We start from the raw sequence: 72,089 nt of genomic DNA, 5'->3' as shown, positions 1-72,089 counted from the left end.
CCCATATTCAAGCTCCATTTCACTCTGTCGTTGGAGCGAGGGAACATAATACGCCATCTTATATTAGAATGGGCAACGATGAGGTAACAGGATGGGTAACGGAGCTCTGAATCCAAGAAGAAACCTGAACTGCATGTTGACCCTAATTTCAGGGCCGCTGTATGCCTCATGTGGAAACGTTGGGTCAATGGCCTAGAGGAGGGAGTGCCGTGAAGTTAGAAGTTACAGGGACAGCTGCAGTGCAGTTGAGCAGCCAATGGCAGAGGGGTGTAAGACTGGTGATACTGGTGCCTTCAGTGACAGTGGGGAGTGTTCTATGGTGGTGACATCAGTGGTAGCTGTGCTGGTATTCTGATTGTGTTTTAATCCATTTAATTCCTTCTGGAATATCAGTTTTCCAGCTTTCCCGTCAATTTTGTGAGGCACCAGTATTCTCTCAATAAATTACTTTTTTCTGCTTAAGTTATTCTGTGTTACTCTCTGTCATTTGTAACCAGGAATTATGACTAGTGCAGACATGGTACCGGAGTATATGCACGTGTAGTGCAGGAAAATATGAGAACTATGGGGACACTGAATCAGTTAGAATGAAAAGCAATGGAAGTTCAGCTCAAATTCAGGAGTAAGAGTCTGGATACTGATGACACGTGGTTGAGAATCTAATAATTTAGCTCTCGTTCCTGATCTCTTTGAATGAAACGTACATTAAAGATAAGGCCCTGGTAGACTCAGCAGTTCAGCGTCCTAGAATAGAATCCAGACCCCTAGAAATTTGAATCTGAGGGTTAGGGTATGCATTATTTGGGGTCTCAGGGGGAAAGAGATGATTCACGCACATGGGGTGTTTGAAGAGAGTTTAAGAAAGGACTTATTTACAATATTGTGAGTAGGCCTGAGGGCAATCAACAAGGGATGGTGAAGTACCCTACAGATTGCAAGATCTCTTACTTATACCTACAGGAGTGAGGAGAAGGAACAATGGTAAGAATTTAGAGGGAGCTGTATTTGCAGCTATAGCTGTGGAAGGTTTTCCAATAGTTACCGTTGGCTTCGGGAAGAGAATTCAGCCACTGATAACTCATGACCTGGCGGGAGGAGGATCAGGAAATAAGTTCCTTCTTTCTTCACCTGATTCTCCCCTTTGTGCATCCAATTGGCTAGACCCAACCTGAAGATGGAAGGTTAAGTTCGCTTGATTGAAGTAGTAATTGGAAATTACCCTTCTGCCCAAAGACCTAAGTGGAAAAGAAAGGCATATGGACCAGGATGGGCAAATGGAAACCATCCATCACAGGGCAGCTGTTTCTAGATAACTTTAAAGCAATTGACCAATTTAAAGCCCTACATTCTTGGCTTGAGAAACAGCCTGAAGTGAGGTATGTCCTATGACTATGGAAAGAGAACATCTTATCTCTTGGAGTCTTAGGGCTAGGATAGCCAAAAAACAAACAAACAGTGGCTCTGTGCTTTGACAAATTATAATACCAGTGCAATTCAAAGTTTCATCAGACTTCTTCTAAAGTCAGGGCAGTGAAAGAAGATGGGACCCATGGATTAGAATGGCAGTATGTGGGAGCATTTAGTGTCTAAATTCGTAACCCCTGTGAATATCCACGGACCACTTCAAACAGCTCTTCGATTTCAACTTGGCTGGAGGGCTCCGTAACTAATTTCCTAACTTTTGCCAGGGAAGCCAGCTTCCCCTTTGTCCTCTCTCCTCCAACCTCCTTGACTCTCAGTGTACAAACAAAGTTTGATCCTAGAATACCTGGTATGGGACATTTAACAAATTAAATCTGAAAGGAGAGATCTTATACTCCGAAAGTATATAAAATTTTACTAATTTGTATAGACAAATTCTAGAATATGTGTGCAAAAATGAATTCTGAAGGAGTTAGATTAAGGATGGAAGATGTTCATTTTATTTCAGGCTGAATTTATTGATATTGGTTCGTTTTCTGGTTATTTGGGGTTCAATGTACAAGAGCAAACAGCTGGGAGTTGTTTTAATTGTTTGTTCACTCAGCTGACTGAAATCTGGACATACATGAAAAAGATGCCAGTTTTATTGTAGGGATGGAATCCAAAGAATTCCAGAGATAGGCAGCTTTGAATGGATGAATTATGTATGAGTCATCCACTCATTACCTCATCATGGTCTTCTAGAAGGCCAACACTGCAACTTGACTCTTTCCTTTTTCTTCTGTTTCCTTCTGCATTTCCCATAGGGGTTGATCCCAAAAGCTTTACTAAAAAAAAATCCCGAGGATGAAATGCCATCTCAGAGTCTACTTTGCAAAGAACCTAACCTGTAACACCAGTTCCAGACTCATCCCAGTTACAAAATGGGGAATGTAGACTCAGTTCGTGTTTCTTTCGTTGGTGTGTGTGTGTGTGTGTTTCTTCCTTCTCTGTTCTCTTGCTATATCCCATTTTTATATGCAGGTCGATATCATGTATTATTAGGGGCTGACTTTTAGTTTAGTCAAAGTGGCAGAACATCAGAAAGGAGAATGGGCATCATCCACGATCCTGGACCTGCGGCGGGTTACAGTGCCAATACAGCCTTGTTTTGCCTCCCCTCAGGAGATGGTGAGAGATTAGTTGTCCTGGGCACAGTTTCATTGTGTTAGACAGAGACACTGTTCTTGGAAATGTTAAGAAGGGAAGAAGAATCTGGGGAGATGTTAGCCAGAGTGCAGGATGCTGACGGACGTTAGTTTTTTTGGCTTCCCAGAATCTGAACATGTCCGTTGTATTTGGGGGAAAGTCCTAAGAGAGGTGGAATGTTATTCTCTTTACAGAACTGAAAAGAGTGGGTCATTGTCTCCTTCAGTCTGCCACCTATTAACTGGGTCATTGTCATGTGACTCATGTTAGCCAATCAGATTCAGTTTGATGCACATCAAACTTTGACTGTTGAGGGAATGAGGCAAGAAGCACAGTAAGTTAAAAATTATTCCTGGAGCCTATGGCAGATTCATTTTTAGCAAGAATTTGGTGGCTGAGGAACATTCTGTCTAGATTGGTGGCATTCTAGACAGTCCATCTCTGAGCAGGACCTTGGATAGGTTTCCCTTGGTTCCTGCCACAGCTGGTAGTCTCATCTTTTTGCCAGTTCTGTACAGTATCCAAAACTTGTGCCGTCAATTCTTTTTTTGCTTAAGTTAGCAAGAGTCTATCTCTCTAATTTGCATCTCAAGACATAACTAATATACAAATATCTGAGGATACTCATAAGTTCTAGGAGTACAGATATCGAATGGCGTGTAGTATTCAGGCACTTGAACTTCAGGGCAAATCAATGTAAGTTAGATGGAGACAGAGGGGAATGAGCACCCTTCCACTACTGGAACTCTTGGATTAAATAACCTCCCTGTTCTTTGCCCTAAGAAGTCTGGGTCTTTGCAGCAAGGGCAATGACTACAGTGGCCATAGAGTCACCATATAAGCAACAAATATAAGAAATAGGACCCTACTCTAGCCCCGGCTGGCATAGCTCAGTGGATTGAGCTCGGGCGGGGAACCAAAGTGTCCCAGGTTCGATTCCCAACCAGGGTACATTCCTGGGTTGCAGGCCAGAACCCCCAGCAACCGCACATTGATGTTTCTCTCTCTCTCTCTCTCTCTCTCTCCCCCTTCCTCCCCTCTCTAAAAATAAATAAATAAAATCTTAAAAAAAAAAAAAAGAAATAGGACCCTACTCTTCTGCTGTGGCCCTGATTCTGATCCTTGTAGCCTTTATTCTGCTTCCCATGTTCATCTACGACACCAGGATATTTTGTGTTGACAAGACTACCTCCTGATACCCCCACTGCCTAAAAACGAACAGGAATTTGTTCCATTTGCACATTATTACGATGCATCAAGGAACCAGCTCTAACGGAGGCTTGGACTGATCACAGAGGAAGGGGGCGCAGGGCCATCTTGAAGACCCCCTTTCCAGTCCTGCAGCAGCTACAAAACAGGCTAAGAAGTGTGTTGGATCCCCTAGGCAGGAACTTCAGAGCTATAGACAATTTGCTCAACAGAGCAATTCCGTGACTGATTCACTGAGATGCATTCTTAAAGCTACATGCCAGACTTGTGAATACCATAGCAAAGGGCAAGAAAAGAGCTTGCTTGGCAAATGCTGACAGGCTGCCAAGGCAACCACAAGCTGTTACCCATTTCTTCTGAACTCTTACGACATTCTCATTGCAGTAAGTAAGTAATAAGTCTCCTCCTATTTAAATGGCAGATGTGGGAGAGTGTTATGTTTGTTTAGGGAAGCCTGTAAAAGGAGAAAGTTAACTCATAGCTGGGAAGGTAGGGAGTGGGTTCATCCATTAGGAGCCAGAAAGAGGTTGAGAAAGGAAGTCTGAGTTCTGAAGACCACCTGAAGGACCGATAATGAACAGAGCAGAGATTCCCCTGTGATGCGGACCCCGGCTCTTGGGGTCCTTGACATTGGGATGGGGGAAAGACATTCACACGGACTACCGAGTCCTGTGGAGGAAAAGGGCAAGCGGCTTCTGTCTCAAGGGGAGCGAAAAGCTGCAGCCTCCGCCATGACCGGTCTTTATTTCTCTCTCTGGGCACATTACATAATGGTCCTCATTTACCATGCACAGGTTGGCTTTTGGTGGTTACCTTTTACAGAAAACAAGGGAGCCAATGCTGCTGGCTAATCACATCACAGAAGAGGGATATTTGCAAATGAAAAGGGAAGAGTAGTTGGACCTGTTACACTCATCCCTGGAAGGTTTAGCATGGATTTTGGGAAGTTACTTTGCAGTAAATGTCCTCAATTCAGGGTGAGGGAGTTTTTTTTTAGCAAAAAGCAAGACTCAAAGTGGCCTAGGTACACTGCAGGCCTGATTCCCCACGGGAGAACCGATCTGTGGGTGTGGGTCCTGTGCATCTCTCAGTGGGACCTGGGCCCACACCATGCAGAACCGCCTCCTACACCCCTGCAGACTGAACTGGGGGCACTCTTAGCAAAATACTGACATTCCCTTTTGGTGTGGATTGAGTGTTGGGGACCCCCCTCCTACACTCAAATTTGTATGTTGTGATGGTACTTGGAGGTGGGACACTGGGGGGGTCATTAGGTCATGAAGGTGGAGCCCTTGTGAATGAGATTAGTGCCCTTTCTTTCCTTTTCATTGAATTTATCAGGTGGCACAGGTTAACAAAATTATAAAGGTTTCAGGTGCACAATTCCATGACACATCACCTGTACACTGCATGGTGTGTTCACCACCCCAAGTTGAGTCTCCGTCCATCACAACTGATCCCCACAACGCCCTCCTCTGCCCCCCACCCTGGTAATAGCCACACGGTTGTCTGTGTCCATGAGATTTTTCTCTTTCTTTCTTTCTTTTTTTTAAATACATTTTTAAATATTTATTTATTTATTTTTAGAGAGAGAAGGGAGGGAGATAGAGAGAGAGAGAAACATCAATGTGTGGTTGCTGGGGGTCATGGCCTGCAACCCGGGCATGTGCCCTGACTGGGAATCGAACCAGTGACACTTTGGTTTGCAGCCCGCACTCAATCCACTGAGCTATGCCAGCCAGGGCTCTTTCTTTTCTTTTATGCTCAATCCCTCTACCCTCTCCAAAGCCCTCCCTGACAATGGCGAGCCTGCTCTCTGTCTGTGAGTCTGTCTGCGTTTTAAGAAGAGGAGTGAGAGAGCTTATTCTCCCTCAGTGTGTGAAGACACGGCCAGAAGATGGCCGTCTGCGAACCAGGAGAAGTGCTCTCACCAGGCATTAAATTAGCCAGCACATTGATCTCGGACTTCCTGACTTCCAGAACTGTAAGAAATAAATGTTTGTGCTAAGCCACCCAGTTTCTGGTATTCTGGTGTAGCAGCCGAGCAGACTAAGACAGCTTCCCCTAGGAAGGCAGGGGGCATCTCTTGGTGAGATGGGAAACCAATTGGTAGATGAACGTGATTATAATAATGGCTTGGATACACTATTCAGCTGAACTACAGCACGACCACACCAGGGATTCAGAAAACATGCAGAGTGTGAAGAGAGTTTCAGACGGAACCTCCACCATATCACTCGCTCAAATCTAGTGAGCACTTGCTCCGTGCCAGCCACTGTGCTCAGTACCACACACGTGTTTCCTCATTTCCTTCTTTCATCCGCGCTCTGTGGTCAGTTCTGTTGTGTTCATTTTACAAATGAGGCTCAGAAAAGATAAAGTCCCTCATCAAAGTCTCTTGTTCTATGTGACCAGGATAAGTCAGAACCCGTTTTTTTCTGATACTGAAGCCCAGGCCTTTTTACTAGAGATGGAGCAAGAGCTCCATAAAACATCTGTCCACAAGATAGGCATTTGGCTGCTCAGGGCTCAAGCCTGTCCTTCCGAGGCAAACAACCACCGGTGTGTGTGTGTATGTGTGTGTGTGTGCATGTGTGTACATGTGCATGCTTCGCCACATGTCCGTGGGTACCACTGGCAGATTCAGAACCCCAGGCGTGCCTGAAACTTGATCCATCCCCCTGGGATCTTTCTCATTCCTCTGTTCTTTGGCCTCCCGGCTTACAGAAAGCACAACATCAATCCAGTTTACCCTGGACTGAGTTCTGAAAGAAAGCACATTATTCCACTTGCACGGGGAAGAGAAGATAAGAGCCTGAGGTTTGAAACAAGCTGTGTCTGTGAGAGTGCTTTGTTTTGCCACAAAGGCCTTTGTCACGTGGTCCTGTAAAAGAACCCAAACAATCAAACCACGAACATCAAGAGTCGTTTTAAAGACATACGGTTCCAATTGCCCTTGTTCCATAGAATGACAGAAACAGGAGATGCAAGTGGTCGTGACCTGCTTGGCCATCTAGCCCTTCTGGAGTCAGTGAAGACGGTTCCCTGCAGACCAGGCTGCCCGAGTCCTTGTCCGCAGGGATAAGCATTGAGGGACGTCCCATTTCCCTCCTCCAGGAGGTGGGTGGCCACCTAACAGTTCTTCCTGCTTGGAAATTTTCCCAAGCTCAAGCCAAAGTTTTCCTTTGCTCCATTTTATCTCATTGTTTGTCCTTTCTATGCTCGAGCCCCCGAGTCGGCCTTGGGTCTCCAGCAGCCTTGCATCTTCCCCAAGTCTGGCAGTCCAAGGTGCTTCCTCGGAGCTCCAGAACGTCACTGTTCCGCGGCGCTCCGCCTTCTCCCAGACGAAACCCAGGCACTGGTGCAGAGGACTGGGCACAGGGGGTGACGGTGAACTTGGCCCGGTTTTCCCTAGGTCTTCTCCTCATAGCCAGTATTTCTTCAAAGTTGCTACTCATATATCTTACTGACAGAGAAGAAGGAACACATGTCTCAGAGGCATTGGCAGGGAGCCCAAAGTGGCTGGAAATTTCTTTGACATCACCTATTTTGTCTTAAGCATTCATATCTTGAAGGCGTCTTTTTGTTTTAATGAGAAAGTATTTTAAACAGTAATCAATTCCAATATTCAACCCTCCTGCCTCCCCACTCGGCATCCCCAGCCCCATGAAATCCTCAAGGGAAAACTGTCATTGGAGGAGTGTGCTGATTTCTGAGTCTGATTACCTGAGATAACACCCAGGTACCCCCAGACGTACTATCATGAGAACATACGTTCCAGTTTGGGAAATATGACTCCAAGAAGTCAAGTACCTATTGGAGGAGGGTGAGAAATGAAGATTCTAGAATAAAATAAGGGTTGAGAGAGAGTATAAGTAACAGAAAATGGCTGTGCCCTATTTTCTTCAGGGACTAGATGGAGATTAAACCCTGAATCTGTGAGAATTGGGACCAGTTATTTCATATCTATGATATTCAGCTTCTGCACTGGGGAAACGAGGGTAACAAACTTCTTTGTGATGTTTTAAAGAGAGTATTTGTGAAAACACCTAGCGCTGGTTCAGTATCACTGGCAGTAAGTAAAGGTGACTTGCCTGTCCTTTCCCTCGGACTCTGGGAGAGAAAGAGATAATGAGAAGAAAACTGTTCAAGCTCCTTTCTGGGTCATTTATCTTCCTAGTTGCCCTCTTTCACCCCACCCATTTGCTGGGACAGACAAGCCAGTCATGGTCAAATGTGGCCATCTTTTAAGGGTTCTCCGCTTACCACTGGGAAGAACCTAGAATTAGCCTCGTTGCCGAGACCGTGTGGGGAGCGGGGGGGTGGGCCTCGGGCATCTACCCACTCTCGGGGCTTCAGTTCTCTCCACCGACCGGGCCTGGGCCTGGGCTCCCCGAGTGCATTTCTGTTACTTTGCTGAGACTGATGCCTTCTGTCAACATCATATCGATCCAGCTGGAGCCTGCATCTGCAAAACTCTCATTCACCCCTTCTCCCCAGTGCTGAGCCCAAGTGGTGTAAATTTGTCTGTTTTGTCTGTCCATTGTCTGCACCCTCTTCCTATGCTTGTGAGATCCGCCTAACTCTTACTTACTGGTTCTCATGAGCATGAAGCCATGGATGGCCAGGTCTTTGCTAGATAGATAGATGGATGGATGGATAGATAGATAGGTGGATAGATAGATAGATAGATTGATTTTAAATCAGTTCAGTGTGTGAACCCCTCTGACCAGATGCTTTGACTTTGGAGCCAGTGACGTGGAGGAGCAGGGAGCAGGTGAGAATTCTGTCCTGCAGCAGAAGTGGCGGCTCCCATGGTATACTGGCCTCAGAAGGACCACTCCCCTCCCCGCCTTTCCTGGCTGCTCCTGCGGCAAGACCTGGTTGAGATTCTGGACCTCCGCCCTCTCTTTGCTGTTCTTGCTCATTTTGAAGCTTGTTTCTTGGGTCTTTGCGTTAATTCTTGAGCTTACCCAGGCCTTTCTGTAAATCCTTTAATGCTTTAGGTAACTGGAGTTTGTTTCAGTTGTTTGCATTTTAAGAACCCTGACTCAACAAATCCTTTAATCCAGGCCCACCAACTAACCTAAATCATAATGCTGCCACCTGCTGGATTAATTGAGTCATGTCTGTATCTCCAGGCTGGACCACGGCCTGCAGGGAGCTGAAACTGGATTGTTCTTTGGGGCGACACTGTATGTGTCTCCCAAATCTCCCATAAATGAAAGACTTGTTTCGTAGGCGCCAGGAGCACTATGGGGAGAGGAGAGTCAGCTGTCATCCGCGTCAGCCATTGCTTCATCAGTAGAGGGTCACCTGGCCCAAGGCCACATCCTGGCATGGTTCTCAGCCAATGACAGGTGGATGTAGCCGTCTCAGCCCAAGTGAGGACAGCTGTGAGGGGCCAGTCTAGCTCCAGAGCCCCCTGTGAGGCTCACTGAGGCTGGCCCTGGATGGGCACTGCAGCAGGACCCCTCCCTGTGCCCAATCCTGCACCCACCCTCTCCCTTTCCCAAGGGTTGACCTTAAACTCCTTTAAAAACCTCCTGCATGCTGACCTCCGCCTCAGAATTGGCTTTCTGGGAAACAGCCTTTTGGAAACGAAATTGCCAGGACCCAGTCCAGCTTCTAACAAAGAATACGTGCGGATGCCGATCCGCTGCAGAAAGCCATGCTTCTCTTGCCGAAAACCGAGCTGCACTTCTGCTCTCGATCCACCTCTTCTCACCTCCTCCTGCGCCTCTGCAGACCTCTCTTCACCCTCGTCTTCAGGTGTCTTACTGCCGCCAGTCCTTAAATACATGGGTATCGCCAGGCCTTTTCTCGGACCTTCTGCTCCAGCTGCTGTGAGCCATGAACTTGGACTGTTGGTTTAAAGGGCAGGTGACAAGTCCGTGTGTTTGTTTTATTCCCAACACCTGTCACAGTGCTTGGCACTCAGTAGCCACTCCATGAGTCATTGATTTGGGGGCTGAAAGGTCATGTCCTCTGCATTTCCCTGTTGGGGAAAAGAAAGTTCACTTAGCAGCAACATGGGAGAAGTTTTGAAGAGGAGAGAGTTTATGCTGAGCCCCCCATGAGACCAGTTTTTTTTTAATATAGTCTAATATTTTTGCTCCTCAGAGCCCTTCCTCAGTCATCTCTTTTTGCCTTCCTTTTATTCTTAATTCACATTAAAAGGCAAAAAAAACTGGTGTGGCCTAAGTACTATTCTCAAAGGGAAAAACTGTTTTTAACGGATACCAGCAATGCAAATTCGAGGTATAATGGATCGTCTTTGTAACCAATTTAATATTGACCATGCTTACTTTGTTGGCTTTGCAAAAGAGAACCACGTATACCATGGCATCTGATATATACAATGCCTCCTACGGCCATTCTCACCATTTCCATTTTTCAGTTATGAAAGCCAGGGAAGGTAACCTTCCCACCCCAAATTACACAGCTAGTACACAGAGGGTCAGGAATCAAATTCTCATCTGTTTAAGTCTAAATTTCATGCTCTTATGTGTTTAATACCATGTTGTTGAAGCTAAAACCTAGAATTTTAGGCATCTCTGGGATGCCAGGTATGGGAAGATGGGTCAGATTCTAGCCTAGGCCACTTTTCAGGAAGACCTGCCCCGTGTACCAGATCTGAACCAGATTTCCCTTTTTAAAAAGGACTCCTGGATGAGACAAGCCAGTCTTCATGCAGAGGGTACATTCAGTTCCTAGGCTTTAGGGATGACATTTGTCATGGGGATCAAAGTGTCAACTAGAAAAAGCAAAACCAGTTTATATGAGGCATAGATGTGTCGCCTCTATTGATTCAGATTTGAAAAATTTACCCAACTTCTATGGCACAAAAGTGCCACAATACAGCCATTTCTTTAAAATGGGGGGAAGGGAGAAGAGTGAGCCCTTCTAGAGAGAAGAACCGACTGGCGCCCTGAGAGTGACCTGGCCCCCAAACAGTCCATTTCTCCCCAGAGCACTGTCTTATCCACAGGGTCCTCAGGCCGTAGTGCCTGCTCTGATTATGTTACACTTTTCGTTTGGAAATGAATCTTTCTTTCCATTTTTCCAGGCCTCTCTGTCTAACCATGTTCTTGGCACATTATCTGATCATAGCTCAGAGATCTTAACCTGCCTGAAAAACACCGTGGATGGATTTTCCAGGAATGCTAACCTAGCCTTGAAAACAATGTCTGACCTTAAGTAATAGTTTTTTTCCCACTTTGGCCCACTGTCATGCACAAAATAGACCTCAATAAGCTGTTGCTGAGAGCTTATGCGCGGGGTCTGGGGGTAGGTGTTTAGGGACTGGGAAAGCAATTTCAACTTATTGATAGGGGAGGGAAATGGCCAAAGGTTTTGCCTTGGTCTGATTGTTCACAGATGTGATAGGCAAACTCATTATTGATAACGTGGAAGGACTGGCAAGGTAGCAGACAAGAAAACGCAGCAGTATAGACTCCTCAGGAGGCAGTCTGAGTGATACTTCTCACACATCTGGGCCCCTGCCCCCTTGCTCATCATCTGAAAAGGACCCGTAAGCAGATGTTTGACCATTTCAGCTGCGCTGCCTAGGTTGTTACTATGGTTTCTGTTTCCCCTATGTTTTTTTAAAAAAAAAATCCTCACCTGAGGATATGTTTACTTATTTTAGAGGGAGAGAGAGAGAGGGAGGGAGAGAGAGAGAAACATTGTTGTGAGAGAGAAACATCAAAATTGATCGGCAGCCTCCCGTGCGCACCCTGACTGGGCATCAAAACCTGTGACCTTCTGGTGTACTGGATGATGCCCCAACCAACCAGACCACCCAGCCAGGGCATCCCCTACATTTTTATGGCTTAAATCTCTAGAGTGATCACTATCTCATAGGCACTGTGTTAAGGGATTTGTGGAGATCACGCTGCCAAACCCTTCCAACCCTAAGAGGTTGGCATTAACCATGACCTGCATTTCACAGGAGGACGCTCAAGTATATGCAGGTTGAGAAACTTGTCCAGTGTTCCAGACCCAGTAAAAAGCAAAGGCTGTCTTCGAACCCAGGAGTGTCTAACTCCACAGGTGGCACTCATCACCCCGAAACCAAACTGTGTCCATCAGGAAGCTGCTGAAGGTGTTTGCTTGCCAAGGAGAAGTTTCCAAACTGTCTCCAGGCCCCAGCCTTCCAGCCGTGGCCTCCCTGTCTTCCGGGAGAGCTGGGTCAATGGCTCTGTGCTTTTCAGACCAAATGTGGGGTGAAACTTAATGAACTGGGGAGCCAAAGAGAAGATGGGTTGGACAAAGAGGGGCATTCCTTCCCCTGGGATGCTGTTGCCGGCGGAGGGCTGCGATGTTTGTTTGCAGAGCAGACAAGGACCCACTCTGTGCAAGAGTTTATGGTGCACGAAGAGCTGGGTCTACTGCCTTCCCTGCTTCAGAGAAAAACAGGGGACAAGCCACGAGTTTTTGGGAGATGAAATATAAAATCTGATATGGAACACATCCCAGCTGGTCCAACGCCCTCTGCGGGTGTCATGCCCCCCCCCCCCCAAAACCATCAGGGTCTCTTGATGGTCTAGGGGTCGGTTCTTCTCTGCTTCCTTCTTCAGTTCAGGTTTTGTTTCTTTCCCGAGTGGGGCACTTCCATTTAAGGTGCTTGAGGTAAAACACTGGAGTTTTCTCAGTAAGAGCACATGTATAGGGAAATAGAACTTTGACATTTTTTTTAAGATCCAGCCCATACAGGTAGTGTGGGGGCAGGAGTATTTTCAGGATGCTTTTGATGGCATGTAGCAGAAAAATAAACTCAAACAGGTGGCGCCAATAAAGAAAATGGGTTGATTTACATGTCTGCAAAGTCCAGTGCTGGCATGTACCTCAGGCTAGGTTTGATCCAGCATTATAAAGTTCACTTGTGGTTTCAGGTGGCTGCTGGCAGCAATTCAAGCCAACTGTCTTTTTGTTTCCATGTGGGAGAGATATACAGAAGCTTCTCTCCATGGTCTAACTGAAGGATTAAACAGTTTGATGGTTAGAGATAATCACTTCTGCCCTCACATCCCACGTGGTTGTGATTTCAGTGGGTCTATTTCTCCTGTTGCTAACTGGCATTGCCACTATTTTATTTTAGTTGTCTGACTTTGGACAACTCATAAACTCCTTGGGCTCTAATTTCTTCAATGGTAAGGTTGGGGTAATGGAAGTACCTACCTTATGGGGTGGTTGTGAGAATTCGTGAGACGTCGTATGTGGTGGCTTAGCACGGTGTCACCCTAGTGAGGTCATTCTGTATTAGTTATTATCTTCTTCAGATAACAGCTGTGTGAAGGACTTTGTAAACTGAAAGCCATTCTTGAATGCTACTGTTACTGATAATAAAAGAAATTTTATGTTCCTATAGCATTGTAAGTATTTTTATATTTCACACTGTACAGTCATTCTGTCTAATGTACAATATTCTACCCAACTGATGTATCGTAACTCGTAGGATGTGGGAGTAAGTGATCCCACACCCAGGATACGTACACTATTATCTCTGACCTCAAAGCTTATGTCGTTAATTAATGCGATATTGCGTAGAGATAGAAATAATTTTGCCGCAGTTACCCAAGCTCTCGGAGAGGTAGTAACTCTGCAAGGACAGGGCATAAATCTGAAACTGTCAATGTCCTCAGCCCGGGGAAGAAAGCAAATGTGTGTTTTTGTGTGTGTATTGGGTGTGGGAAATAATAAAAAGGATAAAAATAAGTTCTGCCTGGACAGGCTGGCCAAGGGAAAGTGGACAAAGAGCAGTTCTCATCTGGGAACCGAGGCTCTGTCGCAGCTGTCAGCCAAAGTTTAGGGAGCCTCCCCGTAGGCAAACATGGGGAGCGCTGCCTTATTAATGCCAGGCTGCTCAGAGGACCACATGCGCATCTGGGCGTGTGGTCAGTGGCGTGGAGCACCTTTGAAATAACATTTGTTCCCCCTCAACTGTTATGCTGTTATTCTTAGGAGGTTTTCTCCCCGCTCTGGGAAGCCACGGCCTGGGTATTATCCTTCAATAATACAGACTAACTTGGCAACGGAATAAGGCGGACCACAGTTCCAGATTCCATATGCGACAGGTACGAAAAACTTCAGCTCTTTGAGGAAACTGACCCTCAAGTGTGGTCTGTTCTCCAGAGAGGAAGAAAACTGTCACTTCTTTGGAATGAGGAGCGTTCTATTTACTTCGCTTCTCCAGATGGTGTTTAGAGACCCTGGGCCAACCTTTCAGTCACCAAATACCCAATGTTCGTGGAGCAGCATGCCCAGAGCCACGGCAGCAGGAATGCATCAGCTCGCCACCCTTCTTCTTTCCAGTTCCCTAACACGCCCCCAGCTCCACCCTCTTCCCAACGTGGGCAGCCCGCACAGAGGCTCAGGCCCATCATCTCGGTCACGTCCATGGGGTGGTGGTTAAAGCGATTGGCCGCATCCATTTAGTGAGTCCTCGTCTAACGCAGAGCGCTCTGTTGGGCGCACCAGGGCAAGAAGGAGGGAACAAAGGGAGATTATTAAGCTGCACTAAGGGTAGAAAAATAAATAAAATCCCACTCCCTGTTGTTAGGGAGCATGCAGCTTGTTGGGGAGATTACAAAGTCAAATGTCTCCACACGGGGACTAGGCAGGTAAGGTCGGTGAGGAGAGAAGGTCATGTGGGAACTGTGGCACTTTGGAGAGCAATTCCTCAATGGAAAGTGGCACCCACGCCTCAAGCCCCGAAAACCTGTGCTGTTCAGGAGTTTGGAAGAGTTTTTAGCCTTATGTTTCAAGAGGTAGTAGAGATCCAGAATATTTTTAAATTAAGGAAAATTTCCCGATTTTGAATGCTGGCAACTCATTTGAAGCATCATTTTTAAAGCACTGTTTTAGTAAAAATAAAGACATATGTGAGTTGGAATATGGTCTGCCGGAAACCGTTTTGTGATCTTTAAGGGGGAGACAGACAAGAAGAACAGGTGTTGTGAAGCATTTTGATGGGTGTTATGACAGGGGGGTCTGGGTGCTGTGTGAGCAGGGGCAAGCGCCAGTGTAGATGAGGAAGCTGGACAGGCTTTCAGATGTGTATGAGTCGTGTCTGCACAGTACTGGCTAGCTAGTGGGACGTGGGGTGGAGTACGAGTTCTTGGCTAAGGAGACTGCATACCCGAAGGCAGGGACGTGTGTGAAGAAGGATTTTCTGGGGGTAACTGGACGTGATTTGGGGGCATTGAAGCAATGCATACAAATGAGGGAGTCATAAAAAATGAAGCTTGAACATGAAATTGATGCCAGATCACAAGGGGCCTTGACTATCCCATTAAGGATGTTGCGTTCTTTGGGCATTGGGATGTTTTTGAGTAGGTATAAGCAGAGGATTAGCACAGTCAGATTTGAGGTTTAGAAAGACCACGCTGATGGAAAAGGCCAAAAGCTGGGCAACGTGTTTGTTTGGAGGCTCCTTCAGTGATTTGTGTGAGAGACAACAAGTGTTTGAACTATACCAGTGGCAACAGAAATACACAGGACAGATGCATTCAAGTGATATTTAAGAGGTAGCTTCAATGGGACTGGAAGAGAAGGGTGAGGGAGAGTGATTGGTGAGGATGATGAGGCCAGGTTTCTGGTTGGGAGACTGAGCTGACTGTGCCCACCAAGGGAAAGGGTGCAGGAGGAGTAGGTTTTGTGTTTGAAGCTGAGGAGTTGAGTTTTGGACATGATGCATTTGAAATGGAGAGCAGAGATGCTCGCTGACAGTTTTATCTAGAGAACTGAGTTTCAGGAGTAAGATGTAGACCTCCAGGAGCCAGAGGTAGATTTGGGTTCCTTGGCTGCTTGTGTTATTAAAGATGGGACTGAGTGCACGTGTCACCCAGAGGGCAGAGGATTGAACCCTGGCAAGATTAAACCCAACCAGGGACAGGAGGTGAAAATGCAGGCAACTGAGAAGGAGCAGCCATAGAGGTTGCAGGAAAGCCGGGAGAGAGGGACGCTCTGCTGACCAATTGCAGAGAAACTCAGGAAGAAGGATGTGGTGGAATGAGCCAAAGGCTGTGAAAAGACTAGCATGTAGAGATTAATAAATATTTGTGTATCGGATTTAGCAACAGGATGGTCATGGTTGACCTTGGCAGTGGCAACTTTAGGAATGATGAGGGAACAACCTGGCTGAACATTGAGAAATGTGAATGGAGGTGAGACCGTGGAATCAGTGAGCATTGAATACCATTTCTAGAGTAGTTTGTCTGTGAAAAGGATGAGAGATAAAGGTGATAAAGAAAGGACCATAATGTTAAAAAAGGGAGGGCTTTTTGAACCCAAAAGAAGCAGAGAAATACGTGTGTATTGACACAGAAGAACTATTATGAGTGGGCGGTCCAGCTGCTAGAGACAGGGCAACTGTACAGTGAATGGCCCAAGATAGGTGTCCAGATGGTCTTGTAACATGTTTCATTCACAGTCTATTGGCCCCCTAGTGCTTTGGTCATGTTCTCCCTGCTTCTTGCCCTCTTTGGTTCTTACGGCATGCTTGCTGGCATTTTAGACACTTTCTCTGGTTGTGGTGGTGCCTCAGAGTGGCCTACAAGGGCTAGAGGCAGGCAGGCATCACTCTCATATTTCCATACATAGCCCTGCTACTTCTGAGCCAAGAACAAAGAAGATCTATGTAACATGGGTTTTTATACCCTTTATGAAAAAAATAGTTAAGAATTTTCTGTTTTGCCCAAATCCAATAAAGCCAGTGGGAAGCTCAGGCCCAGGCCACTGATAACCTGGCAAAGGTGGCAGTAAATGTGTCCTTGGTTGTCATCATTATTTTAATTACATTGCAAATTGAAATGCAAATTTTGTGTACCATCTTTTTTTCTAAGTGACCAGGGTTCTCTAAAAGAAGGAGAAAGTGGAGAAGTTCAAGACTTGGTCAGGGAAGGAGAGCTGGTTTTCCAATATCCATCATGATTTTTTTATAGGTGGCATTCACGTAGCCCGGGAGCTCTGTCTGGCTTGAATTTATGCTAAACAGTTTCAATGGACACACACGCCAGACACTCTCACTCCTACCCTCACCCACACTCCCACCCTAAGTCAGGGTGGACACTGGAATATTAATGAAACTTCCATCCAAGTGTGGTCCCCAAAGGCCAAGCAAGGTGAAAGGGCAGAGAGGCAAAGTGTTCGAGGCTGAGTGGGTTGAGGAGGGCATCCGAGAGTGGGGCAGAGCAAGGAGAGCATCTCAGGGTGGGGCGACCTAGCAGAGCTCAGGGTGAGGAAGGGCACCTAGTTGGATGAGGGCAGCCTGGTGTGGGAGATCAGGCCCAAATGGGATGAGCATGGGAGTGTGGCCTGTGTGAGGTGTCAGTGTGGGAGAGGACTGGAGGGCATCTACATGGGGGAGAGGGTGGATGAGAAGATGGCACATTTGTTACATAAAGCGGGTTTGATCATGTCGGTAAATATATTAAAGATAATGCGAGTTGTCAGAGAAGGGAGTTACAGATACAGAAAGGAAGAATACTTGACTTAACTTGATGGTGTTGAATCGGAATTGAAAATATAACTGTGAACATAGAAATAAAATAGTTGTGTGTGTGTGTGTATATACATAGACATTCCCTTTCTGTCCACCAAGGGGGCATAGGAACAGACACAACTATAGCAGGGAGCATGCCCAGCACTCAGACCTTGACATCTAAATTTTACTCTTCACTAAACAGATCCGGGTGACTTGACGAAATGACTGATTCCAATTCTGATGCAGGGGAAATGCAATGGGAACCTAGAATATCTTCAAGCAAACAATGGAATGCTTAAATAAGGATGAAGACTCATCAAAGAGACAAAGCCGCTTCAAAAGAATTAAGGTCATAAAAACCAAGAAAAAAGTAGAAAAGTCAAGGGCAAGAAAAAAGAGAAACTGTTAAGACCAAAGGAGTCTCAAAAGACTTGATAACTAAATGCCATATGTGATTCCTTTCAGCGTAGAGAATATAATTGGGACAACGAAGCCTGAAGAATGATGGTAGGTTCCTGCAGAAATTAACTTCTTGTTTTTGATGGTTGCATTGCAGTTATGTAGAAGATATCCCTGTTTGTACATATGCACACTTGGGAGTTTGGAGCAACATACTTGCTAAATATTAAATGATTCATAAAAAATGTTTTTTTGTACTGTATTTGCTACTTTTCTGTAAATTTGTGATTATTCCAAAATAATATATGTGTATATATATAATTTTTTTATCCTCACCTGAGGACATTTTTTTCCATTGCTTTTAGAGAGAGAGGAAGGGAGAGAAAGAAACATGGATACAAGAGAGAGGCACTGATTGGTTCCTCCCATATGTACCCAGACCAGGGATGGAGGACTGAACCTGCAACCTAGGTATGTGTCCTGACCAGGAGTCAAACTTGCAACCTTTTGGTCATGGGACAATGCTCCAACCAACTGAACCACACTAGGCAGGGTTATATGTATTCTTATTAAGACTTTTAAAATTAAATTATATTTTATTATGCTATTATAGTTGTTCTGATTTTTCTTCCTTTGCCCCTCTCCCCACCATTGTTCAGGTCCATGCGTCATGCATATAAATTCACTACTCTGCTTCCTATTCTGTACATCCTCATGGCTATTGTGTAACTACCTATTTGAACTTCTTAATCCCCTCACCTCTTCACTAATTCCCCCATAACCACCCTCATCTGGCAACCATTTAAACACTCTCCCTATCCATGACTCTATCTGTTCTTTGCTTATTTTGTTTTTTAAAATTGTTGATAGATATGTATTCTTTGCCATTTTGTTGTTCATAGTTTTTATCTTCTTTGTCTTTAATAAGTCCCTTTAATATTTCAGGTAATAATGGTTTGGTGATGATGTACTCCTTTAGTTTTCTCTTGTCTGGGAAGTACTTTATCTGCCCTTTGATTCTAAATGATAGCTTTGCTGGATAGAGTAATCTTGGCTGTAGGTCCATGCTCTTCATGACTTTGAATATTTCTTGCCAATTCCTTCTAGCCTGCAAAGTTTCTTTTGAGAAATCAGCTGACAGTCTCATGGGAACTCTCCTGTATGTAACTAACTTCTTTTCTCTTGCTGCTTCTAACATTTTCTCTTTATCTTTAAATGTTGGCATTTTAATTATGATGTGTGTTGGAGTGGGTCTCTTTGCATCCATCTTGTTTGGGACTCTGTGTGCATCCTGGACATGCATGTCTATTTCCTTCATCAAATTAGGCAAGTTTCCTTTCATTATTTTTTCAAATGAATTTTCCATTTTTTGCTCTTCCTCTTCTCCTTCTGGCATTCCTGTGATGCAAATGTTGTACTTCTTAAATTTGTCCCAGAGGCTGCTTATCCTATCCTCATGTTTTTAGACTCTTTTTTCTTCTTGTTGTTTTGTTCGGTTGTGTTTTGCTTCCTTATGTTCCAAATCATTGATTTGATTCTCAGCTTCATCCACCCTACTGTTGTTTCCCTGTAAATTGTACTTTATCTCAATTAGTAAATCCTTCATTCTGACTTTTTTTATGCTGTTGAAGTCCTCACTAAGTTCCTTGAGCATCCTTATAACCAATGTTTCAAATTCTGCATCTGATAGATTGCTTATCTCCCTTTTGTTTTCTTTTTCCAAAGTTTCAAAGTATTCTTTTATTTGGGCCATGTTTCTTAGTCTCCTCATTTTGGCAGCCTCCTTGTGTTTGTTTCTATGTATTAGGTAGAGCTGCTATGACTCCATGTCTTGGTAGTGTGGCCTAATGTAGTAGGAGTCCTGTAGGTTCCAGTGGCACAGCCCCTCCTATCACCCAAGCTGGTTACTTAAGATGTGCCCTTCATGTGGGGCTGAGTACACCCTCCTCTTGTAGTTGAGCCTTGGTTGCTGTTGGCAGACAAATGGGAGTGATTTACCCAGGCCAATTAACTGCAAGGATGGGCTGTGACCACTTACATCAACTTCCATCCTCTGCAGAGGATCAGCTGTGTAGGGGCAGGGGGGTGGTACTCCTAGGTGGTTTGTAGCTGTCCACTGTGTGCACTGGCCCTGAGGTTACCTGGGTGGTGCAGGCCAAGGTCAGCTCCCACCTGTGTTTATCCTGAGTCCACCCTGCCAGAGTTAAAAAGCAATCTGAGATGGCTACTACTTGTTCTGGGCTTGGAGATTCCCAGGTGAAGCCAAGCTGTGATCTAGGCTGGCTGCTACTGGGGCTCACTGAGGCCAGCTGTTGATTGTTTGAGGTGATTTAGGTTAAGTATCCATCATTATGGTACCCTACAGAGTATTTTTGCTGTCCTAAAAATCCTCTATGCTCTGCCTGTTCAGCCCTTCCCCCATTCCAACCTTTGGCAATGGCAACCACTCAACTTTTTACTGTCTCTGTAGCTTTGCCTTTTCCAGAATGTCATACAGTTGGAATCATACAATATGTAGCTTTTTCAGATTGGATTCTTTCACTTAAGCCATATGCATTTCTCTCCATATGCATTTACTTTTCCTCCACATCTTTTCATGGATTCATAGTCCATATTTTTTAGTACTGAATAATATTCCATTGCCTGGGTGTACCACTGTTTATCCATTTACCTGCTGACATCTTGGTTGCTTTCAAGTTTTGACAATTATCAGTAAAATTGCTATAAAAATTCATATGAAGATTTGTTGCGTGGCCTTAAGCTTTCAACTTTTTTGGGTAAATACCAATGAGCACAATTGCTGGATTGTATAGTGAGCTATGGTGAGAGTATTTTTAGTTTTGTAAGAAATCACCAAACTGTCTTCCAAAGTGCTATGCCATTTTACTTTCTACCTGCAATGAATGAAAATGTTTGTTCCACATGCTCACCAGTATTCAATGTTGCCTGTGTTCTGGATCTCAGTCATTCTAACGGATGCATAGTGGTATTTCATTGTTGTCAAAACAATGGTTTTTTTTTTTTATTTTTTAAAGAACAGTCTTTTTGCCATCCCCAGAGATTCTTCAGGGAGTCCACTGGGGTTTCTATGAATTATATTTTAATAAGTTCCTGGTAAAATTTGATGCAAGCAAGGATAGGGTACTTTGAGAAATGATTAGATAAATAATGCAAACAAAAAAAGCTATCAATCAGAGATAGACATTCAGATCAAACCCATTTAAATCAAACCACTGTACCAGGAGGCACAAAAAAACTTAGCCTTTTGCTTTGAGTCATCATACTCATAGACCTCCAGGCAGGGCTACTAATATAACGAAGGTTCACCTTATGACATAAATATGCTCATTTTTTCAGATGAGGAAACTAAATCATAGATGGTTTAAATGAGCTTCCTAAGAATGCATTTTGCAGATTTCTGGGCACTCTGACACTTAAACCCAGGCTTTTCCTCCATGTCTGATTAATGTCTTCCCTATTCTTCACCTGTAATGCTAATAACCCAACTAAAAGTCACCTAAAAGTCTCCAAGTCACCTTTTTCCATGTCTTCATTCTATTTTCCCCCCTTCGATAGATTTTTCCTGTCCATGGCTTGCTGGCCTTGGCAGCTCCCCTGGGGATGCTTGTTTGGGGCTGGAGGTGCCGGTGATGGCGACACCAGGGTGTGCTTGGATCAGCTCTTTGGATGTACTGCCCAGTCTCATTTCGGGTCAGCTTCACAGGCTCTTTGGAAAACACAGCAGTATTTGGCCTTGGGTGCTTCCAAGCAAAGGAAGGAAATGGCATGAACTTCAAAGTGAGATTTGCATGGCACTGGTGCCACGAGTACTGACCATTTATTAGTGTTTTAATAGTTGTCCATTCACCTTAAATATACATGGAGGCCAGAGCTAGCTGGAGGTGTAGGAGCAGCCTGCTTTTACCCTTGTTTCCTGGAAATTTAGAACATTTCTCAAGTTCAGTGCTCTGAAGTTCAAGGGCAATCTGGAGGTCATGACTATTTTCAAAGCTTGAAACAGACCTGAGCCTGTTCCTTGGTCTTTTCTTTGATCAAACTAGTGTTATTTTATTTATGTCCCATGTATTTTATAAATACTTTTTGATTCAAGTTTCTATTCCATAATCTTTTTTAAGCCACTTTTTTCCAGATATAATTTAAATACAATAAATATATTTTTTAAAGTGCAATTAGATGAGATTTTACAAATGTAAACACCCATGGAACTATCACTTTAGTTAAGACATGGGGTATTTCCAGCAGCCCAGAAAGTTCCCTCACATGTTTTTGTAGTTACTCTTCTGTCCAGGAGCACTCACTGATAAGACTTCTATCACCATTACTTTTGCCTGTTCTCAAAGTTCATAGAAACTGAATTGTAGAACATGTACTCTTGGGTCCAGCTTCTTTTGCTTAGCATAACTTTTTGGAGATTCAGCTATGTTTTTGTATCTGCCACTAGTTCATTATTATTCTTTTCCGATTTTCAATATAATTTATTTAACTGTAAGTTTACATAATTTACTCATACATTTTTAGTTTTAAATAATTTATAGAAAAGAGGTAAAATATTACAGAGTCCTTAGAAATCCCACACTGAGCTACTCCTTATGTTAACTCTAGGAAATGTATGCCTTTCCACAAACCCGTGTATTCACGTATAATCTCTATTTGCTTCTGTATCTGTCTGTCTGCATTTACATAAACAGAGTTAGGTATGCAGAGTCGAACATAGACACACACAATAGAATAAACATGAGGTCACACTGATGTCCCTGACTGGATTCAGGCCTTATCACAGTGATCAGTCTAAACCCCACCCTCTTTGCTTATTTGGAACTTCTTTTCTTTTAATTGCTGTTGAAGTACAGTTTTCTGCCTTTTACTCCCATCCCAGCCCACCCACTCTGGAACTTTTTTTTTCTGACAGTGAGAAACCTGGCTCTAATTCGCTGTAATTTCTGTGCTAAATTGCCCCATTCTAGTATACGTGGAAAGTAGTTACACACCCGTTGTCCATATCCCTGTGAAAAACACATTTTTCTACTAGAATACAGTGTGCACAGTTTTTGTCATTAACTTTACTGTATACAGTCAAAACCTTTTTTTATTATATACGTATTTTTAATTATCTTTTTAGTGGTTACTATAAGGCTTACCATACACAAACCTTACCTTGTCAGAAGGTACTTCAGGTTTATACTGACTTAATTCCAATGACATATAAAGATATTGCTCCTACATAGTTCTATTTCTTCTTTTTTTGCCATTATTGTTACATATGTATATTAACATAATATATATGTAGATATGTAACATATATATTACAGCTATATGTTACAAACCCAAAATGCATTGTTACAATGATTACTTTATAATTTTATGTCTATTAAAGAAATAGGAATGAATTTGTTATGTTATCCTTCTTCGTTGTTTTTTTTTTTTTACAATTTTTCATTCTTTTCCCTTCCTGTGAATTTGTGCTTTCATCTATATTGTTTTCTTTCTCCAGTCCAGCTTTGACTGCCCTGTCTCCTCTGCCCTGTTATTGTCAAACACATCACACCTCTGTATGTTATGGGCCCAACGACGCAAGTGTATATTACGTATTGTTTTACAGCACTGCGTTTTCAATCAGTGAAGAGAAGAAATGTGTACTCATACTCTTTGGTAATTACATAATTACTTTTATCAGTGCTCTGTTTTTTCAAGTGGATTTTAATTACTGCCTGGGATCATTTGCTATTAGCCTGAAAACTTCCTTTAGTGTTTCTTGTAAGATAGGTCTACTAGCAATGACCTTTTCATGTTTGTTCATCTGGGAATGTCTTTATTTTGCCTTCATTTTAAAAGAAAATTTCACTGAATATCAGCTTTCTGGTAAGTCTAGTTAAAAATAGCCTACCTTCAAAACATCGTGAAATAAAACAACCAATTATTATGCTCATGGGTTCTATGAGGAAGGAATTTAGGAAGGGCTCAGCTAAGAAACCCTAAACTGGAGCTTCTTCTGTGATCACAGGGAGACACCAGCTGAGTGGCAGCTATCTGAAGGCTTGACTGGAGCAGGAAGATCCACTCTCAACTTGCTACACTCACACAGCTGGCAAGTTACTACTAGCTGCCTGCAGCCAGCTCTGGTTTCAATGGGTGTGTGCCTTTCCAATCAACTGTTTGAGTTTCCTCATGGCCATAGGACTGGTTTCCCCAAGAGTGAATAATCTAAGAAGCCAAACTGGAAGCTACATGCTTTTATGAGCTAGCTTGGTAAGTCACTCATCGTCACTTCTGCTGTTTTCTGTTGGTCACACAGAACCAGTTCCAACTCAGCGTTGGAGAAGATCACATATAAAATCAGACTACCGGGGGGCATGGATATTTGAAGTCTGGGTGCCCTGCTACTTTTTAGAAGTGCCTAATACTATACATTTCCCTTTAAGAAATGGTTTAGCTCTATCCTACAATTTTAATGTGTTGTATTTTCATTATTATCAGTGTTGAAATATTTTCTAATTTTCCTTATGATTTGTTCTTGGATCCTTGGGTTACTTAGGGACATTTTGCTAAGTTTTCAAGTATATTAGGATTTTTCTAGATATTTGTTGTTATTGATTTTTTAGATATTTGTTATTGATTTGAGTTCAGTTGAATAGTGATCTAGTAAGAAAATATACTCTATCAGATAGCAATCCTTTACTATTTATTGAAACTTGTTTTATGGCCTACCACATGGGATATCTCTGCTGATGTTCTGTACACACTGGAAAAAATGTGTATTCTACAGTTATTTGGCACAGTCCTTTCTAAATGTAAATTATATACTTGATAGAGTTGTTCAAATGTTCTATACCTTCATTAATTTGTTCATATACTCATATCAAATGTAAAGATAGGTATGTTAAAATCTCTAACTATGATTGTGAATCTTTGTCTATTTTTCAGTTTAATTTTTTGACTTTTTGCTTCATGTGTTCTTGAAGCTCTAATATTAAGGGCACATGCATTTTGAAGTACCGTATTTTGCCATGTATAATGTGCACTTTCTCCCTTGATTTCTGAGTGAAAAATAAGGATGCACATCATGCATGGGCATAGCAATTACATGCCATGGGTGTAATAATAGGTATAATAATCCTGTGTATAATCACACAAAAATGTGGTTGTGCATTATACATGGAAAGATACGGTATTATGTTTTCTTGATGAATTAACCATGTTAATATGTGTGTTAACTATTTTTTCTTTGCTTAATTTTTATTCCAGCTTTAATTTATTTAAACTGTTTATATCTATTATTTTGTATTCTGGGTCTGACAGTTTCCAGATCTGAAGTCTTAGGGAATCTAAATTATTTTAAATTACTTTTGCCTTTACCTGCTTGTCCCTCAACCCGTTTGAGGCTATCTTTCATTTCTCTTTCTTTATTTAAAGAAAAAAGGGCGCAGGGATTTCCTTTTCCTCATTTTCCACTTTTACACAATACTGGTTAAAATTTTTTTTTTTTTTTTTTAGAAAATAGGCTTTCAGAAGTGGGAATTCATGCCATGTCCTTTTAAATTTCTTCGTCTATCTTCTTCCTAAATTGATTTTTTCCTCCCCTAAATCTAAATCTAATGAATTCAACTGAGTTATTTCTAAATTCCCTCTTAGTTGCCCAATCCACATATTTATTCTGTAATGTTACCTTTTTAAAATGTAGGATGTTATTTATCTTTTTTTTCTTACCTTAGGTTATAAACAGACTCAAGGCAGATCTATATACCTCTTACCTTTCTCCTTCAGTACTGTGCCGAGGTTCTAATATGTTGGTTAAAAATTTTTCTGTCTCCCATATTTTCTGTCAAAGTGGTTTGCACATAGCTGGGGATTTGGAAATAATGTTTGTTTAATGAAGACTTGCTAAAGTTAGAAGAAAAATAGGGAGTTATCTTCTTTGCAAATATTCCAAATATGACTATTTGTGGAAGGGTTTCTGAATGGTATGAGGAATGGAGATAAGGAGTAGGATATTTTCATGCTATTTTTTTTGGTTGTTAATTCCTAAATAGCTATACAAATGTGAGACATAAAAGAGCTTGTTTTCAAAACTTGTTTTTGCCATAAAGCAGTGACTTTTAACCTTTTTCATCTTATGGCACACATAGATGAATTACGAAATTCTGCAGCACGCCAAAATATATATTACACTTTTTGCCAATCTGACCAAAAAAAGGTATAATTTTGATTCATTCAGACTGGGTGGCTATTGTTGCGCTAGCTGTTGTCATTTTTTAAATTTGACAATCTAAAGGAGAAGAGGTCAGTGCCCCTGACTAAATAAATAGTCAGGTATTGTATATTTTAAAAATTCTTGCAGCAAAGCGGTTGAAAAGATGTAACTATGATGCACCCTAGTGGCCACTTTCTCTCAGAGAAAGAACAGAATTGGGATTGTATTCAACCAATACATGTGCCAGGTATTCTGAAATGTAGAGACGATTAGATTTTTAAAGTCAAAGTTGCTTACTTGGAAATCCCAGAAGGTTTGCTTTGCCTAAGACAATATATTAATCACTCATAAAAGAACATAGCATTGAATGAAGAAATTATAGGAGACTATTCTGCATGGCGTGGGCCCAGCTCCCACTCAGAAAGGCCAGTGGAAAGTGAGGTCCAGTACACAGGACCCACTCCCACGGATGGCTTCTCCTGTGAGGAATCAGGCCTGCATTTTACCTGGGCCACTTCAAGACTTGCTTTTTGCTAAAACTCCCTCACCCTGAATTGAGGCAACAAATGTTTACTGCATATCTTTAAAGTAAATTCCTAAAATCCATGCTAAACCTTCCAAGGATGAGTGTAACCAGTTCAACCACTTTTCCCTTTGCCTTTGCAAATATCCTTCTTCTGTGATGTGATTAGCAGCATCCTCTCCTTTGTTTTCCGTAAAAGGTAACCACCTAAAGTGAACCTGTGCATAGTGAATGAGGACCATCCTCAATGTAATGTGCCCAGAAAAGCAATAAAAGCTTATCTAGGCAAGGGTTGGCACACTCTCCTTTTGGGAAAGTGGCCGTGCCATCCCTTTTCCTCCACAGGACTCGGTAGTCTGCTCGGTGTGAATTTGTCTCATATCTCACCCATAATGCCGCGGACCCCACGAGCCGAGGTCCGCATCACGAAATAAAACCCATTTCCTTTCAAGAATCACTTATGCATACCCAAATCTTCTTTTCCCCCTGACAATATATTGATATCACTGTCTGACAGTCACAAAGTTGACTTACTTATGGATGCTGCTCCCAAAGAGCTCACAGTATTGCAGGGCTGCAGACTTGTAAACAGAAACTATGACCCCCCTGGAATAAAGTCAGCCTTACAGATTTGTATAAAATCCAAAGGGAGGACAGAGGGTAGGTTGAGGATGGTGTGAAGAGGAAATCATTTTTGATTCAAAACTACTGGGGTGGATATACATCTTTTAGTAGGAGAAGGGCATGGTCCCAAATCTTGGAGGAGTGAAAGACGCGGCCAATCAGGCCCTTCTTGTAGTAGCCTGAGCATAGGCTACATGTGGGGCCTTGGCAGAAAAAATTGAAAGAAGATGAATACAGGATTCAGATAGTGCAAAGACATGGATGCCATATAAGGAAGAAATTTGGGTTTGTGCATTGGAAACAGGTGATCCACGTTGTAATCTGAAGAGTGACTGGATTTTGGTTGCAGGAGGAGATCTTGGGGGCATTAGTAGCATAAGTCTATTGTAATAATCCAGGAAGGAAATCACAAGGGCGCCATCCAGATGCTGCAGCAGAGATGGAGAGCAGGAGAAGCTCCAGAGACTGCGATACACTTTGACTTGGTGACTAGCTGCTTGCAGGAGGTGGGAAGAATGGGAGGGTGAAAAATATCACCTGTCTGCCTGGGTAAAATACTTTTAACCAAGAGAAGAAATTTAAGGGGAGGAGCAGACTAGGGCAGGGGGTGATGATAATGGAGATACTGAGCCCATTTGGGGGTAAATTCAGTATGAGACATCTACAACACCTTGAGAGAGATTTTACTAGGCATTTGGGAATATAAGTCTGAAGCTCAAAAGAGAGGGTCTGGAGTAGGGCTGCATATGTGGAGAATGCCTCACCTTCTGAGTGTGGCTGATTTAATGATTTACAGCTAATGAGTAAAAAATGATGGAAGCAATAGTTCGTGACTTCAGAGGCTAGGTTACCAAAGGCACTGTGGATTCTTGTTTGCTTCCTCTCTTGGATCACTTGTTCCAGGGGAAGCCGATTGCCACGTTATGAGGATGCTCGCCTACAGAGAGATGCACATGGCACAGAAGTAAGTCCTCTGGCCGTCAGACAGCAAGGGACAGAGGCCTCTGCCAACAGCAGCTTGGTGAGACTGGAAGAGGATATTTTTTCAGCCCCATTCAAACCTCGAGGCCCAGTCGTCCTGTCCAACATCTTGAATGCAGACTCATGAAGGACCCTGAGACAGAACCCTCTGCTAAGCTGCCCTGAATTCCAGATCCACAGAAACTGTGCACAAGAAATATACATTGCTTTCAAACACTAGGTTTGGAGATGATTTGTTAGAATTAACACACAAGACCAAATGCAAATACAAGGCTGTAAGCTGCTCTCTGCTATGACTCTATTACTATAGAAGAGGAGATCAGTAGACAGAAGGTGTAGTTATCTTCTCCACCCAATGAACTCGGATTTGGTTAAAAATGCAATGGTGAGCTGCTGAATGAACTATTCATCAGCTTTGTTGTGCAAACAATAGAGCAGGGTTAGGAAGGAAAGGAAGAGACTGTAGTCCAGGCGCCAGTTGCTTATGCCATGAACCACGGTGAAGGCACGGGGGAGACAAATAGGTCACCACTCAAACTATATTTTGAAAGCAATAAAGATAAGAAAATAAAGAAAGAACAGAGTAAACATTTTCACCATTCCCAAAAAGCGCTTAAGTGAAAGGAAGGGGCCTAAATATGAAACCAAACAAGGGAATAACCTTCTGAAGCCAGTGGGAAGAATGGTTTGAAATGGATGGAAAGGACACTGGCCCAGAGTAACTCTTACATCTGCGTATAGAGCTCTGTGAGTGGTTTTGGTCTGGGTCTGGAGTGGGCACGCTGGCCGTGTTTGAAGTCAACGTATGCTGCAGATGGGATGCACACTGGCATCCCCAGAGCCAAAGTAAGGAACGGAGCTGAGGTGAGGACGGAAACTGCTATATTTGGATCCAGGTTCTTACATCAAATATATCATCTCATATAATTATCACGGCAACCACATGAGAGAGGTCTGTTAGGATTCTCACTTAGAGGAAAGTAAGCTGAGGCTCAGAGAGAATGAGGGACCGGACCGCGATCACAAAGCTTGTAAGTGGAAGTGTAGGGTTGACCCCTACCGGTATGTCTGACACCAAAGTCCTAACTCTTAACCACTAGGCTGCCTACTCTATCCAGCAGGTGTTCAATTAATTTTGAACCAATGAACGACTAAGTGATGAGATTTCAATTTGCCCCCGTCCCCGACCTCTGCTCAGAGCCCAGCTTTTCTCTGTCACTTCAGACTTGGCCAGCTTTGGCACCTCTCAGAGACAGCTCTCGGATTAACATTGGCATTCTCAGGATGGGTTGTTGACAGTGACAATGGCAAACTAATCTGAAAGCAATTTTGACACAGGGAAATCAGGACCAGAGAGGAAAAATATAAGGATTTTCAAATGGGGTCAGTAACTAGCAGACTTCATGTGAGGACACATGAATGTCTATTTCGGAGAATTCTCCAAATGCCTGGGGTAGTGATGGGGTGCACATTGAGGGGTTCTGCAGAACTAGTTAGAGGTCAAGAGGAGAAACTTTGATTATAGACATAAAGTTCAGTTCACTTGTATTTGTAGACAAGAAGGATCTGGTGACTTTGAGTTTACAGCAGGGCTGGACTCAGGGAGTAATTTGTACAGAACTGATAAGACATCGATCTGAATAAGCCTGAGTAGACTTGACTGAGGAGGCTTAGCATTGGAAGGGCTCTTGGAGGTCATATACGTTAGCCCTCTGGCTTAAATGTGAACGTTTCTCTCAGTAGAAATGACAGTCATTTCCCTCACACTGGCCTCAGAATAATAAGAAATTATATTCTGTTTACCTCAAAATTCAGTATTCCACAGAATGCAAAGGTTTTATGAACATCTTGCACACGTTTCTCTGACATTAACTGGAATTTGAGGTCAAAGAGTCAGCTTTTAGAGCATCATCTTATATATTAGAAGTGTAATAATGACGATCGTGGTAATAACAATAGTTGTTGTCATAACTAGTATCATACCTTAATTTCATAATTTGACTATGAAGTAATCATCATTTGATGTTTATACCATAGCATCAAATATTGTTTTTAATAAATACTTTGGAATTCAAAAGAATGCCTAATTCTATAGAATTCAAACTCTTTCAAATTCAAAAGACTTTATTGAAAACAGAATTTGATGCTGATACATACACTATCTCATTCAGTGGTGAGATAGGTATTAGGATATACAGTTTGTGTGTAAGGACTATATATAACTTCAAAGAGGTTAATGAACTTGTTCAAAATTACACTTATGATAAATGGAAGAGCCAGGACTAGAACCTGTGGCCTAGTGAACTTGTCTTCCCAACATTCATTCTGCCTTTTAAAGATATTCCTTCAATTTCAGGTTTTACTTGGGAAATCAGTGCTTCTGCACATGTAGATTATGGGTTGCCTTCAGCTAGGTTAGCCACACCTCCAATGCCAACAGATATGCCCCATCCAATCCAGCCAATCTCAGTGCTGCTCATGAGACCTATTGCATCACCCTAGTCTTCCCACTATATAGCCAGTCCCCCTCCTTCTTCTTACTTCCTCCTCACTGTCATCAGAGGGAGGCATTTTAAGCAATGATAGGAGGAACTGTACAAGCTCCCACCACAGCCTCTATCCATCTGTCTGAATCTGTACATATTTTCTTCGCCTTGCCTCTTATTATTATAGATAAAATATGTATATGCATGTCTAAGACCAATTTTCCTATTTGTGCTTTAGATCCATGGGTCCAATTTCCTCCCACACTTGATCCAGGCAATTTTTTTTCTCTTTGCTTAGCTCATTTCCATTAGTCCAAAAGTTGTATAATGTCTTCCATATCAAAACAAAACAAAAAGCCTCCTTTAACCTAGGTCATTCCTTTCACTTCCTTTTATTGTAAACACCTTAAAATGGTACCTGGAATCACTATCTCTAATTTACCTCTGCCGATTCTCTGTTGAACTCAGTCCATTCATGAACTTACCCCATCACACCCACGGAACTGCTGACGCCAATATCTCTGCAACTAGGGTGACAGCACGTCTCGGTTTGTACAGACAGTCCTGTCCTCCAGGAATAATGTTTCACTCTTACAGTGTCTCGACTGGGATGACAAGTTACATGTTTGCCCTATTCACGACCTCCTCATTGATAAATCCAGCAAAATCCAACAGTTCTCAGTGCTTATTATACTTAAGCTACGGGTACTTAACACATCTTATTACATCTGTCTTTTTTTTTTTTTTAACTTGTGATCCAGAATTTCACATCCTGGTACACCTCTTATCTTTCTAGCAGCTTTGTCTCAGCTCCTTAATAAGTTCTTCCTCATCTCCCTAATCAGTAAGGACCGCCACGCACCAGAGCTCATCGCTGGGACTCTCTAGTCCTCTACCCCATCCATACTCAGTCCCTTGTTCATCTCAGCTGGTCTCATGGCTTCACACACCGTTGATGTGCTAATTTCACCTATATTTAAATCTCTATCCCCGAATTTACCACTGAATTCTAGATGCATATTTCCAACTGTTTTTCTAATAGCATCCCAATGATAACATAGCCAAAAGTGAACCCTTGACCTACTCCCCCCAAAATAATCGCTCCTATCCCAGTCTTCCCATCATAAGTCTGAACTACAGTTTGCAGGAAGGAAAACCCTTGAAATCCTCTTTGACCTTCGCACTCTCTCTTTCTCTCCCATCCCACTATTTCATCAGAGCCTGTTTGTTCTAACAACAAATCCTACACTTCTCACCACCTCCCCATCTCTTCATATATCTGTTACTGAGATTATTACAGTATCCTCATAATAGGCCTCCCTATTTCCTCCTTTGCTTCCATAGGACATGGTCTCGACAGAGCAGCGAGAGCAGTCCTATAGGATTAGGGCCTGGACTAATGACCTTCTTCACTTGCTCACACCTGCGAACACTCTGCCTCCAAATAAGATCACACGCACAGGTGCCAACGTTTAGGACTTCAGCGGATCTTGCCGGGAGACACAGTTCAACCTGTACCCATGACTCGGAATTTCTTGTCTCCTGATTCTCCTGTTGAAGTTTTTGCATAGCACTTACTGTCATTTGGCTTATAAGACATTTTATGTATATATTCTATTTTTTTCTTTTAATCATTGTTCAAGTACAGTTTTCTCCCTTTTACTCCCAATCCAGCCCACCCACCCAACCCTCCCCACTTCCCTCCCATTACCACCCTCCCCCTAGTTTTTGTCCATGTGTCCTTTAAATTTGCTCCTGTAAACCCTACCCATTCTCCCCTGAAATTCCCTCTTCTCTCCCCTCTGGTCAATATATTCTATTTTTGACTGTAAGTATAAGCTCTACACGGACAGGAATTTTTACTTCTCTCATACCTTGCTGTTACTCTGGTATTTAGAACAGAACCTGGAACATAGTACACAGACAAAAAATAATTATGGTAAAAATATTATTGACTAAATGCTGATATTATTTTTTTTACATTGATTTTTCCAAGTGTCTGGAAATCTGGGGGAGTGGAGGGGACATTTGCATGTGCAGACTGAACGAGCACATAGATTCTATTTCCTTTTGCAGGGGTGGGCTAACTCTCATTGCCTGTGGGCCGGTCTGGTGTGCTGCAGGCCTGCTTTTGTAAATAAAATGCTATTGTAGTGCAGCTATACCCACTTGTTTACATGTAGTTCGTTGCTGCTTATGTGCTGTGATGGCAGAGCTGGGTAGTTGCGACAGAGACCATATGGGCCACAAAGCCTAAAATATTTACTGTGTGGTAAATTTGTGGAATGTTGGCTTCCTTGACAGAAAACGTAAATGCTCCAACCCCTGTTTTCCTCTGCTCCCATGATTTTAAGTGTGTGGATTGTTGATCATTCAAAGAGTCAGATTTAAAATTAATAAACGCTTCCCAAATGAACATAAAACGCAGCTGGAGATGGTTTTCAGCAGGCCAGTTCATTCAGACCACTGGGTGTCTCTCTTCCCCAAACTTTATGAGTAGATGTTCACCAGACACCCGCCAACTGGGGCTGTGACATACCAGACAAATATTGACAGTTGCTAAGGCAACTGGGAGAAAGTATTGGCCAAAGGATAATATAGGCGCCAATTGTGCATGCCATGCTTCTCACATAGGAGAGAAACAGAAAAAATGAATGAAAAATGTATTTCAGGATCTCTCTTCAACTGCGGCTTAAGAATGACTTGCAGCTGAAGTTTATCTTTACTCCTCCTTCATTTTTTGTTCTGGAAATGAACACTTTGGGGGCTTGGGGGTCCCCAAGTCAGTTAAAATATGTCACAAGGGGGAAATCTGTTTGGGTTTCAGTTGTTTTCTTTCAGTTACCCCTGGAATTTGCTGTTCCAAATTGTGTTAATGGCCAACTATAAGGCCACATGTATTTCTTGGCTTGCCTGATCTTGTCACAAAAGTGGTTTCTGCAACACCTCCTTCCAGAGATTTCTTATTAGTCAACACTGAAGTAATTAGCCTGCCTTTTCCTTTGCCTCCTACAACATGGTATGAGGGGATTTTTAATCTGTGGTTAAACTTGGGCTTTTGCCATTATGCTAGTGCAAAGTTTCTAAATGGTGGCATTGTTGACATTCTGGACTGGGTCACTTCTTCTTGTGTCCTGTGCATTGCAGGACATTTAAAAGCATCCCCAGCCTCTATTCACTAGATGCCAGTAGCGGCCCCCTAAGTTTTTTGGATCAAAAATATCTTCAGATATTACCAAATGTCTCCTGGGAAGCAACATTGTCCGCAGATGAAAATGTTTTGCTGGTAAATCCTACACCATACTGTCCTCGGATTATTCTTAAAGAATCTTTGCATGGAGCTGGAGCTTTTAAACATCCACAAGTAGAAATGGTGGAAATCTTAGATTGTCCAAACTGCAAAACAGAACCTCCGTTTTTCACAAAATCAAAACATTTAGAAATCAAAAGGTTGCTAATAAGCCCAGGTCAATCAACAGGAGCTGTTTTCATTCGGTGAGATACGAGAGAAAATCCTGTAAGACCAGAGGAAATGTCAAGGTGGTCCCTTTCTGCACGGAATATCTAGGAGTCCTGCTGTTGTGATCTTTTGGACAGTGACAAGTCATTCGGGATGGTCTGTGAATATGCCCCTGCTTTGCTGCTTCTGAAGCCTTTCTGATGACCGAGTTTGGCTCTCTGAGTGTGCAGCAGCTGGGACTCATTATGGCATGGCATCTAGGAAACTTCTGCATCTGACATTTGTCTTCTAGAAAACCATCAGCCTGTTCACAGTCCTTGTGAACTGCTTAGTCTTTGAGGCCCTTCGTGAAGGCTGAGTAATCCCATTTTCCCCACTGGACAGGAGGGGCTGGCTGAGGTCATTATGACGATGCGTAAGCAACATGTTGGGCTGTAACTCTCAAAGGAGCTTGAAATATTGATTTTATGCATGTCATGCTAAAGATCGAGCAGTTGTAATCCTGTATTGTATATTACTCCTTGAAGATTTAAAACAAGATGGCGTTGCCACCAGCATAGCTGACATATTCTAATCCATCATTATGAAATTGTTTGACAAGTTGAAATGAGCTCACCCAAATAGCATTAGTTATCCTTCTTTGATATGGGGGATAAATTGGAATGAAGCATGACTTAGACAGAGCAGAAGTCTCACCCTCATTGCTTCATTTTTCCTGGATAGAGCTGTCATCTGAAAAATGGGTTATAATTTATAAAGTCTATAAGCATGTGTTGTGTGATACACTTTTCCATGCCTTTCAATACCGAGAAATAGGCATACTTCCTGTCTATTATGATGTGGTAATGTCCATTTATCAAAGATGATCTTCTCCAAGTTCTTTAAATGGATACTGCTTAAGAACTTTCTAGAAAAGGCTGAAGCCCACAAAACCAGTAAAATGCTTTACTATATCCTTGGAAAAGTTAGACAAAGGAGTACACAGTTTATGGGAAACATGACTAATGGTTCAAATAAACTTACTATGACTTATTTCTCTTGAGTTTACAGATTGTATATTTTTCTATAAAATGCCAGAATAATTAACTAAAATGTGAGAACTCTAGAACTCTAAGGGATCTGAACTAGTCAGATGGGCAGGAAACTCTATCTCAGAAGGTAGGTATGAGCATTGAATAAGATAATATGTGTAAGGATATTTATCATGGAAATCACCCTAATGAGAGCTGAAGCTACCCTGTTCAGACAACAGAGTATATAAATCAGACCAAAGAAAGAGTCAAAGGCTCCTCCCTCAATAATTCTAGGGTCATTATTTCCACAAAGGGTGAGGTCAAAGTCATGCTGAAGGAAGATCTATCATTTTTCATGATATCAGAATAGACTGTGGTTTTTGGTTTGGGTTTCTTTTGTTTATGTGGGAAAAAATCAAGCCTTGCCCTGAGGTACCCGCCCTTCTTAGGTAAACATGAAGATATCAGCTGAACCTCTTGATGACAGGAGATGAAACTCCGAACATTCATTTTCTGCCTCATCCTCAGGACTCTGATCCAGCCCTGTCCTCATAAGTAAAACAGGACTGACTGAGCTGAGTAGAACCTCCATTAGCCTCAGGCTGTTGAATTTGTAAAAGCCAAGTAGAGGTGGAGAGACTTGATTGGGGAAGGGGTAGAGTTATCTGAGAAGCCAGATTAGACATTAGAGCAAAGAACTTGAAAGATGGTTGTGTGGAAGAAAAAAAAAAGGACTATTAGAGAAACATAGAGAATTCCTTTGGAGCACTTTTCTTCAAGGAATATTTTTGCCAGTGAGACACAAAGGATTGCATAAGTTGGACAAAGTGAACCTCTCTTCCTGTTACCCTGTACTGCTGTTTTGAGATTGACCCTACCTGTCCCTTTATATGCTCTTGTCATAGTCCAGCAGATATTCGGCATGAGGAAGGAGGGTAAAGTGGTTCTCAGGAAAGAGAAGGTATCAGCTTCCCATTCATCTTGTGAATTCCTGTGGTAATATAACCGAGACAGCAAACATTCCCTCATACCACTGTAAGTTAGTGAATGAAGCTCTTACCAGTAATGGATTGATGGCCAAGGACAGAGCCCCAGCATCTGGTAAGAACAGCAGAGAAGTTCCTTCCATGCAGGAGAGAAAATAAAATTGGGTTCTTGGAGTACTTTCTATAGGTCAGCAACAAATATCTTCCATGACAGGAAAGGAAGATCTTGCTGTATTTGAGTTTCATAAGTGCTCAGCATATGTTAGGGTAATCAATGCTCACATAATGATACACTGTGTCTTCGTGGAGTTAAGTTTGGGGATTCCAGACATCAAAATCATGGGGTGATAATAAACTTGCACACACTGGTTGTCCCATTAAGTTGAATCAGGGTGGAGAAAGGCATTGTCCATGGAACATTTCACCTTCTTACCACCAGAAAGAGCACATGTAACAGGGGCTACACTCTAAAACATTTGACATTATTTCTACAAAGCTCAGAAACATATTCAAACTGAAATAATTGTTTTGTCTGCCAGTGATCATTTATTTTTTAGCCAAGTGACTCAGATTGCCTGATCATTTTTGCATGTGGCCAAAAATTTAAAAAACTAGCTATAATATTTGCTTCTCTGGTTGTAGCACAGTTAGGGTATTTAAGCTTTATAGGGAAAATGTCAACAAGATAACAAACATTGACTTTTCCTGCTTATTGCTCCATTAATCATCCAGAGGGTTGGGGCTGAAATGCCAAATGGGCTTTCTCAAATATCAAGCATCTGGATGATGAAAAATTAAAATTTGTATTCAAATGTCTTGGAGTTGTGTAGACAGCTAATGACCCCTAATAGTTACTTACTCCAAATGGGAATTCAGAACTTAAAAATTACTTTTCTACACATTTCCCCCCAGAGTTGAAGAGAGTACTACCTCCTTAAGCCACTGTGGCTTTAATCTTGATCGAAATTGGGGATCTGGTATTAAAGAAGGACATCTGATATACAGTGGGGTTAGAGTCCTTTGTTATTCATGCAAGGACAAAGAGTATTTAAAAATAGCAATTGAAATTGTGTTGGTTTTCAGTCTAACAGCTCAAGTAAAGAATCCCAGTTCCCATACCTTGATGGATAGTTGGGAGATAGTGGGCCAACCTAGCTGGCCAAGCTCAAAAAGATGGAAAGGGCAAATTTAGAGGAGGCATGGTTGGAAGACATGCATCAGAAACTGGGCCAGATTATGGCTGGGAATGAGAGTCAATAGAAATAGTGCAAACAGAGGCAAAGAACCAAAAGGAGGGTTGCTGAGGACCAGGAAAGGGAGCATGGAGCAATAGGTGTGGGCAGCTGTGAACTCTGGACAAATTTCTAGATAATCATTAATGGCACTTTCCAGACTTTGAGCATCATTTTTTCCAAGGTAAAATTGTTCTCTTTAAAGGATTGGGAATGATACTCATAAACTGCCAGTTCTCACTTGTTCATTCATTCATCAATTAATACCTTTATCTGCCCACCTCATCTTTGTATCTAATGATTCTTCCATCCTTTCATCAATGTATCATTTTATTTTTTTCCTTCAACATTTATTGAGTACCCATTTTGTGCAGAATTATTATTTGACATTATATATGTAGAGGAGAGAAGAGAGTTGAACACAGCCCACAAGGTATTATCTATGACCTATGATAATGACTATGATAATTTCAGATTGAGCTGGAGGCTGCTCAATGGGCACTATTATTGAAGGACAAGGTTCTTTCTTAGTTGTCCTTAGAGAGATTTCTCCTGAGTTTGCTTTCCACCTCCCAAGTTTAGGGATGATTTCAAAGATGGTTTCCTAAACTTGATCATTGTAGTTTCATGGATAAGCCTTGAAATGAGGTCATCAGCGGGTACACAGAACAAATATTACAACTCAATATTGACTCAGAGAGAGTAACTGCATTTTTGTGGATGAAAAGGAGCTACATACTAAACCTGACGTAGTATGCATGACGAGCCTTATAAACTCAGAGAATGAAAGTCACCACATAGGATGGTCTGAACATAAAAATTCCCAACCAAAAGGAGGTGCTGGCAGGTAGCTAAATCCTAGGCCTACAGCTCCCTTGACGAAGGTCAATCTTTACCTTAAATGAGCCTGTCTATTGTCTTTGGTATCTAGAACAACATACTTTTGGAATGTCAGAGTGATCTCCTTTTCTAGAACTCTCAGGGCACAATCTCCCACCAGAACAGAGAAACCCTCATCATTATCCTGTTCTCCCACATACCATCTCCAGTGCTGTAAATGTTAATTATTAACTATCCAGTACCTGCTAATGTAACAGTAGTATGTGTCTCTCTGTTTTACGTTTTATCCATTATTAGAAATTTACCCATTTTGCCTTCTCCCACCCCCTTCATCTACCATCAGTGGATTTCATGTAACCCTCCATCTGTCTTTTCTTTTGATTCTGATATATAAAATAAGCTGCAAACCTTCTATTCTTCAGAGCATTTTTGCAACTTGTTTAGACTTTTGCTTTCTGGCAATTGCTGTCAATTTGGCTCAAATAAAGTCATAAAATTCTGTACAGGTTTGGGCATTTATTATGTCAGCACTTCCCAAAAATCTATGGAAGAAAAGAAAACAAGACTTTGATAATTTGGAGAAAAGGAAGAGAGGAAGCCAAATATGAAAGCTTGGAAACAAAGCAACACTCTTAATATTGCTCTAGTTGGTTCCGCAGGAGTTGTGATATATCAACTATCTTTTAAAACCAAATCATGTAACCAGCAGGGGAATCTGAAATAGCCAAGAACATGTAAAAGGCTTTTATTTTGTAGAAGACACAGACCTTGAGTAATTTAAACTTTGGCCAAATGCCTATAAAAGCTCTAGATAACCAACAATAACAGCACATTTACCTCTGGGCTTCCTGCCCATGTACAAAATGCTACATATACCTAGCTAGTCAGGGTGGGGATGAGGGCTTGTTACAAAAATCAGAGGGTCTTGGCTGTTACTGTATTTTTCAGAGTGAGACTGGAAGGTTCAGGGAACACCCAAGTCAAAAATGCCATTCCCTCCCTCAGAATATAATAAAACACCTTCTCTGGACATTTTGAAAGCTCTTCATCGAGTGATAAAGACACAGGACTAAAGAGAGTCCTAGAAAATCAGTGAAGAAAAAAAGGTGTATGCAACTTATGAAATGTGAAGGTCTTATAAATCCACTGTTAACTTATGATACAAAATTGAAGAAATTTATAAATCATGCAAAGTGTTGGGAGAAAAAGATGCCCAGTAGATGGCAGGGCTTTGTACTGTTAAGGAGGGTCATAGAAAATAATATTTGGGCTTTATCTTTGTTCCAAATTTGAGCAATCTGTATTGCATTAACCCTTTTAGTGTGATAATGAAGTTCAATTCTTTTGCTAAAGAATCTGCTCAACATTGTAAGAATTCATGATGACCAACCTCATACAACACAAGGTATATACTCACATCTTAGTCCCCAGAGCTTACTGACAGAAACTAGTCACCAATTAATACATTTTCTTAGGTGTATAGTATAGGTTGATTTTTTAAAATGTCAGTGAGGCTCTATCAAATGGATGAGTTGTTTTTAATAGATTGAGTGGGCATTAACTAGTTACTAACTTGGGTTGCAAACAAGTTGTTTGAGTGAAACGACCCATTTCAACAAGTGACCTGACCAATTCAATGAATCTGTCTACAAGTCTTTGTTTTCATAGATGCATCTTGATGTCTTAACTGAGCAAGCTGAAAAAGCAAGTGGTCTGAAAAAACAAAGTCAAATTCATTGGTTGATGGGATCAAGTTTTAATAGCTGGTTTCCTGGGTGATTTTTTCACATCTCTACCAGTTTGGGGGTGTTGGGCATGTGTAGTTTTAATGAGTACTTGTGCTGCTTATTTCATCACTGCAGTGCCTAGGGAGACTAGAATAATCCCAAAGGCTACGGTGATTATTTTCTAATCCCCCGAACAGAAGTGCTTCTATTGCAGAGCTCAGCCTTTGCAGTGTTCATTATTATGAAAGGGAAAAGGAAGAGAAAGGGCAGTACAAGCTCTTGGGGGTCATGCTGCAAGGAATCTGGCCTCTATAGCCAGCCACTCCTGGGTTTGAATCCTTACGAGTCTCATCTATAAAACAGGGCAATAATATTCATCTTGTAGGGCTGTTGTGAGGAAAAATAATGTTCTAAAGATGATATGTTTAAGTGCATAGGATACAGTAGGTACTTTATCAGTGTCAATATGAGGCCATTGAGTTCCACATCCATATTTTGTGGACGTATAAATTCAGAAGCCAGCAATCAGAATGTGGCTTGGTGTTCTGACTCTAAGTTCAGTGTTTTCCGGTATTTTTGGCTGTGGTTGAAGAGGCATGATGTAAAGGAAGAGGGGGTAAAAGAGGATTGGGTAAATCTCAGTGGGCAACATTTTGTGGTGGTCCTTGAATGACAGATAGGATTTCAAAAGGTGAAGCTAATAGAACAAGGACTTTCAAGGTAGATAATATATCAATAAGTAGGGCACAGACATTATAAAACTTGAGTTCTCCTGGCAAATGGGAAAAGATCACACTATCATCCTTCTGAATAAACCATTAAACATAGACTTGGAGGCTAGATAGATCTCTTAATGAATGAGGACTTACAGAGAAGCCTCTGAAACCCCTCCCTCTTTGTGTACTTCTGAAATCTGCTAGGAATGGGTTTAATGGGCACAAGAGACTCCCCTTCCCCTGGGTGCCACAGCGGGACTCTGTAAGTAGTTGACCTTCATATGAGAAATTGGCATCTAGACGCAATAAGACAGAGGCATTAAACTCACCAATTCTGGGTTCAGAATGTGATGATTCAGATCTAGGCTTTTCTACATAATAGATCTGTGAACATGGGCAAGTTATTTGTCTTCCCAAAGCTTTGTTTTCCTCATCTCTAATTTTGAGATATAATAGTAGCCACCTCATAGGATTTTTTATAAGGACCGAAGTAAATGAGATAATCTATGTAAAGCACTTTGCATATTGCCTGGTACTTAATAAGCTTGTAAATGTTAGCTCTTCTCTTCCTCCTGTATCTTCTCCTTTCTTTATCTCCCTAAACTTTATGTATTCTAAAGTAGACATTTAAAAATATATTTTGTATTTATGAAAGTGAGATAGTCTGATAACTAAAGGGTATGTCCTAGATAAATTGGCAGAATTTTATGTCTTTTTGATACATAAATTAATGATACATCTTATAATCAATGGCACCTAAAATGAGATGGAATTTGGCACTATTTTTATTATTGCTGCTAATTTGACTATATGGAACATGCAAGGAGACACAAAAGGTTTCTGTGCCAATGTATATCATTCTGGAACATCAATTTCTTTGTTTTGAAATTGGGCTGGAAAAAATTGAGTAAGTTAGGCAACTAGAAATTTTAAATGTTTATTTAATTATTTACATTATAAGCATTTTTATATTGAAAGAAAGATGGGTTTATTAAAGAGAAGTGAAGATTTACCTGAATTTTTAAGAGAAAGTTGTGGCGTGTCACAGAAATGCTGGATTTCTGCTCTTGGTGTTCATCAGGGCTCAGCTGTTCAGAGGAATGTGGCAGAAAGCACAGTGTGAAGCAGGGGTGAGAACACCAGACAGAGTCCATGCCCTTGTGGAGCTTGCGGAAGACAGACAGGCAAAGAAAGAGCAGAGGTAGGGTGTTTTAGCTGCTGTGTTAGTAATTGGTATAAGGAGCAACTGGGCACAAAGGAGGGAATGACTAGTTCTGTTGGGGGTAAAATGGTGCCAGTCAAGAAATCTTCTTAGAGAAGGTGAGCTGAAAGGAGATTCTTGAATAAGGACATGGAGTTCGGGGAGATGACAGAATACACTCAACAGGACCCTTGTAGCTTTTATCCTTTTTCCTGGGGGCTGAGACGCTCTGCAAAGTATCGGGGAAGATTCTGCTGAATGTCAGAGGAACTAGAACTTGAATTTACTGGGAATTACTCCGCCAAGGTCCTTCAAGGATCTTGTGGATGACCTAGCTTCAGCAGGACAAATCTAGGTCAGCTTGGAGAACTTGACCTTGGTTTAACCCCCACGAAGAACTATGTAACCTCTTCCAGACATCAGAATCTGTGCTATAAGCTGAGTGTGCTTCTCAGATTTTGCTAATAAAATATAAAACCAAACAATATCCTTTTCTTGGATTATATAACGTTTCTTTCCAAGTGTCTTTCAGTAAACCAGTGAGCTATTCATTCTGTAAAACTCTGCCCTTTGAACAGAACTGCACATTCTTTTGTAGAGCCCCCTGGGCTGCAACTCAGACCTGCATTTTCTTGTCCTAAGGGGAAAGATATACGTCCTTTAGGAAGAATGATACCACCTTGCTCTCCTTACCCTTTGCAATTCCAGATTACCCCTGGAACAGCTGGCTTCGTGTAACAGTAATTCACAGTCCTCAGTTGGATGGCTGCAGAGAATTCTTCATTATTGAGTTCAGCGAGGGCCAGCGGTGTTACTGAAGTGGTAATTGAATTTGGTGATCCCTCCGTGGCCCAGACGGAGTCCAGCATAGCACATTCTGCCTGTAAGGACCATGCGGCGTGGTTAAGATGAATATGCTTTCAACAATAATGAATCTTTAAACTAAGCTCAACAGCACAGAGCCAAAGGGATATGCGGCTTTGATGATTTGACTTAAGACATGGAGCATTTTGGAGTGAAACCAGTTCGGAAGGATGACAACGTGGACCTGCTGCCAAGGAAACACAGAGAGAGATCTCATTCTGCTTAGAATCTCCACCAAGAGCTTTACTGACAACCTCATCAAGCACAGATCAGTATGGGACGTATTATTTCCTTGCATAGTTAAAAATGCCCTTGCCTCATTGTTGAATCCAATCCTTGTCTGGTGAAAGAAAAGAAAAAAATCCCCCAAAATTTTCAATGAAGTGTGCCTTATCACTGAGCCACAATTACATAAGTGCTTCCAAAATTTCACATTCACAGAATGATCTCAGCAATCTCACAGCTTTGCAATGCTGTTTCTAAAAGAGAACATTTATAGTTTGGGAAAATAGCACAAAAAATAAAAACGGTTGGAATTGTTTTGGTTGCTGAAAATACACTTGGCCTCTGCGCTATGGCCCTGTAAAAAGGAAAGGGCCTTGGCTCTGAGCTCAGGCAGACCCTGCGTTTGAACCTCAGCTCCTTCATTTACTGTGTCCTTAATAGGTCATTAGAGTGTTTGAGTTTCGACGCCTTTTCCCGTAAAAATGAGGTCAGTAATGTCTGCCTCTGAGCATGACAATGCATAGAATAAGGGGCAGTGCTTGGCCCTACTGGATTCTTATTATACTAACAGCTGTCATTTGCAGGCCTACTATGTGCCTGGTATAGTCAATTGTTTATGAATACACATTATCTTACAACAATATGTGGTTGATACCCAAAGTGACCAGCTCATCCCGGTTTGGCTGGTACTACGCTGATTTTACAAGAGAAATTCTTGAGTCCCAGGGACCCACTCAGTCCACGACAAACTAGGGCAATTGGTCACTCTGTGAATATTATGGTCTCATCTTACACATGTGGAAACTGAGGCCCAGAGGCTATGTGCAAATTGCTCAGTATGCCACAGCTGGGAAAGAATAAGGCTGGTACTCACACCCAGGCTGGAAAAGCTCCCAGGCCTGCCCTCTTTCTGCAGCCTGAATGCTGCTCAGCAAATGTTGCTCTTCCTAGGATGTTCAGATCTTAGCAAAGGTTTGTGGGTGAGATCACATTTTTTCAACTGTCTTTAATTATAACTTCAGGAATGCATGTGTGCACGCATGTGTGCATGTTAATGAGTGGGGATTGCTCTACAAGTGGTAGTTATCGTGAAGATCATAGTGATTGTGATAATGAAAATGATAGCTTAAAAGCCTAACATCCATTTCAAAGAATGTTCTATCTTTTGTCAAGGCACAGCCCCTTTATTCTTCTGCTTTTTCATCTACTCATCCATTCAACAGGTGTACAGTGGGGTCCTCCTGTGTGCCAGGTACTGGGACAGATACAAAGAAGGCCAAAAGGCTGGTCTTAAGAGGCTTAGTGCATTGGGATTTAAAGGATCAATTGTAACATGGTGCGAGAAGTGCAATACAGCAGCAAACCCTGCATGTTTGAGCCCTCTGCCCCTCCCCTCACCAGCGGCTCTGGCACACGGATCTTCTTTCAGGAAGCTCCAGGCTTATTCCTGACACTGTTTTTCACTGTTACCTCTGCCTAGAAGATTCTTTCTCCTAATCTGGATCCTTCAGATCCAAGACGAAATATTACCTCTTCACAAAGAACCTCCTTGGCCACTTTGAGTTCAGTTACTCACCGAGAAATTCCCTATTCGATCACCCCATTTTAATGATCTTCGTAGAGTTTGTTTATCGCTATTTGATATCTATCTTGTTTGACTTTCGTATTTATTGCTTTTTGCCTGTCTTGGCCAACAGAGTGTAGATTCCGGGGAGGTGAGTTAACTTATTTATTTTATTGTGTTTTTTCTTTTCATGGCTGTATTCCCAGGACCTAAAACAATGCTAGACACACAGGAGCTGTCAGTAAGCATTGTTTGAGTAGACAAAATGATGAATGAATTAATAACTGTGTTGGATGCTGGAAGGAGCGGCCGATTCAGTGTGAGGAGAGGTATGAGGGGAACTTCGCTTGAAGGCACTTGTGAGTTCAGCCTTAGATTGTTTTCCTGGCTAGAAAGGCAGGGTATTCTTAGTTACCAAAAGTTAGTAAAAAAAATCCCAAATAGTGGAAAAAATAAGACCAGTTTGACCCAATCACAAAGGACAGTTTTTTGCAGTTCTCTTTTCATTCGTGTGCACAGATACTTTTGAACAAAGCCAAACCCCACCTTCCATAGTTCTTACCTTTTGGGGGCTGCGTATGTTCTGACATTTTCACTTTAAAGTTTGCTTTGTTCTTCTCAGGATAATGGATGTACTAGGATTTATCTAATCAATCTATATTGCTGGACCTTTGAATGTCCCCATTTTGCCATTACTGGCAGTATGGGGCAGTCTTGCAGATAATCTAGCATGGGTCCATGCGGTAGCTTAATGTAGGAACCAAAGTACTTCGATCTGACTTCTAGATACACCAGTTTCTTTTAACCATTTAGTTTTATTTTACTTATTTAAATTTTTTCTTGTATTTTTTTCTATTACCATTTAGTCTTCTTATACCCCCAGCCCCCAACTGTTTATTCTTAAATTTAAAAAAGTTTTCTTAACTGCAATATAGGGAGGAGAGCTTACTTTGTAAAGCTATATAAAATAAACGCTATAATGAAAGTCAAGTTCTTAGCACGAATTATGGGATACATGTTAGCTCCCCTTGATAACTTCTTTTGAAGTCCAATTGGCTTTTCAATCTGTCTGAAAGGACAAATAGAAACTAGCTAAAGAGATGGGTGGGAACGAACCTGAGATCGAGGGAGCGAAGTTGGGAAGAGGGAAACATGTTTAACTTTATGGAGGAATAGCTATAGACCCCCCGCAGGAGCCAGAAACTACAAAGCATGAAGCTTATGTTGCCACTGACTTGGCATGCATTATTGCTGCCCACGGTTCTGCCCTGCGCTGCAGCTGCCGCTGGAGATGAGCTCTGCTGGGGCTCAGAGCCAGGGCAGGCCAATCAAAATAAAGCTGGTGTTTTAAGCTGGGTAATTGGGTGAACAGAGAGCCCTTTAACTGGATGTGGAAGCCAGAGAGGTGAGTTTGGATCGCTCCAACAAGAAGTTAAATTTTTAATACATAGACGTGGATAGCTGATTGTCCAGAAAAAAAAATATCAGGGCTTGAATTGTTGGTCTGAGTCAACTCTGTGCAGAGCACTTGAGGCCGTGGCGGAGAGACCTCCTCATTTGGGAAGAGCTATCTTTTGTTTTCCTTGCAGTAAGAAGGTGAACATCCATCTAAATGTATCCACTTTGCTTTCAATGGATACTGTGCTCAGGGTCTGATTGAACTTGCACATTTTATTTATATTTGTATTTTCAATAAAGAACTTACAAGCACAAAGTAATAGCAAAATCACACATTGATAAGATCATATTTATTTAGTGTTGTCTGACAAGTAGAGAAAGTAAAAAGAATATTTAAAAATGTATAATTTATATTTCTATAAATACTTTAAAGGAGAAAAGTTGAACACATATGGTGACATTAGGAGAATGTATACATTTAATTTTGCAGCCTACTTTATAGCCTGACAAATTAGATACGTGTATGTATCCACACATGTCTTGTTTGTGAGCTTGCATAATTAGCGCCCAAGGGTAAGTTATGGGTAAGTAATACATTCTAAACTCCCATAATATTTGTGTTATTATGTCCTCCCACTTAGGTCGGTTTTGTTCTTTGTTTGAAAAATTTCAGTACAAACACATTTAAAAATCATCCAAGGTTGTAATCGGGTGCACTGGGCCTCAATTTACTCATCAGGGAGCGGAGAGGGTGCCTTCTGGCACGCTCTGCTTCTGCTGAGTTAAACCCTCGCATACAGACATGCGGGGGCGGTGGTGTGTGGTCCTCGTCTTCTCTGCGTGACCGGGAGTTTTTTGTTCAGCTGCTTTCTATTGGAAAGGAGTCAATTTGTCTGAAGTGAAGCAAGTGTACGACACTAGTCCACTCAATTCACTGTGACATTGTACTACTGTGGATAGAGCTCTTTTCCTAGGATGCAACAAAACAAAACAAAACAAAACAAAACAAAAAAACCTAACAGACTCTGGAGTTCAAGTTGAAGTCGCTACAGACCCTTGGACTTGGAAGTCGCTACAGACCCTTGGACTTGGAAGTTCAGGGTTGAGCTCCTCCAAAAGAACTCAACAGAGTGCCCTCAAGTCAAACCTCAACAGGTGGCAAAATATCTGTATGAGGACGTGATCACTATGATTCTGGACTTGACTGTGTCCTTTGTTAAAGTGACATTCTCTTGAAATTGCACTAATACCTAACAAAGTAAGGGAAGTGTAATGTGATGCAGTCTCTACAGTAAAACCTATATCTGATTTCTTCAATTGATAGAAATTTTCATCTGCAGTAAACACTATAGAACAGTAAATCATCCCAAAGCACTATCCTGAGCTTACCTTGATTCCAAGTTTACAGTTAATCATATCTTTAATTTAAAAACAAGACAGCTATAACTGACCTCATATGACCACAGAAAACACACAGGACTCAGGGGCGAAGTCACGATTCTCATCATTTTTCTCATGTACTTTGGATGATAGGTCGCGCAGTCACTATGGTTTGTCTCATAGGTGTGCGTCCTCCTCCGGGGGCCCAGGTTAGATTTTCCCTTGGCTGCTGTTTGGCTTTAACTCTTGGAGAAATGCCTCGTTGTTGTGAGGACAGTTGTTGTGACAGGTGCAGGTCCCGATGACCATCACCGGCTTCTTGATGATGTGCCCTGGGGCACACTGGAACTCCACCTGGATGGTTTTGGTGTTGTGGGGGGTGCAGCAGCGGCCATCGCTACAGACCCCACAGTACCTGGGCTTGTAGGGGTGCAGGCTCGTGCAGTTCTTGAACTGCAGGTGGGTGGCTTCGAGGGGCTTCACGGTACGGAGACACCTTTTTCCTTTCTAAGAAAGAAGAAAGACAGTGATGCATGGGTGGCTGCTGTTCTTCCCAGGAACCACTTTGGGGGTATGGAATAACTTGCTAGTTGCCTGCCTAATAGCCATTGCTCTTTCTTCTTTGCTAACAGAACTTGAATTTTGTTTGGGTAATGTGGTCAGCTAAAAGGCTTTGCTTCCCCCAGAATATCTGGGAGCTTGGGGTGGCCTTGTGACAAAGTTCTGGCCAATGATACAGAAGCCAAGGGATTCTGGGAAATCCTTCACCCTGCAGACAGGTGCAGTTCTTTATTGCAGCCTGTGTTCATTTTCCTTCTTGCCTAGAATGTGGAAACCGTGCCTAACTGTGCGCAGGCATCTTTTGACCTTGGAGGTGAACATGAGGGTAAAAGCATATGATTAGGAAAGCTATGTTTTCAAGCCACTGTAACAGGGGTTGGTGTTGTATTTAGCCAAATACATTCTTTAGGCATCATGAAGAGAAAGAGAAGAAATCTGGCATCATTGTAAGCCTAAAAACGTTTCAAATACATTTCAAATGTTAATTCATGTGAGGTTATTATCAACAACATTCACTCATACAAGGAACAGTTGTTACTGTAGAAGATAATTGCCCAAGTTTTATAGATAAATAAATGAAATCTCAAAGGGCTAAAGTGAGATAAAACATCTAGTAATTGAAGTTCTTTGATGCAATGCCCAATTCTTCTACTGTACTATATAACCTTACGAATGTCCAAGACAATGAGATTTCAGGTTATTTTCCATGAAGACAAAGTAAGTGGAGAATTTATTGACTATTCCATTCATCATGGTTGGTGAGGAACCCAATATTGATACTCCAGCAAGGAATCGATGATAGGTTTATTTCCCACTTAGATTTCTTCACCCACCCATGTGCCACATTCCTCTACTGCTCTTGACCTTTCTAAGCACAGTCCACAGCTGGTGCGGCGAGGAGGCTTGGAGTTCTCTGAAATGAGTGGCTCTCAGACTTTATTGCGCGTCAAAAGCATCTGGAGGTTTTGCTAAAACAGATTGTTGGGCCTTGCACCCAGAGTTTCAGATTCGGGAGGTCTGACTGAGGTCTCAGTGATTTACATTTCAACAAGTTCTTACGTGATGCCGCTGTCGGGGGGGCCACACTTTGACAAGCACTGTCTTACATGTAAGACTCTCTGGGTAAGGAAGTCATGATTGCCATGCTCGTGTCTGCCCAGATTCCAACTCAACTTCTAGAAGCCTTATGAAGTATACGTACCATAAGTAAATATTGTAAATGGAATCTCAGCATTAAGCTAGGTGCAAGAGAAACTATACATTTTGGTTAAAGAAACAATAATAGGCAACATTTTAGAGGCATGACATGGAAAAACCTTACTTTATACAGAAATTACTGTGTCTTTGACAATATTTAAGATCTTCTTGTTTTTTTCCTTTTTCACATTTAATATTTAGCGTATATTCTTGCCGGCACCCACAGAAATGTACAAGGCCAACAGCATCCCTTTGTGTGTGTGTATATTTGTATGTATGCATGTGCTTTTGTGTGTGAGAGAGACACACAGGGAGAGAGAGAGAGAGAGAGAGAAGCAGAGAGACAGAGAGACTGCTTTGTGAGCCCACATGACCATGTAACATGTATGTTAGAATTCCCTTAAGTGTAGGGAGGCTTATATGATTTTAGGGATTGGGTATTTCTAGGTGTTCTTTCTAAAGTGGTAAAAGAAACTTAAAGTTAGAATGGACCTTCAGAAGTCATATAGCTCGGCAGCCATATAATGAATGCAACTACTAGAGACTCTTATTGTAGCAATAAATAGAAATTTTAAGCAAAGCTGCCTGACGTCCGCAGAGCAATCGGTGCCCACCACTTTGTCAATGTATCTATTTCACCCTCATGACACCTTTGCGGTAGGTACTGTCAATGACCCCAGTATGTGGGGGAAGGAATTGAGGCTCAGAGGTCAAGAAAACTGCCCAAGACCCCGTGGCCGGTTTGTGTGGGAGGCTGGAAGTTAAAGCCAGAGTTGCACCTTTCTGCATCGGATGGCGTTTTCTCAGTGCAGAGATGCGTGCGTCTTTCACTGCTAGGGACTGTTTGGTTTTGGCCTCAGGTTTGTACAAGGCTTCATATAATAATTTATTTTTGGGGCATGGCCTTTATCTGGGGTTCTAGTAACAAGGCCTGTGATGTCATCAGGAACCAGTCCAAGCTTCTGCTCTGCATGCCTTATACTCAGCACTAACACACTGAGTTGATAGAATACCAGCAAAAAAGGAAAGAAATGTGCTATTTTATTTGGCAAATACAGCCTTATGCTGGCAAATATACTAGTCCCACTGAGCCTTTTAAAACATTGAAACTCATTCCCAGACAGCCATTCATTTCTTCATCAACAACATTTGATCAAGTACGCACTCTAGATCAGTAGGAGGTTGGGGACTGAGGGGTGAGTAAGGCCGATATAATTCCTACTCTGTTGCTCATTACAGATTGAACCTCACGGCTGAAGGAGACTGAGGTCAGAAATGAGGACCTCTAGGGACACTGAGGTCAGTCTCTCTAGAAACTTACTTTCAGGTGGTGAACATACAATACAATATACAGATGATGTAGGATAGAACTGTGCACCTGAAACCTATGTAATTTTACTAACCCATGCCACCCTAATAAATTTAACTAAAAAGAAGAAGTGACCCCTCTAAAATCAACTACCCTTGGCAATTGAGTAGCCACTGTCTTCCAGGAACAGAATGAGATCTGCCATTCCCTTCTCAACTGGGGACATTATGATAACTGTCCGGACCCTCCCTCTTTACCTGGGAGCCTCTTGTGAGTTGCTTGGGGTATTTCAATACATTCAAGAGGAAAAAAAAAAGAAGGTAACCTCACTCCCTTCAAGAACCTTTCTGTCTTTCCTCTGAGATTTCCTCCATGCCAGAACTGACCTGCACTCAACTAGTGGCGCAGTGATTTTCCAAAGCCCAGACCCCAACGAGGTCGGGCAGCCTCCTCTGTAATGGGAGGTTTCCAGCAGGCCCCTACCTTATCTGCTTGTTGCTTGGGCTCTGGTTCACAGGGCCGCACCATACAGAGCCGGGTCCGCTTCACCATCTCACACTGGGGATTCCTGTTGGTGACCTGCGTGGAGAGGCCCATGCCGCAGGTCTTGGAACACGCGCTCCACTCTGTGGTCTGTTCAATGCAGTTGACACCTGAGTCAGAGACCGCGACCCCCAGAGTGGTTTCTGTCCTGTAGGCTGTAGGAAATACAAAGAAAGACAACTAGGCTGAGTGAAAAAAGGAAGGGGTTCATCATCATTAGAAAAAGGTTTCAGCCAACTCTGCATCTCCTAAAACTCTGGTGTTCTCGGGGATGGAGCCTATCTCTGTATTTGTAAACCCCTAACCAGTTGCACGGTGCCTGACATGTTGAGAGCCTTCAGGAAATCTTTGTGGAATGACTGTTTAACTTGTCCTTCTGAAGCTCAGGATCACCTGTCCTTAAGAAGCTTAGGGATTTTAAGAATATAGAATGGTTTAGCACCGACAACCTTTCCATAAATGATAGTGTTTTTAATACGTGATCTTGTGAAGAAAAGGAGTCATGGAAAAACTTCAGTTGGATGCATAAGTAGAACCAACTGACTCAAAATAGTGACGAAAGCATGCTTTGCCTTAGGGAGCCAGAACTGGTGGTTTGGGTTGTGGGATGCAGACACTGGGGCCTGGACGGCCACCAAACGTCCTGTCTCGGCACTCAGCATCATAACATATCGTGGCCTGGGGCACGTCTTCTCTTCTACGTGACAGTTTTCCTGTCTGATCTCTTGGCTAAGAAATCAAAGCTCTGCATACTGCCAGTGTATACAATCTGTCTGATTACTGCCTTCTAAAATGTTCTCTGCTGGCTCTTGAGCCCCACCCCTCCCCAGAATTATTTCCTTTATAAGATGAAGCAAACAAACAAAAAAAGTAAAACAAAGATCCTGAAGTGTCACTTGACCTTTTCCTACAGCATCTGGAAAGGTGACATTGTTCTGTGACACCTGTTCAACAGTAAGTAGCATTCTTTAGGGAGGCTGGTCTTGAGAGTACACGGCTACAGAATCCACAAAAGAAAAGAGTGTTGTTTTTTTTTTTTACTTTTATCTTTCTGATGTGAATAAAGGTCAAGTGGGATGGGCTAAAATATAAAGAGTAGTTATGCAATAAGACAAAATCAGTCCCATTGCTGAAAAGAAGCACTGAATTCAGCAGGTTCCCTTCAGGAGAAACTGTGCATACCTGTGTCGCTTGGCTAGGAGTCAAACCCATGCTGTGCTGGGCTCAGTGGGCAATCTGGAGCCCACGGTTGAATGGCCAGAAATGGAGGCCAGTCTGTCATTGCAAATCCGAAGGAGTGCCCATGCTTCCTGCCCACCTGTACCCTGTGCCGTGATCACCTTCGTCTATCCCGAGTTTCTCACCTGGAAGGGCATGCAGGTCCCCTAATGCTTCCGTGTCATTTGTGTCACAGATCCACTTTTCACAGCACTCCCCGGGCACTTCAACCTTCCGTGGAACCGGGCAGTCAGGTTGGGGGAGAAGCAGGTCTTCGTTACAGCGAGGCACACAGCCAATCTGCCCATCTCGGCAGGTGCACTGGTACTTGCAGCTGGGCTGAAAGGTCACTCCGCTTTGGTAGATGACCCCATCGAACACACAGTTATCTCCCTCTATCGCTAGAATACGGGGGAAGCAGGGCAGAGAGGGAGTGGGGGAGAAAAACAAAAACATAATGCCTCCAGGAAGCTACTTGAGATTGGCAGCACACGATCCAAAGCCCAGGTTGTTCTGTTTCTAGTGCAGAGAGTCTGGGTTCTTATCTCAGCAGAGTGATATCCTCAAGGAGGGCTCCCTGAGCAAGAAGGAACCTAAGACCATGCAGTTCTGCAGCTTGTTTTATGGATGAGAAGAGGTGTATAACTGAGACATGGTGGTCCTAAGCTCCCACAGCCATGTTCCCTATGATAAAGTTATTTTTGCAAGAAACTCCTTAGATTCTCCTAATCCAGAAGTTTAGAATTAAAAAGAAAAAAAAAACCATGCACTCACGTTCTCCAGATAGGTTAACTGGTCAAATTGGGCAGAGAGTTGGAAGCCCTTGGCATTCCAGCACACAAAAAAATCATTATTAGCTCAGAGAATAAAGTAAAAGGCTATGCCATGCCTCTAATTTAGGGATGCAGGGCCAGCCTCCAACTAAATGGAGCACCACGTGGAAAACCGATGCCCAATTAATTAAGTTTCACCAGCCTGCACTGGCCGGTTGCCTGCATTTTCTTTTATTCACAGCCTAGAGAGGGGTTACATAGCCGTCCCAGGAGACTAGGGGAGGCTTTGGCTCAAACGGGACAATTAGAGGCGTGAAAACCAACCTGTTGGGCTGCAGTCAGGGGAGCTGTGAGCCAGTGAGGAAACCTACGCTTCCATCACCCCCGAGAGGCCCCCTGGAAATGTCCGAAGGAAATGACTTCACCGGCCCTTAACTCTGCTCTGCTCCCCATCTATCCGGAGTCTTCTCTAGGTGCAAGTGATCAAATGCTTTTCACCTCTGGTTTCCGGCGCTCCCCCCAATCGGTCCCTACCCCCCAATGCCTGGCATAGAGTAAGTGCTCCATAAACATCACCTACTGCAGCCTCACTATTGTTATTACTTGCGCATCACCATCTGGGAAGGGGGAGGGAAAGGAGAGGAAAGAGGGGACAGCTCCAGCCAGCCGCAGGACAGAGGCCCATCGCGGGAGTGGGCTGGATTACCCATGCAGATTCCAGTTTTGGCGCTGGGGTCCGCTCTGCGGTCACAGAAGAGGCCGCGGCTCTCCTCGCACGGCTCCATCTCCGAGCAGCTGTCGCCGCGCTGGCGGGCACACACCAGACAGCACGAGCAGTCGTCCAGCACAGCTCTCACCCCGGGGGCGCACGCCGGCGGCGTCTTGGGGCACCCGGCTGGGCATGGGTTGGGGCAGCGCTGAGTGGCAGAGACCTGCGGGCGGGAGAGACAAGAAGGAGAAACCTCTCAGCAGGATCAGTCGAAGGCGGGGTGACCCGGGGACCCAGCATGGGCTGCCCAGGAAGGCAAAGTAACCAGGGGCACCTAAGAGGTGTGCCACTTACCTGTCCCAGGAGATGGAGGAGCAGAAAAGCCAGGCAAAGATATTGAGGGGGCAGATTGAGACTCATGACTGACCCACTCTGCATGCTGAGTCTTTTTCCTCCCGCTTTTACAAAACGAGACTTTCTACGCCGTGGATTGGCTCAGCTCGCCTCCCTCCAGGTCCGCAGATCGCCTCCCTAACCCAGCGCCACCGGCGCAGGTTTTATAGTGCGCTCTAGGGACGCGCACAAGCGGGTTGGCTGCAGCGCTCGGAGGAGGCGGGGGTCGGTTGGGTGGGGAATGGAATGAACCCCGGGGTTGCCATGGCAATTGGCCGTGGGTGCCGCTCTCCTTAGGGCGCGGCACCAGGGCCTGCGAGTGCCTGTGTGTGGCGACTGGCTTGTCCCAGAGCGCGGGGAGGGGCTGGGTGGAGTCCCCAGGCCAGGACCCAGAGCTCGCTAGAGCGCGTGGGAAGGAAACGCCCCGTTTCCTCCTGGAAGCTGCTTTGCCTTCCCCCAGGACTAAGACACCGCCACTCCCCACCTCACTTCTCCGCCCTGGCAGAAGAGCAGGGCTGTGAATGAGGAGCTCTCCTAAAGGGGTGCCTGAAGTTTGGGGCCATCTGTGGGGCGTTGGCGAGAGGCCCAGGGGTTTAGTCATAAGGGAAGCACATGCGAGTTTGTCACCGTTTGGGGCACTCTTTGAAAATGTTGAGAGAGGGGGAGGGAGAAACGGAGGAACTGAGAAAGAGGACAAGGAGGAGGGGGCAGAAAAGAAAATTAAAAAAAAAAATCAGCAATGTTTCGATGCGGGATCCTATTGGCCAAATGGCAAAGTTCATTTGACGAGACCCATTCCAAGCCCCACTGATTTTTAAACGCCCCGTCCCGCAGTTTTGATAGAAATAGAAGCAAGACATAATAAAATAAAAATATAAGAGCTTGAGGTAAATGAAAACTTTCTTCCTGCTGGATGAAAGCCTTGAAACACCTGTTGGATCAGTGGCTGAAAGTACAAGAGGCTTTGAGAGTTCATAAGGCAGGTTCAGCTCAGCCACTGCCAAAACCTCAGTCATCAAGGAAGAAGTGAGGAAGGTACTTGCTGTATTTAGCCAGCCGAACTCCTTTTCCACCCGGCATGCACTTTCAGAACACTGGCCGTCTCTCGTGAGAAGGAGAGCTGCTCCAAAGGGGACATTGGTTGTTGCCTTGAAAAAAAAAAAAAGCCCCCCTGGATTCAACTTTGCTGGTGCCTTTGGGATAATTATGCCCAGCTCCTTTGAGGATATCTGCCTTGAAAAGACACTTTATAAGAAAAATTATACAAGCTTGTGATGTAATGCTAAAGCTGAAAAAAGAAACAAATTGCCTCTACTCCATCCGTCTCCCGTATGAAGTTAAATCAAAGGCAGCTTGTGGAAGGGGCCAGGGCTGCTCCTGAAATTCTTGCCACCTTGGCAATGGAATCATTTCAAGCCCCTTCAGGATAGTTCTCCTGCAGAGAAGCTTGGAACTTGGATGACATACTTCCAAGCCTCCAGTCATTGCTTTCTTTGAGGCCCACCAGACTGAGCAGGAATCAAAGCGGGACAAGCAGTTGAACGGTTAATTTGCGCCATGTCTGGGTTACTCCTCTGCTCTTCAAGTTGATGGGCTTTCATGGGTCATCTGGCCTAGCGATGCTCCACCTGGCTGCCCCAGAGAATGCACCAGGGTGTATCTTGTTTAAACGGTAGATTCCTAGGCTCCAGTCACTTGCAGTCTCTGGTGGTGGCTGTAGGTAGACAGCACCTTAGTTTACCTTAAAATGGAGGCTGGCTTTGGGAAACCTCCATATGGAGCAGCTGGAAGCAGTTGATGGAGAAGTAAGAATATTGGCCAAGGTTTCCAAGTCTGAATAGACAGAACAAGGAGAAACTGGCAGCACTGAGGTTGGGCTGACTCTTCTTGGAAAGGGGAGGCTGAGAGGAGACATGTAACTTCAACGTAAGGACGAAAAAGTCACTGCTGATGTGAGCTGCTACTCAGGCCTCTCGACTGCAAGTGGTAGACACTGGACTACTTTCAGCGAGAAGACTTTCTTGGAAAGAAGCCGTGGTGACATCGTGACAAATAGGAATGGGGCTGCCAGGCCTCGGAGGCTACTGGAATCAGGGTCTCGAAGTGATCAGGACTCCATCTTTCTTTTTAAAAAATTATATATATATATATTTAAAGATTTTATTTACTTATTTTCAGAGAGGGAAGGGAGGGAGATAGAGAGAGAGAGAGAGAAACATCAATGTGCTGGGGGCCGTGGCCTGCAACCCAGGCATGTGCCCTGACTGGGAATCGAACCTGTGACGCTTTGGTTTGCAGCCCACGCTCAGTCCACTGAGCTATGCCAGCCAGGGCTAAATTATATTGTATTGATTATGTTACTACAGTTGTCCTGATTTTTCCACCTTTGCCCCCCTCCACTCAGCACTCCCCACTCCCTTAGGCAATCCCCACTTCATGCCCATGGGTCATATGTGTAAGTCCCTTGGCCACTCTCTTTCCCATCTGTATTTTCATCCCCATGGCTGTTCTGTAACTACCAATTTTTACTTCTTAATCCTCTCACCTCTTCCCCCATTCTCCCATACCCCTCTCCCATTCGGTAACCATCAAAACACCCTCCAAATCCGTGATTCTGTCTCTGTCCTTTTTATTTGTTTAGTTTGTTTTTTAGAGTCTATAGTTGATAGATATGCATTTATTGCCATTTTATTGTTCATAGTTTTGATCTTCTTCTTTGTTTTAAAGAAGTTCCCTTAACATTTCAGGTAATAATGATTTGGTGATGATGAACTCCTTTAGTTTTCCTTGTCTGGGAAGTACTTTATCTGCCCTTTGATTCTAAATGATAGCTTGGCTGGGTAGTGTAATCTTGGCTGTAGGTCCATGCTTTTTATGGCTTTGAATATTTCTTGCCAATTCCTTCTAGCCTGCAAAGTTTCTTTTGAGAAATCAGCTGACAGTCTCATGAGAACTCCCCTGTATGTAACTAACTTCTTTTCTTTTGCTGCTTCTAATATTCTCTCTTTATCTTCGAATGTTGGCATTTTAATTATGATGTGTGTTGGAGCGGGCCTCTTTGAATCCGTGTTGTTTGGGACTCTGTGTGCATCCTGGGCATGCATGTCTATTTCCTTCATCAAATCAGGCAAGTTTCCTTTCATTATTTTTTCAAATGAATTTTCCATTTTTTGCTCTTCCTCTTCTCCTTCTGGCATCCCTATGACGTGAATGTTGGACCTCTTAAATTTGTCCCAGAGGCTGCTTATCCTATCCTCATGTTTTTAGATTCTTTTTTCTTCTTGTTCTGTTTGGTTGTGTTTTGCTTCCTTATGTTCCAAATCATTGATTTGATTCTCAGCTTCATCTACCCTACTGTTGTTTCCCTGTAAATTGTACTTCATCTCAAGTAGTGTATCCTTCATTTCTGACTGATTTTTTTATTCTTTTGAGGTCCTCATGAAGTTCCTTGAGCTTGCTTATAGCCAATGTTTCAAATTCTGCATCTGATAGATTGCTTATCTCCTTTTTGTTCAGTTCTTTTTCTGCATTTTTGAACTGTTCTTTCATTTGGGCCATGTTTCCTACTCTCCTCATTTTGGCAGCCTCCCTGTGTTTGTTTCTATGTATTAGGTAGAGCTGCTATGACTCCCTGTCTTGATAGTGTGGCCTAGTATAGTAGGTATCTTGTAGGTTCCAGTGGCACAGCCTCCCCTATCACCCAAGCTGGGTACTCAAGATGTGCCCTTTATGTGGGCTGAGTACACCCATCTCCTGTAGTTGAGACTTGATTGCTGTTTGTAGGTCAATGGGGAGGATTTACCCAGTCCAGTCAGCTGTAAGGACTGGCTGTGGCCACTGACCACCAACCTCCTTCCTCCATGGAGGATCAACCATGCAGAGGCAGAGTGGTGGTTCTACAACATGGTCTGTAGCTATCCACTGGGTGTCTCGGTTCTGGGGTTTCCTGGGTGATGCAGGCCACGATCAGCCCCCACCTGTATTATGCCCGGGGCTGCCCTGCATGAAGTGTAAAACAATCTGAGATGGCTGCTATTTGTGCTGGGCTTGGAGATTCCTAGGCAAAGCCGAGATGTGAATCTTGGTTCTCTGCTGCTAGTGCTGGGCCTGGGACCACTTAGCAAGAGATATGGGACCCAGGGACTCACTGAGGCCAGTTGTTGCTTGTTTGAGAGGATTTATGTTGTGAAGCATGAACCAAAACAGCCAGTCATGTTGAAAAGTCTCTGTTAAGAGCTTGGGTGGGCCTGTAATTTAGGTGGGATAGAGTCTCAGGAGATCTCCAGTGCAGGGCAAACACTGTTAGCCAGGTTGGTGGAGTCTCAGATACGGCACTTACTTGCTGGCTCTGTGGCTGTGTTGGGGGAAGGCTCAGAGAAGGGACAATGGCCTCTGCCTGCCTTTCTGTCTGGGAGAAAGCTGTCCTCCCAGCTCTCACCTTGATGCCAGACACTTCAGTTCCTCCCTGTATGCCACTGGTGATTTTCAAGGTGCTACCCTGGTGCTGGAGCTCAGAGGGAGTGAGTCTCAGTAAGTCTGCTGGGAGGTTCTTTAAGAGGAACTGCTTAGGACTCCAAAAGTTTCTTCCACTGACTTAATCCCCAGTGGTGTTTGCAGTCAGAAGTTATGGGGATTTATGTTTCTGGCACTGGAACCCTGGGCTAGGGGGCTGGTTGTGGGGCTGGGACTCCTTACTGTCAAGATATCTGTTCCGAATTTTTAACCAGCACACGTGAATGTGGGCCCCGCCCATTCCACATCATTGCCCCTCCTACCAGCCTGGATGAATATAGTTTGTTCAACTCCATAGTTGTCAGACTTCCTATCAGCTCAATTCCTGATGGTTCTGAGTAATGGTTGTTCTATACTTTAGTTGTAACTTAATGTGTCTCCATCTTTCTGTTATATCTTCAGTGTTTATGTGTCGACTTTGGTCTGTTCTACTACAGACAAGCTTCTTCCATATATAGGACATGTCATCCTTAAATTCTCCCCAACCTTTTACATTATGACCTTATCACCTCAGAAGGTATATCCCTTTCCCTTAGGCTCAATTTGGAAAGTTTCAGGAAAAGTGCCTTCAACTGGCAACCGGAGCCAATAGAAGGAGACAAGACAGGTGAGATATGGGATGAGTTGATACCACATATTTGGAGTAGGGAGGAAGGATAGTTTCCCGGTAAAGAATTTTTCTTTAAGAAGAAAGCAAGCATGCAAAACAGTACTTCTACCCTCTTCTGTCAGCTATATATGCTCCTGGGTAAAGGTTTCCTTGATGACATAGTTGGAAATGGAAAGTGAAGGCACTTGAAAATAGTTCTGCCAGATCATGCTTTGCTACCTCCGGGACATCTTCTCTTGAGTCCACGAGGCTGGGACGGATTTTGTCCTCTCGACACGTCTGTCACCCCTTGCTTTTCTCCCATATCTCTTGAGTCAGTGAATGATGATGATGTGTGTGCTTCTGTACCCATCTTCTTTTCCTGGCCAGGAGCCCTGGAGGACAGGGCACATGTCATGTTCTCTGTAACACCCCCAGCATCAACTGTAGAGATGGACAAATGGCTGGTTGTCTTTTGAGATACCGCAAACCTCACTTTAAATGATGTACTGCTCTGCATAAGATGAGGTAAAAAAGAAATGGAGGCTGCTTTGTCCCTCAGCAGGAGTAGAGGGTGAGAGCAGACGTCACCCATCTGCCTCTGACACGTACCTTCTGTCAGTCTCTCCTGGTACTAAGAGTCTAAAGGAGAGAATGCAGGCTGCTGATCCTCTCCTGTTTAAAACCCACCATGTGTGCAATGAGGCCTCTGGGGAGTCAGGGGTCACCCTCTTAGAGACTTCATGAGTTACTGGCCTTGGCTACCAACCAAGCTGGCAAATTCCACCGGGTTATGAGGTGCAAGCACCTTGGTTGGGTCCCCTTTTCCCTTTTTTCCATTTCCCTTGCCCAGATGTGGCACCAGGGACCCACTGCTCTGTCTCTGTCTCAGATAGGCTGTTGATTGGCTTATATTCTTATTACTTCTCGGTCACTATTCCTATCCAGAAGACATTTTAGAGAAATCCCTACATTCCAAAGGTAAACTTTTATAAAGCTTTCCAATTGTTGTTTTTATCCTTTTTCATTATATAAAATACTAAAAAAATACATTGGCACTTACTTCTGTAGCAGGTGAGAGGAATATAAAGCACAGAACCCCCTATTACAAACAAAACAAATAAAGGCCAGTGGCTGCGATATTCTCACCTCCAGGACAGCTCCATGCCTCGCCTCTCCTCTGTGATTACACGCTCTGTAAACTCGTAGATGTGCATGCGTTTTCAGTCATTGTGTAGCCAGGCCACATGTACTTAGCTCTCGTAATGTGCCTCGTAAATCAGCCTTACAGCTCCTTAATAATTTTGTTGGTCTTTCCTGAATTCCCTTTGCATGGGGCCTCAGTCCCTTTTCTGGGGCCTCAGGGAGTTGGTAGAAGACAAGGTGATTCCCATTATAGGTTAGGCATGCCAGCCTTCCGTGGTGTTCAGATATATGGCTAATTTCAATCACACCCTCTTGTTTTTCTGACAGACCCCTTGATGTTTTGCTTTTCCAGAAACAACAAAGAGCAAAGAAGAAGCAGTGATGGGAGGTGAAACAAAGTATATACTTTTTAGTGTTATCACTTTGGGGTAAGAATAGGATCTAGCTACACACATATTTTGTGTACACTTGAAAAAAAGTATTTACTCATTTTCAAAATGGAAATACTAAACTGCCTCAAGGGATTTTTTTTATGACGATTAGATGAGGTAGTACTTACACTTTTTAAGAAAAGATTTTATTTATTTACTTGTTTAGAGAGAGGGGGAGGGAGGAAGACAAAGAGAAAGAAAGCTGTATCAGTTGCCTCTCCGCAGCCCCAGCTGGGGACCTGGCCTCCAACTCAGGCACGTGCCCTGACCAGGAATTGAACCAGCAGCCTTTATGTCCCTAGGACAAGGCCCGCCACTGAGCCACACCAGTCAGGGCAATACTTACGCTTGTTTAGGAGACTCTGGCTTTTAAGAAGCACTTAAAAAAAAGCTAATTACTCTTATTGTTGTAGTTGTTTTTTTCCTCCACCCAAGAACACAATATTATTTAATTTTTGAAAAGCCCTTTTGTAAGGTTCACATTTTCTTCATGGAAATTCTGTTTCAGCTTGTTAAATTTGTTCTGAAGTATTTTGGTGTGGCTACTGTTTTGACAATATTATCTAAAACATTTATTTATGTACCTTACACGATTATTTTACTGAAATTTATCATTAGTTCCACTTTCTTTCCTACATTTATTATATTACAGTTTTTGTCAGACAACGGTACTAGATACAAATACTAATAATTTGTAGCTTATATTTTTGAACATTTTATTTATTATTTCTCTTGTTTTATTGCATTTCTACAAACTTTTAAAATAACGTTAATAATTGGGATGGTAGCAGATGTCTTTGTCTTCTTCCTGATTTTTATGATAATTCTAGTATTTTATCAATAAAGGTCCTGGTAACTATTGCTTTGGAGAGAACCTTTAAAATCAGTACTGTTTATTGAGTTTTACTGAATACATTGTGGTATTTTATTATGTAACTGTGTAGAAGTTATGTAGATTTTTTCATTGAACTATTTATATTTTATATGAATAGAATTCTTAATATTAAATCATCTTTGTGTTACAGAAAAGAAGGAGTTGGTTATTGTATTTATTGATAAGTTAATTTATTAGTTTTTGTTTAGGGTTTGTGTGTTCAGATTCATAAATGAAGTGAATTTATAGCTTTTTATGTTTAATCTTTAAGATTTGATGTTAGCTTATAAAAATGAATTAGAAATTTCCTTTCTTTCACTTGTGTTGGAGGAGTTTATTTTGCCTGGAAATTATTTGTTCTCCAAAGTTTGAAAAAGGTCACTGTAATTTTTAGAAATGTCTCATAGAATTTGAAATGTTTTCTATGGTTATAATATTGTATATATGTACATGTATATTATTAGACTCCACCAAATCGATAATTTTTCACATAGTTTTTATTTATGAGAAAGGATTATGCTGATATTTTTAGAGAAATTTATTTATTCATATTCTTTGTGCATTTATAACCATTTTAACATATTATAAGTCCAGAGCACATGAATTATTTTTTATAATACATTAAAAAATTTTTTGATATAAAATATTTCCTATTACACCCTTAAATAATTTCTACTTAGATTCTATTTTGTCTGATACAAATATTTCAACTTTCGTTTTTGTTTTTTGGATATATCCTTGATGATTCATTGATTTTTTTAAACTTCCTGTGTCATTTTGTGTTATGCGTATATAGTTCCATATTTAAAACAGCATACAGTAATGGTACCATAGTTCAATTATTTTCATTAACTTATCCATAGACTCCAGTATTTTAATACATTTATGTTTAGTGTTGAAATTGACAAGATTGTTCTTGCTTCTTTTAATTTGTTTTATGCTCTCTATTTGTGATATCTTACCTTTTTCCCCCTTGTTTTTATTTTCTCTAAGTGATTTTTTTTTGTTTGGTTATTTTTAACCTCACCCTTTCCCAAGTGATTTAGAGGGTAAGTAATTCATTTTTATTTTACTAGTCATCTTTAAGTGAAAATGTCTATTTTATATTATTTAGCTAAAGAATGAGTATTACTTGTTTTCTCCTAATGAGATTGGGAATATTCCTCATTACAGTCTTAAATTGTGTTTTTATAGAAATTTTATATTGTATGCATTTAATTATAACAGTAAACTTGCATATTTGCATTCTATAATCATATTTAAAATAGCTATTTACATAACATTGTCTCTAATGATAGCTTCAATGATGACTTTCAATTCTTCTATGCCTTGACTTCCTTTTTTTTGCTTTCTTCACTTTGATTCGTTTCCCTGTTTTCTACAGGGGTAGGTAAGTTGTATACTTGCTGAAGAACCTTTGCACGTGAAAACGTCCTTTGCAGCTGAAGGACAACTTGGCTGGGCATGGCGGAACTTTAATTTTAGATCATAATATATTTCGGTAGAGTTGTTACCAACACTAACCGTATATTGACTCATTTAATTCTTCCGTGAGATAGAGCTTATCATTACCCCTGTTTTGAAGATGGTAGGGCTGAAGTCCAGGAAGCTGAAGTAACTTGCCAAAGGTTACACCGCTGGTTAAGTAGAGTCAGATTTGAAACCAGGCAGTTTTGTTCCAAAGTCTATACTCATCACCACTCTACCACATGATCCATTAGGGAGTCATTTGTAGATTGTTGTCTCTCGGTATTTTGAGATATTACTTAATCGTCTTTTGTCTTTTAGAGAAGTTACTACTGAAACAAGTTATATTTTTCTTCATTGGAAGGCAAATTGTTTTTTGAATTTCTCTCTGCTTAGATGCAACATCAAACTGATGGCCTCTTTGCCTTCTGTTCTGTAACAATATTTTTGTGTGTTCTGACTTACTTAATCTCTGAAAAGTTTTCTTCTAGTATTTTATTCATTTTATTGTTTCTGTGGTGTTGACTTCTTTTGGAATTCCTCTGTATGCAGTTAGCGTATCCTGGATCTGTACTTTGGCCACACCTTAATTTAACGAATACTTACTGATTCTTCTACCAGGTGCCAGACACTGAATATAGCGATGATGAAAACATGGCCACTAACCCATTCATCTTGCAGTCTAATTAGGGGCAGGCAGATCTTAAAGAATAAAGGAAGCCTGTTGTAACTGTAAATGTCATTTAAAATAAAATCTAAAGGATGAGGAGACATTGGCTGGTTGAAAGAGTGTCTGGGTGTGTTGGGCGGAGCTAGCAGAACGAATGAAGGCTCCAGGCAGGGTAGACCTGATGAGTTCTAGGGTCTGCTAAAGGACAATGAGCAATGGAGAGACCATTGTGAAACGAGGCTGTCCACAGAGTTAGGACCTAGGTAATGTGTGTCTGTGCAGTCTCTGTTAAAGCTTTTTGCTGTTTAACAAAGGAAAGCCATGGAAAGTTTCACAGTAGTGGAGTTAAATGATTGACAAATAATCTGACTTGGGAGTTGACTGAGTGGAGGAAGAGGGCATGTAGGCAGGCTACTTAGAAGGCCATCACAGTTGTTTAGATAAGAGATGATGACGGACTGGACCAGAATCTGGCAGTGGAGATGTAAAAAAAAGAAATTTCAGCAGTGCTTACAAAATAAATACTGTGTATTTATGAGTCAGGGAGAAGTTTTATGGTAAAAAGAAGATTCTGAGGACCTACTGTATTGGATTGGGCTAGGGTTAGGGCTAGAGGTATACCTGAAAAAATTCCTGTCTAAGGATTTGTATTTTCTCATGAAGAAGTACAACAGATAAGGTAGATTGCTGAGAGCAAGGGAAATGGAAGAGTCAAAGATTCGAGGAGACTGGAAAAGGTTTGAATTTGCAGAAAGAGAAAAACTGAGCAGAGAGACATAATATGATCCTAGGCAGAACTGAGAGCCCGGTTGGGATTGAAGACCTGGAATTTATGGTGGTACCCATCTTCAAACTGACAGAGGCGCAAAGAGTTCAGGCATTAGATGATGACAATGATGGGACCGTGTCATAGCAAGGAGTAGGAGGTATGTGCAGTGAGGAGAGTTGAAGGTAGAGACAAAGTGGAAAGGATAGCATATGTCAAGGCCCTGAGGCAGGAGAGTTTTGGTGGGTGTGGGGGACCCTGAAAAGTCCAGATCGAGCATACTGCTTCCAGGCTGCAGGCACAGGTCTGCTTTTCTTTAAATCAGCACCTAGCACAGTGCCTCTAGTGCCCATCCCAATACCTACACTGTAGTAAGGGCACAATCAGTATTTGTTGAACAAACCTGGCTTTATGTGTGTTGTGTCTAGCCATTTTCCTTCCAGTTTTCTGTCCTCTAGATGGCACTCTTCCATAGTTTACAGAGATGATTCAAGCTTTTGTCCCTTTTAATATTGGAAAAATTACTTAAATAGTATTTTGGATCTCAATTCCCTCATCTGTAAAATGTAGGCCTAATAATAACACGTACTTGATAGGTCATTGTAAGATTTCAATCAAGTAAAACATGTACAGTGTTCAGCTTTTGACTTGATACCTATTACTGAATGTAATTACTAATTTGATTGTTGTTATGGACATTATTTTAGCCTATAAGATTGCCTGTGTTCGTGTCATTGTCTTGCCCAGAAATCTTTCAATTTATATTGGGCATTTGTAATTCGGAAAAGACTGAATACCCTCACCCCATGTTGATTGTGTCCTGAGTTTTCCTTTGGGAAACTAGTCTTTCCTGATTCTGAGTCCAGGTGTTTTGAGTGGGACGTTCTCTCCACTTACAGGGTAGCAACCCTGGACACTTCGGTCAAGACCACATTGCATGGCCCTGATCACAGCAGGTCAGAGTGTCCAACCAGAGCTAATGAAATGTGCAATGCTTTGGGGACTCTTTCTCTCCCCTGTGGAGACTGTGAGAGGAGATCATCACGTTTCTCCAGAAGAGTATGAGGTGAGGTCATGAGGTCTGAATCTGTGGAAGCCATGGCTGTTCCAAAGACAGCTCCAAAGAAAGGGCCTTCAAGGGGAAGCTGAGGACCAGGCAGAGAACAGAATGCAGACTTACTTTAGAATGAAGTTCTGGGTGACAGGATGTTTTTGAGACCCTGGATGTAATCCTGCTTGCACCCAGTTGTATTTCTGGTCTTTTCCTCACGTGAGCTACCACATTCCTTTTATTGTTTGAACAAGTTTAAGTTGGGGTTTTATTACTTGCAATATACAATCTTAACTGACAAAACAATTTTCATTGAGAATGAGATTTGTCCACCTTATGTTAAATATGTATTCATAGGAATAGAATTATTCTTTTTTTTAAGATTTTATTTATTTATTTTTAGAGAGGGAAGGGAAGGAGATAGAGAGAGAGAGAGAGAAACATCAATGTGCGGTTGCTGGGGGTTATGGCCTGCAACCCAGGCATGTACCCTGGCTGGGAATCGAACCTGCGATGCTTTGGTTTGCAGCCCGCGCTCAATCCACTGAGCTATGCCAGCCAGGGCCAGAATTATTCTTTTAACATTTACCTGGTAATTTCATTACTAGTCTAATCAGTGGATGCTATGGTAGAAAGTATACACAAGTTCATCTTTTCCAGTATAAGACAAACTCTAGGACAACATAGTGTTTTGGAAAATTAGTGGCTCTTAATTACTATGCTTTGATTCTTGTGAGCTATTTCCAGGTAAATTATATTTTTATATACAAATCAGTTTTATTCTATGACTTGTTTTCCTTTTAATGTAAAATAAAAACATTACAGAAATCTGTTATTAACCAGCTTATTTTCAAGCTGAGCCCAACTTTCTGCTATTTAATATCTATTATTTCTTTTTTATATCTCTATTATATCCAAAATTTGAAAGATCATGGTTTTTATTACACACAGAGGAACACTTGAAATGGAAGCAATTTTGGAATCAAACAGAACTGAGTTCTGATCTCAGCTCTGCTACCTGCTAGGTCAGTGAAATTGGACAAGTTATTTAACTCTGAGCTTGTTTGCTATTGTTTTTGTTTGTTTGGGAATTGGCTATTATAGCATCTTCTAGGGTAAGATACAGTGGGGAATACTGAGACAGCATATGTCAAACTTCTAGTATATTTTAAGATTCCTAAAGGCTCATAACAAGTATTATTTCTTTTTTTTTCCAATTAGTATACTTAGAGGTATCTCCAAAAAGGTCAACTGAGAAGGCATGCCAAGCAGATATATTATTGTTTGGATTAACAATATTAAAATTTGTTAATTTACTAATTTCTAAACACTCCATGAGAAGGAGCTAACATGCATTTAGATTAAATCTTTTTTCAATGCTAATTCAAGGTCAGGTTTAAGAATTACTTGGACTGGCCCATGAATGGATGATGATAGAAACGCCCTATTTCTTAACACGCTGTACATGTAGAATTACGGGCGCTCAGAAATCCACCGAATCCCTCTAGTGTCATAAGATCCACACATCAGTTTTTCTGTACATTGTTCCAGTTCCACTGGAGAATTTTGGCTTCAGGTTTCTTCATTTAGTTTTAAGCTTTATGTTATTGTGTGTTGCTAACTGTGTGGCTCATAAAAAGGAAATTGAAAAAATATGCGCGCACTCAGGCTGCAAACGGCGGCCTGCCCATTTCATGGGAGCTGGGAGAAGTAGCTCCCCTTCATTTGATCCTTCTTATTGAAGCGTTCTCAACATTTGGATCCCAACTTCGAAGGCAGAGCTTTGTTCTTCACAGTGTTTTTGTACAGATCTCATGATGGTTTTCATGCGAAATAAATTTTACTTCCTTTTGGACTGCGGTCCTAACTTGGACAATCAGGAACCATTTTAAAACCTCCCCATTACATGCCCTGCCCAATGGCTCGCTTGGTGGCCACGGCATTTTCATGCCAGTTGGACCCGCCCTCAGTTCCCAGCTGGACAATGAGCTGAAGTAGCTAAGGAACCTTGTTAAACAGAGGGATAAACATATCCACGTCCGAAGGAGTCTGGATACTGGTATAATTACGTGAATGACTTAGCTATTCTTTCTTGTTCTTGACGTTGAAGTCGGGAGGCAGAAATAAGCTCCTGAAAGTTAGTGAAGACAGAAACAGAGTGACAAGAGGCCATGGCTGGAGATGTCTCTTTCTTTAGTTTATGATGAGGAGGCAAAATGGCTCGGTGGTGGGAAGTGTGGGCTCAGCTGCTGCTGGGAGGGAACCAGATCTGCCCCTTATTAAGTGTGTGGTGCTGGAAAGGGAGAATTCCTGTGAGCTCCTGTGAAATGCAGATAAAAAATAGGACCTCCCTCATGCATTCTTGGGGAGAGAGATAAAGGCCAATAAGATAAACCCAGAACTGTGGCTGGCATAGTGTAAATGCCCCAAAATGTTAGTTCTGGTGATTATTGTTGGGTTTCTGGATCTTTAATGTAACAATATTCTGAACAAAAAAATTTCATGTAAATAAATAAATTCAAAATATGTTGACTAAATGCAAATAAACACAATTTCCAGGATTCTAGTAAATACAGTCATGTGGGAATCATTGAGAAGACATTTTATATTAATTGAAATGATGGTTGTTGGGTGTCATGGAAATTTTACAGGCATGTTCACTTCAGAAACTCCTAAGCACAGTAAAAAGCCCTTTAGACACAGCCTCAAGGAATAAAAGGGCAAAAATCATTTTGACTTCCAAGTGGTGTTTCTGTTATTCTCCTGTACATTGAATCTTCTGCTTCGGTCTAGCTATTCCGGTTCTCTCCTTACCTCCTTTCTTAACCACAATTCTTGAAAGAATGACTCATCTCTACTTGAGGTTACAGTTGGTTACCTGCGTTTTCTCCCGGGCCCAAGGCATCCTCACGCCACTGCTCCCCAGCAGCAGGCGTCCTTAGGAAGGCAGGGGAAAACCGGGAACTGCTAAAACCCAGCAAACCTTCTTAGCTTTTACTGACGGGTGCTTCATAGCACCAGGCAGTGTTGACTTCCCCTTCTTTCTTGAAACTTCTCCTCCTTGGCTTTTTTATTCCTATTTTTCCTGCCTCTCTATGTACTTGTTAATCTTTACAGATATGACTTTTTGCAGCAGTTTTGTCAATGATTGTATTTCTTACAATTTTTATCTCAGTCCCCCTTAGACTCTCCTTCATTGATTTGATCCAAATGAGTAAGTCCGGTTTATATCTAGCTGTTTATATTTCTGTCTCCTAGGTACCATGCTGTCCTACAATTATCTCAAGGTCGCTCTGACCTCAATTGAAATAATATTTTTCTTCCCACTCCAAAGTTGCTTCTATGTTAATCTTTACTTAGAGGAAATGACTACCATCAACACACTCAACCAACTTAGAAATTTTGAAAACACACTAAATTGTTTCCTCTAATTTTCACAGTTCCCATTTTTGAATTACTTGACTCTGTCCTTTTCTTTATATCTGCAGTCCTATTACTTAGTTTTATCCTTTTTTTCATCTTTTACTTACCTTATTATGACAACCCCTATGTTGTAGGGCAAGAAAGACCATAAGGGTAACAAGAACATTGAATTTTCAGAGAGAAAAAGAAAACCTAGATAAGTAAAACCTTAATGCAAAGTGGGAAAAAGCTTTGTGAAGTGGCATTTATTGATGGACATTCTCCCATTTTGGGAACCTCAAACATTTCCCTGAGCTCCCATTCCAGCATGCTTACCTCGATTTCCTGTTGATTCCCACGGATGAGTTCAAATCTTACCATTTGTTTTCTTAACACTCTACTGAATGTTTACTCTTTTAAAGTAAATGCTTGTTGATTTGCATTTAAAGATTCTAGAGCTTGTTAACTATGGTCTAGACCAGCAATTTTCACCCTTTTTTCATCTCATGGCACACATAAACTAATTAGTAAAATTCTGCAGTGCACCAAAAATATATATATTTTTGCCAATCTGACCAAAAAAAAAAAACAACCCATAGGTATAATTTGGATTCATTCACCCTGAACAGCTATTGTTGTGTTGGCAATTTGTAATTTTTTTTTAAATTTGAAAACCTAAGGGCAAAGAGGTAAATATCACCCACTAGTCAGGCATTGCATGTTTTTTTTAAATTTTTTTTTTTTAAGATTTTGTCCATTTATTTTCAGAGAGCGAAGGGAGGGAGAAAGAGAGAGAGAGAAACATCAATGTGTGGTTGCTGGGGGCCGTGGCCTGCAACCCAGGCATGTGCCCTGATTGGGAATCGAACCTGCAATGCTTTGTTTTGCAGCCCGCGCTCAATCCACTAAGCTACACCAGCCAGGGCACATTGCATGTTTTAAAAGTTCTTGTGCCACACCAGTGTGCCTCTTGCAGAACACTGGTTGAAAATCACTGGACTAGACTATTTCAACAACCTCCTCACTTGACTTTGTACCACTAAAATTTTTCCCTAGTTCAGTCTGTCTTCCCTATTTCCAGCCCAGTTAACTACCTAAAAACTGAATTAAGTCAGTCTGTCCTTTCTTCCCCTGGCTCTCACTGGCCTCCAGCACAAAGCTCACTATCTTTTCTTTGCCTGCTCTCCGGGCCATTGGCATGTCAGCTCCATTTCCCCCTCACAGTCCCATTTTTTGCCATTTTCCGTCCAGCATCCTGTGCCCCAGTTACTTCTTACTGTTCTTCAAATAAGCTAGGACTTCCTTCCTGTGTTTTTGTACATGTTGTTATCTTTGCAAAGTAGCCCATCTCCCTGTGTCCACCTAGCAAATTTCTCTCGTGTTCACAGGTCACCCAAACAGCGAGTCTTTCTTATTTTGGTACTTTAATAACTCATTTCTGTGTATTACCACATGTTTTGTGGGCACCTGGAAGGCATATATTTTGACTTATCTCAGAATTTTAGACCTTTTTATACAGCGGGTGTATAGCTGTAGTCCCCCAGTAATGATTTATTCAGCAAATGGCCAAATTCTAAGGTGACAACCTATTTTTGATTATATAAATATTTTAATATCTTACCCACCACACATAATACATTTTTGTTCTTAACTTTGATCAGGAAGATATTTTTATGTATGTTTTACAGAAAAAAGATAAACACTGTACAAAATTTCAATTGTGATATTTATGGCTTTGTTAGCTAGCCACTCTAGGTTCTTAGAAAGAAGGAAGGTAGGAAGGAAAGAAGGAAAGAAGGTAGGAAAGTAAGAAGGAAGGAAGGAAGGAAGGAAGGAAGGAAGGAAGGAAGGAAGGAAGGAAGGAAGGAAGGAAGGAAGGCTAAATAAAAATGGTAGGAAAATGATAGACTAGCATAGGCTTAAATACAACCTGACCCTGGTAATGAGACTTTTATCATGAAAGTTCAGAGTTATCTTCCTGGCGATCACTCCACAGTAGTCCAACCCACTTTTTTATCCATGCCTTCAGCTTTCTCCAGACAATCTGCATGATTAACTCATTGCTGAGTGTATGTCTTGCATTCTACTCTGTTTTTTACTCCACTGTTTCCATTGTCAGGATGCCTTCAACCTTCTATTTGTTCTCCCCTATCAAGACCCTGCCTAGCACTTGAGACTTCAAGATGTCACCTCCTCAAGGAAGACTTTCCTGATATTTCTGCTGAAGGAAAATTTACTTCCTTTGAAATTTTCTAGTACTTTGTACTCCATTTATGGCATTTATCACAACCTGCTCTATACTATGATTTTTTATGTACTTGGCTCATCTTACTTATTAGATTTTAAACTGCCTAAGGTCAAGAAATTCTGTTAATTTTATTGTTTCCCTAAGCAATGCTTGGTCTGTTTTGGCATTCAATAAGTATCTGCAACATAAAATTGAAATGGGTTATGTGCCTGAATTTTGCCACTGGTAAGTTTCTTGGGACCTGAACTATCAGATACATACATGTCAATGCCTTAATCTGTGCTAAATTGTATGAAATGTCTGTGTTGTCTTCTTACTATGCACTGGAAATCTCTATTTTCAGAGCTTTTAAACAACAGATTGTTAAAACAACAATAAGATTACCTGTAAAGCTCTTTAAAGTAGCAATCTCTAGGCTTCTTGGCCCCCAAACACCATCCCATTGAGAGGAGCAGTAAGGTGTATGGTCAGGAGCACAGGCCCCACGTTTAGAGCTGCTTGGGTTTGAATCCGGGCTCTGCCACTTACAGTCCGTGTGACCTGAGCAAGCTACTTAACCCATCTGTGCCTCACTTACAGGATCTATAAAATAAACATTATAAAAGTTCCTCCCTCATGGGGTTGGCATGAGAATGAAATGAGTTAATAAATACAAAGTGCTTAGAACAATATCTGGCACATGGCTAGTGCTCAGTTTGAGCTATTACTTCATTATTACTATTATTATTATTATTATCATCACTCAGTTGTGTATGTCTGCTCCTCCCTTGAAAGCATAAGATTTTAAGCAATTAATGTTTTTTCTTAGCCTTTGTACTTCAAGTGACGAACTCAGTGCCAGTACAGAGTAAACACTGAAAGACAAAAATCTGGAAGAAAATTCCTCCTTGTCCTGGAGGTGAACCTGAACTCGCTCGCTCCCTATCATGGATATCCAAAGAACTTTCTTTTCCTGCTCTCACCAACCACATAGTTAACCCTGCTGGTTTTCATTTATTTTATAATTCAATCATGATGAATTTTAAAATTTATCTTAACTTCCAAGGATCTCTAGAGACTTGCTTCATCAGTCTGACATCACACTCATTTACATT

General features: G+C 42.1%; 1 protein-coding gene across 1 annotated transcript; it reads right to left on the bottom strand.

The window, feature by feature from the left end:
• Nucleotides 1-46,091: 46,091 nt before the first annotated feature.
• On the bottom strand, nucleotides 46,092-54,188 carry CCN3 (cellular communication network factor 3). The gene is made up of 5 exons (XM_045861199.1): nucleotides 53,801-54,188; nucleotides 53,444-53,669; nucleotides 52,111-52,365; nucleotides 50,687-50,901; nucleotides 46,092-47,643 (listed from the first exon to the last, which is right to left on the bottom strand). Exons 1-5 carry the CDS (start codon nucleotides 53,882-53,884, stop codon nucleotides 47,347-47,349), a joined length of 1,077 nt encoding a protein of 358 aa, XP_045717155.1. The 5' UTR covers nucleotides 53,885-54,188; the 3' UTR covers nucleotides 46,092-47,346.
• Between the last annotated feature and the right edge of the window lie 17,901 nt (nucleotides 54,189-72,089).

Source organism: Phyllostomus hastatus, unplaced genomic scaffold, assembly GCF_019186645.2.
Source record: "Phyllostomus hastatus isolate PE091 unplaced genomic scaffold, TTU_PhHast_1.1 phas_scaffold_21, whole genome shotgun sequence".
NCBI lineage: Eukaryota > Metazoa > Chordata > Mammalia > Chiroptera > Phyllostomidae > Phyllostomus > Phyllostomus hastatus.
This window is presented reverse-complemented; position numbering and strand designations above follow the sequence as displayed.

What these genes read in the sequence shown, in the direction of transcription:
- CCN3 (XM_045861199.1), bottom strand. Translation starts at nt 53,884, where the DNA reads ATGCAGAGTGGGTCAGTCATGAGTCTCAATCTGCCCCCTCAATATCTT. An exon ending in CAAAACTGGAATCTGCATGG is followed by an intron (nt 52,366 to 53,443) that starts GTAATCCAGCCC and finishes CCCGTATTCTAG; the next exon opens with CGATAGAGGGAGATAACTGT. An exon ending in CCAAGCAACAAGCAGATAAG is followed by an intron (nt 47,644 to 50,686) that starts GTAGGGGCCTGC and finishes CTTCTTTCTTAG; the next exon opens with AAAGGAAAAAGGTGTCTCCG.